This window comes from Lissotriton helveticus, chromosome 9 (assembly GCF_964261635.1).
Source record: "Lissotriton helveticus chromosome 9, aLisHel1.1, whole genome shotgun sequence".
Classification (NCBI taxonomy): domain Eukaryota; kingdom Metazoa; phylum Chordata; class Amphibia; order Caudata; family Salamandridae; genus Lissotriton; species Lissotriton helveticus.
The window spans coordinates 639,146,747-639,218,835 of record NC_136070.1 but is presented as its reverse complement, the minus strand read 5'-3'; positions in this window follow the sequence as shown (position 1 = coordinate 639,218,835).

Genomic DNA, 72,089 nt, shown 5'->3' with positions numbered 1-72,089 from the left:
CTTCTAAAATGGTTGGTGCCTGACCTTCCTAATAAGAATTTGAAATTAAACTGGAGGATGGAAATTGACCGTGTAGTGTATGATAAACTCCACGATGGACACAGCCAAGATTAACGTTGGTGAGAGCAGTGGCGGTTCCTCCGCTAAGGCTGAGGAGTGTCCCCCACTGCTATTTGAGCAGTGCAAAAATAAAATGATAATAACTAGATGTTATTATCATTTTTTTTTTCTGTGCGGGACTGGAGCCAGGTCAGGCTGGGCTGGGCTCCCCAGAGCAGAGTGGGGAGTGGTTTGCACTCCTTAATTGCAGATGACTGTTTGGCCGGCCCTCTTGGGCCAGCCAAACAGTCATGCACACTTAGCATGTTCTCCATCTGGCTGTGTTGCACAGTCCGGTTGAGAACATGCCCAGGCTCCCAGGCACTGCCCAAGCGACCAACCAGGTTGCGCAGACCAATTACCACGCTACATGAGACGTGATTGGCTGGGAGAGTCTGGGAGCCTGAGTGCTTCCGGTGCTGTCTTTGCAGAGAGATGAGGACGGTTGAGAGGCATGCGGTGGTGGCTAAGGTACCTTTATTATTATTTTTTTATCAATTTCCCCCACTTCACCCCCCCCATTCCGAGGCAGCCGCCACTGAGTGAAAGTAAATTACCAAGGCCAATGGTTCTGTTCATCTATGCTGACGATCACCTACATTGTGTACATGTACGAGGTGGTTGGAAATAAAAAGCTCACTTGCCTCCTAATACTGCTGTCATCAAGACCTCCTCCACATTTGCTGCTGTTTGTCACCTCTGGGAGCAATGATGCCAGATCGAGCAGGTGAGAGGGCCCCTGCCTTCTCACCAGAAGAGCTGGAGTTGCTGGTACGGGAGGTCCTCTCCCTGCATGGCCTGCTCTATGGCTCACCACAGGAATAGGTACATGTCTGAAAAGTATATGGGAATCTGTCTAACTGTTTTTGTTCCATTAACACAGGCTACAATGCCCCTTTGGGTCCCTCAGTGAAGTGTAGTTAGTGATGTGAGGTGTCATATATTTTGTTCCTTACAGAGGACAGTGATGTTGGGGATTTCTAAGCACTTTACATTGTTAAAAAACAACAACATTAGTATTTGTTGTGTGTTTAAAGCCATAGATTTTAATTGTTGTGTAGGTAGAGATATATCGATATATATGTTTAAATCACATGTGATATGTTGAAAACTTGCATCACGTAAATTAGAAAACACATCATATACTCTTTACAACTGTACATAAAAATGTTTTCTGTACAATCTAAATAAAAATTATGTTAGCTATGTGTATTGTACCACAAATCACTCAGCCTAGATCAGGGCTCTCCAAACAGTTGCATGGGACCTACCAGTACCTCCCAGACGCATTTCAGAGAAGCACACAGCCTTGAGGGAATATATCAGATGGTCAGAAGATAATATTTGAATGTAAAAGTTAAAGAATAGCTATGTTCATGTGACATCATGAACCTCATGCTGCAGATAACAAGGTCTAACAATGAACACTGCTAAGTCAGAATAATGGGCCAGGCAAGGGCTGAGTCACTGGAACAAACAAATGAAGTACTGCGGTACATCTGTCATAAATCTACTTGCTGGGTCAAACTTTAAGGTATGCTTACAAATATGCCCCTCAATTCTTTTAAATGGACGGCAGTTGAAAGGGAGAGTTACCTAGCTTTTGAGCTAACACTTCATTTCAAAGTGTGTCATGTCTAAACTGCAGGCCCCTTATTCTTAGTGACCACTATTCACTGTTTCTAGGTAAAATATTATTCACCAATAGGAGCCAAGGCTAGAATGTCTGGCAAGGTATTTAAAACAGGGGTCAATATGGAGGAGGGGAATTCCTCCTCTCGGAACTAGGGCTCTCACATACCCAGCAAGCTAGGTGTCATGCTTCATCATATGAGCCTGCTCCTCATTGGGCCGGCGCTGCAATGCAGCCTGTGGCTAACAAATTATGAAGTCTCCAGGCAGTAACAAGGCAATCCCCCCGCTACCCGAGCAGACTCTAGAGGGAAGTGGGATGGAGACCGCAGTGACGGTGGTTACAGGGGGGAGAATGTACAGCGAGGCTCACCCCTTTACCATGTTCGTTAACCAATTGTGGCTAGTGCGGGAAAACAAGCAACCACTAAACCATGCTGCACGACCGCCCCAGAAAACAAAGACAGCACACAAACACGGAATGGTGCTTACCTGTTCCCAATGTGGAACCAGTCTCTCGACCTACCCGTACCACTGCTCCTCAGGAAGGTGTAATCACCTCCGTTTGGGGAGTTAAAGTACTGTTAATGCTTGTCGAAATGCCTAGGGAATATCGTCGTTGAGACCAGTATTTGCTGCATTGAGGCAATGTATCCACCTCTGTTCAAGCCTAAACAGAGCTGCTTGTGAAATGGTGGGGTGTGTCTCCAGGATGAGCCACTTGATGCTCTCTGGTGTGTGTTTCTTCTCGTAATAGTGTGTGTAAAGTTTAGTTGTAGTTCTGCCACACCTGGTGTTACTCTTATGCTCATTTATCCTAGTTTTAGCTGATCTCATAGTCATTCCCACATAGTGTTTTTCACATGGACATGTCAGTAGATAAATGCAGCGACTAGTGTTGCAGTTGGTTTGCCTTGTCATAACCCATGTGAAGGTGTCTGATAGTTTTATTTCCTTCATTGGTTTAGTTTGTGGGCAGACTGTACATGATCCACAGAGGTAGTGTCCGATTACTGGTGGGAGACCCCACAGACATCTTTGTGTGGTTGTGGTTTTGGTGTTAGGTCTGGTGTGTATTAATAGTTCTTTTAGGTTGTTGGACCTCTTGAAAGCAAATCATGGTTGCGCAATTGACAGGTCCCCTGTCCTCAGAATCCCCCAATGCTTATTTATGACTTTCTTAATTAGGTTAGTCCTGGGTGAGAAAGTAGTTACGTATGTGATGGTGTTATCAGGGGCTTTGTCTTTAGTTTCTAAAAGCCCATCCCTGTTATTATTGCGAGCTCGCTACATGCATTTATCACCCCCCTGAAACACAGCACTATCTTTATAAATTCCTCATGTACTAAATGCGCACAACGTCTCATGACCCGTAATACTTGAATTCAGGACTGCTGTGCCCTCTTCACTTTTCACTGTTTGTTTTTATTACAGGTGGTCTCCTTTCCCTAGGAGGATTTCCCCTAGGCGAATGACAGTGGCAGGTAGCATAGCATCCTTACCACATTTTTATGTAGATAGATTATTTTTTCACAACTTGTTTGATTCGCGGTCTTGAAGAATCACCATTGATCTATTATTGACAATTCTAAAGCGAGAAACATGTCGACCATCTGGGAGTAGAGTAGGTATTTTGTCACACAGATAACAGAACACACTACTCCTCCCGTATTATTTTATTTAGGCAAGGTACCCAACAGAATAAAGTCTTCAAGAGGAATCCTTGACCTGTTTTAAATCACATTACACACATCTACATCTGACTAGGCCCCTCACCCCCACTGCACCCTTATGGCAAGGAACAAATCATCTCCGACAAAGAGCCCCTTTAAGGGTGCCCATTGGGCATTGCAGCGCCGACCCAACGAGAAGCAGGCTCATATGATGAAGCATGACACCTAGCTTGCTGGGTGTGTGAGAGCCCTAGTTCCGAGAGGAGGAATTACCCTCCTCCATATTGACCTCTGTTTTAAATACCTTGTCAGACATTCTAGTCTTGGCTCCTATTGGTGAATAATATTTCACCTAGGAACTGCGTACTCTTCTTTGTTTCACTGCATCTAGGGCAAGTACGCTGGACCCAGAAAAAGCCCAATAGCCATCCCCTCCTTTTGATAACAACACTATTCACTGTGCCATAAGTATTCATGTTTTGCCTTCAGTCATTCACAATCTTTTTCACTGATCAGAAGTAGGTCATATGACAAAATATGAAAGAGTCCCCTGGGCTAGATGAAGTCACAAGCCTGGATTGGTGAGTTTAGACCATGACATGGACTGAGGGTAGTCAACAGGTCACTACAAAATGTGTATTAAGATATTGGTTTGGTCAGCATGTGAAAATACACATGTTGTATGCTAACTTATGAGTCATGCTAGTGATAGATGTAGAAAACGTTTATCACATCACTACAGACAAACAGAAAGTCACAAAACCATTGTTTTTTCTTTAATTTCTTGGAATCCATACAGGTCAACGCCCATCAGAAGCGGGACATTTGAAAGGCCATCGCCAGGAAGGTGTGGACCCAGGTGCTCTACAAGTGGCACAGCATCCATTGCTGCAAGAGGTGGGAGGACATACAACGCTGGACCAGAAAGTCAACGGGTGTCCAGCTTGGGCAGTTCTCCCAACATTGGAAGCACATGCGCTGCATCGACCCCCTAATGGCCCTCATTTTTGCGGTGGCCTTTCCAGAGCTTAATGAGCAGTTGAGGGCCCAACCGCTACAACAACAGGACAAGTGCTTGTCAGAGTTTTACATTTTATGACAAATTTTTGTTGCAACCAGGATTTTTCCCAACAACATTAAGGGTGACCCATGTCCACCGCACAATAAGAGTTCTTGAAGGTGTAAGTTTTGCACAATGTGTATGATGATGTGATTTGTCTATTATTTGTTTGGAAAGGATCCCACCTGATTCCTGATCACAACCAAAGGACTTTTCTGACCAGATACATGGCTGCCTAAACTCCACATATACATCAGGTTCTTTGATGTCATGATGGATAGTTGTACCAAACAGGCCAATAGTCTTTATTGTGTCAGGTGGGATGCTCCTTCACTGTTGTGGATGATATAATGGTAGACTTATTACATGTGACAGCATACCAGGCACTTATGATACAGTGGATGTACCAAATGCCACATTGGTAAGTTGGGATTCTATACAAACAAGAGTGAGCATGTGATCCAAAATGACTAGTGACATCAGAATTTATGACTACATTTTGGAATAAAAACCTATCCAAATTGTGTTTAACATCAGAAATTCTTTTTCCTACATGTTGAAAGTGACAGATTGGCATGATGTCTTACTCCTTCACCAATGTGTGTGTGAGCCTGTCTGTTTTGAACAAATAATTGTGATTGACATACAACTTCTGAGGAAACACAGAAAGGAACATGTGCACATTGGTTAGAGAGTAGCATATACCCCAAACCATCCATCAGTGTCCTTTGTCATGTACAGATGAAAAATCAATGACGGAGAAAAATGGGAAACTTTAAGGGATTTTGGCAAATGGAATGTTCCAACACATATGTGTAGGAGAATCCCATCAGGAAAATTCAGAATCCAGCCAGACGCATGACTCATTAGACAAATGTTGAAATGCATCCAGGCGTAATATGTTGCATATTGTGATTTAAATTTGATCATTTGAAGTAATTATCATTATATATGAATTATTGTATGTAATAATTACTGTGATGGTCTACAACGGTTTGACTACAATGAAAGCCAGCATATTTAGTGAAACAATTTCACAAAGTTAAACAAACTTTAAATAACTAGAGGTACTTAGGAGAGAGCTCTGTACTGAAGTGTTTCAAGATCTATGTATTTACTTATGCTGTAGAAGTCATTTGTCAATCCACCCAAATATTTGTTCCTTTATTTAATAGTACAGGTATAAACATATTATGTGGTACATTGCTAAGCTACTCCAGTACAGAATTAATTTAAAATGTTTGACAATTGATATATACTTTATTTAGTGATTCGAAGTAAGCCTAAACAAATGTAACCTGCTTTCAGTTTATGCTAATATTTGGACAACATTGAAGTATTTGTTGACACTTATTTACTGTGCACTACTGAATTACATCCAGGGGCTTGGCTGCCAATTGCAACAAATGGTAAACTACCTGGAAGGCATTCACAGTGCTATGTCTGGCCTACAGAAATCTTTTCAAGGTCTAGCCTCCTCGCTGACCGCAGCCACTCAACCATCATAACCTTGGGCCCCACCTCTTGCCCCTTCCTTTCCAAATTCCCTATTCCTAGACCTGCCCCAAGCACACTCACACCTTTGCACGCACCCGCTTACCCAGACACAAGCAGCACACCCACATAGAAACACAAACACTACAAAAACACAGGCACACATCCAAACTGATAGACACTACCCGACCACCTGAACAACCACAAATGCCGCAGCCACTACCACATACACACATGCACCACTCCCACCACCAGCACATCCACAGACACTGCAGCCACCACCACACCAACATGCACCAGACACACATACCTAGCACCTCTGCAGAAACGGCATCTACCACCACACACACATGCACCACCACCACCAGTACCTCCACAGCCAGCGCAGCCACCATCACACTCACATGCACTACATCCACACCCAACACTTCCACAGCCAACGCATCCACCACATCTACATCCACATACACCGCAACCACACCCAGCACCTCCCACAGTACACCCTTCCACAGCACACCCTTCCACATCAGAATTCACAGCCACAAACTCAAATGCCCACACTCATCCATACAACAGACACCGATGACTCAAGGCACAATCAAACATGCACCACATTCACCATAGCCACAGGCACCTGCACCCTCAATAGACACATGCACATCAGACACTACCACTCCCTCTACCTCCCACGTCCAAATCCCTCCCCAACACCCTCCCCATTTTCCCATTGGAGATGTCCTTTTAACGTTTGCCCCAACCCCTGCCAAACCCCTACCCACCGCTAGTAAATGTCAATCTAACTCTTCCATACCCCAACCCACCCCTTCCACATTCCAACTCATCCCACCCCTACTAAATGCTGGTCTACCCATTCCACATCCCAACCCACCCCTTCAACATCCTAACCCATCCTACCAAAGGCAAATCCACCCCTTCCACATCCCAACTCATCCCTGCCAAACACAAGAGCACCCCTCCCAAAACCATACCCCCTTCCAAACACAAGGCACCCCTCCAAAACCCAATCCCCCCTCCCATGTAAGATCTTAGAGGTGCCTGGTCTACCCACTAGATGCCCCTTCCTGAGGAGGTTCCCCTTGGCCCTGTATTTCTAGGCAAACATTGTGCCACTGCACAACAGTGCAGATATTTCACTTTATGGACTGCCATCTGGCTTAAATATTCTTTTGAGAGCCTTATCTTGTTTTCTTGAATGAGTACCTGCTTTGGATTTGACCAAATTAGTCCTGGCATTAATTCCCCTTAGCAACTGTTTGATTCTCAGCAATGTTTCAGAGTCAAATGTGAAGTAATACAACTGATTTGTTTAACGTCTACTTTGTTAGGTGCATACACTGGGTAACATTGAATGTGATCATCATTTGAATTTAGGAGAAGGCATTCATCAGAGTAATGGCAACTTGCACCAGCTAATTGATGTTACACATTTTATTTGGATGTGTTACTACACGTGTGTTTGTTTCACCTTGATTACTGATCAGTATGAACTATTTTGTGACTACTGACATTGGATACAGTACAGGACTCTCACTAGAAACCCCCTAAACTAAAAAAAGTCCGGCAGTGGACAAAAGAAAGTAGATTCTCAAACCCTGACTTGTAGCCTTCCTAACCGCGTCCAAACCTTAGTTTTAAAAGGGGATCTGGATCAGGACTATAAAGATCTAATGCAGAATCTGACTCAGGCAATAGACCAGATAGCCCCGGAGAGAATACAAAAAGTAAAAGGAATAATAAAAGGCGCCCCATGGTTCACCCCGCTTCTGAGGGACCACAAAAAGAAACTCCGGTGCCTAGAAAGGACCTGGAGGAGAACTAAAGATGGGACAGATAGGGAACAATACAGAACGTCACTAAAGACATACAAGAAATTGATTATGACAACAAAAGCAGATTTTTACAAAACCCATATAAGCCAAGCGGACAATATTCAGAAGGAAACATTTAAAATCTTAACCGAGCTGAGCAAAAAACCAGATACATCGGAAATATTAATAACGGCTGATAGCTTCCAAAGCTTTTTTCTCGAGAAGGTGGAAGCTATCCTTTCTGAGATCAAGGTCAAGGCCTTGAAGGACCCCTGCCCGTTACAGGAAGCTCAGTCTTCCCCTGAAGTATATATTGCTAAGCTTCCTGAATTAGATTCACTAAACCTGGAGCAGATTATGAACAACATTAAGTCAGGCTCCCCAGCAGACCCGTGTCCCCCTAGGGTTTTTCGTCTGGCGCGCCCTATACTGGAAAATCATATTATCTCCATTCTTAACAGCTCAATGGAGACCGGCCAACTACCATCAAGTCTCAAGGAGGCACGTGTGAGGCCACTGTTAAAAAAGCCTGGAGCCGACCCGGCCATTTTAAAAAACTATAGGCCAATATCCCAACTGCCTTTTCTGTCCAAGATTCTAGAGCAACATGTGCTGAAGTCCCTTTCCTCTTTCCTGGAATCACACCATCTTCTCCAGGAGCGTCAGGCGGGATTTCGGGCACATCACAGCACCGAGTTGGTGATGCTCTCGGTGCTGGATGAGCTGAGAGGTGTGGCTGACAGTAAGAAACCAAGCGCCCTGATACTTTTAGACCTATCAGCGGCGTTTGATACTGTCAGCCATTCCCTGCTATTGGATAGATTGGCTGCATTTGGGATAAGGGGTCAGGTTCATCAGTGGCTCCAATCTTTTTTGACCGGTAGGACCCAGAGGATTCAACTGGGGGGTGCCATTTCTAAAGTGGGTGTTATGGAGTGCGGAGTCCCTCAGGGATCCGCACTGTCCCCACTGCTTTTCAACTTGTACCTCCAGCCGTTGATTGATTCTCTAGCTGACATGGGTTGTCGTGTATTTAACTACGCTGACGACACCCAGTTATTGCTGAGTATCGACAACACGATCCTAGCACAAACCAGTGCCCAGAATATCCTCAGACATACAGTTGGCTGGATGACGGCCAACCTGCTGAAAATAAACCCGAAAAAAACGGAGGTACTGGTGGTCTCTACCCTAGCATCACCTTGGAGTGACCTCTACTGGCCCCAGGAACTAGGGCCTTCACCGATACCAAGTGACAAGGTGAAAAGCCTTGGAATCAAGATCGACAATGAGTTGTCCATGGCCAGTCAGATCTCCTCAGTGGTAGGGATGTGTACTGGCCTGATTCGACAGTTGCGAATGCTGGCCCCTCTTCTTTTGTGTTCCGCACTCCGTATGGTAGTTTCTGCCACCATTGTTTCGAGGCTAGATTACGGGAACACCCTTTATCTAGGCCTACCTAAAACTTTGATCAATAAACTGCAGGTGGTCCTGAATGATGCGGCACGTCTGATCTTCGAGTTACCCAGAAGATCACATGCTACTGCTCTACTTCTCAAGTTACATTGGCTCCCCATTGAACAGAGGGTAGAGTTTAAGAGCTTGTGTACAGCCCACAAGGCCATCTATGGGCAAGCTCCTGCGTACATCAAAGAACGTCTGGAGTTATATACCCCCAAGCGAGTTTTGCGGTCCGCTGAATCTCAGCTCCTGGTCTGCCCTCGCTATAAGCTAAAAACCAAAGGAGGCAGATCTTTCTCGGTTCTGGTTCCGCAGATCTGGAACAATCTACCAGAATCACTTCGGAAAGAAGTGAATCTTCTGCGTTTTAGGAAGTTGTTAAAAACTTTTCTGTTTAGGGAGGCTTTCGACCCAGCTAAATAGATCCTATTACTGGCCCCGGACTATTCCATTCCTTATGAATCGTTGTTGACGGTTTGTTTCTAAGCGCCTAGAGACCTGTTGGTGAGTTGGCGCTATAAAAGACCAAGTTAACAATAACAATAACAAATGGATGTATATGTTGAAATTTCCAATTTGTGACTTACATTGATTTTACAGTTAATTTCTATGGTAAAGGTTACACCTTGTCTAGTGCAATTTCATTGCACTTATCCCTATAATGTATATTGCATATGTTTTTAATGTAGGAATTTTAGGAATTTCTTTAAACACATCTTTATGGTGACTTTTTGATTTGTAATTGGATTTCCTTTTTTGTACAAGTCCCCATTTTTTTAAGGCAGCTTGCACCAAATTTATGCATACAATATGAAGATGCAGGTGTGTTTCGTTAAATCTCTTTTTGCAGACATACATATTGCACATCGATATGCTATTGTTTGTAAGAGAGATTGGTAAATGCATGAATCCTGTGCATTTATTAACAGACAAATCAATAGGTAACAGGTAAGAGTGTAGCTTACATATCGATTGTGTCCACGATGGTGTTGATTCTGTTTGTCATCAAGCAGCACAAGCAGGACTTGGATGATCAGATCCATGGTGGACCAGGAAGTGTGTAAGTGAGAAAAGGTGAGTTTATGACTTATATCCCTTCCATTCCACCAACTCAGGTGCGGAGGTTTTGCCGCCACAGTCATGTCGGCGGGAAGGCACATAGTGATTGGCCTGGCTGAGAAACTGGCAGTCCTCCCTGCGACAGCCGCTTTTGCCTATACCGCCATCGACACAGTCGAGAGTTCACGGCAGTGATGGCAGGACTGCTGCGGTCTTTTGTTTATGGACCCACTAATATCAAAATAGGACGTATGGACTGCCAAGCAGGTGAGCGGGAAGACAGACGAAAAAGCCATGGCAAGACTCGATCCGCCAAGGTGGATGTATGATGGTACAACGCGGTACATAACACCGTAGTACCATCACAACGCAGCTTTTACAACGCAAGTCGTTACCACGACTTGCGCTGTAGGGTGCTGGACTTTGGCATAGTATGATTTCCTATTCCAACTCCAGCCTACGTACAGTAGGGAAGGTGTTGGAATAGTAAATCACACTATTCCTTAGTCTAGAGCGCCCTCCACTGCAAATCGTGGTAACGACTTGCGTTCTAATATCTGCGTTGTAATGGTACTGCGGTGTTATGACCGTGTCTTAATGGTTGTTTCCCGCCAAGATCTAAATGAGGCCCTAAATCATAGCTCATCTGATAGTTATCCAAAACATTTCCACTAGAGTCCCTAGGGTAGATCACATATATATATATATCTTTGAGCTTGAAAGATTTAAAATGTTATTGGTGCCCTGGCCTGGCAATAAAATCGCCCCTATCATTAAGATACTTGCTAGCGCTTAATACTTTCTTACCCTATTCATGAATTAATTCAGATAATGATTTGAAGTTCCAATTGTCCATAGCTGAAAAACCATCGTTATAAAAGTTAATTAAAACAAAATGAAAGTTACCTGTCCATTTTTTAGATATCTGTGTTATTGAATACTATACCTCGGATCCTGAGAAAGTAATATAACCAGCAACATCTTTGTCACTTGCTGCAAAGGTTTCTTTTAACATAACAATATCGAACACATAAATATATTCTATCCACTTCACAAAAATGAGTTTAGCTGTTAAATCAGCAATATTCCAACATAATACATTTATCTCAGAAAACAACTGTGAGGGAGTCTTAAGGGCAGTCTGGCCATCGTTCCACTTCTCAGGCTTGTGTCTAAAAACTTGAGCAAAAAACTTTGGATCTACCAGTCAGTTGTTTTGTGATAGATCCAAAAGTACAGAAAAACGATTATAGGTTCGGGTCTGTCCATATATTAGGTTGATGTAATAGGACAGGAGTCCATTCCAAATTTCAAAGTGGCAGGCTTAAGATGTCTATAAAAAAGCCCAAAGCCAATAGCTGTATTGAGCTTGGAAGTATGCACGCTTGAATGAATTAGTGTTTGAGATCTTCTTCCTGGTAAGGTTGGCTTTAATTAACAATAACGCAATCCCCTTTAAAGCATTTCACCAATGGGACTATCTACCAGACCCTGTTCACCATCAAAATATCGCTAAAGTTATAGGTATGAAACTTCACATTTTCAGCCGTCCGATGGGTTACTCTATTTTTTATCTGGTCTGTAGACTAGTCTGTCCCAGGGCATAAGCGCGGTACATTTGTCAATACAATTACATATGGACATAAAGCAGGCGATACGTTTATGGTATGCGGGGCATCCATAGTATGACCCACAATTCCAGCCTCATGCACCTCAGGACTCTGTGACTTCTCTCTCATTGGGAGGGCTGATGCATCCACACTGTTACAAGTACTGAATCCACCCTCAAGGTATGGCGTTGGCCATCTATCCAATCACTATGCCATACTCTGATTACCGTCTTTCTGTAATGGGGCTTTCTTAGAATTAACCAGGCTATCAGTTCAATCCACGGCTCCTGGCCCGCCTTCCATGCTTCTTTTTAAATACACATCAATAATGTCCCAAGCAATTGTACAAGGGACTGAGACATATCTAGTAGAGCCCAAAAACATTTGCACATATAGAATCTGCAAAGTCATTGAGGTCACCTTTTGAAACTGTTTTTATCCCTTCTTGCTGAGTCACACTTATAACAGGGTCTTCTATAGCACTTTTTAGGTAGAAATACAGCGCGCAAGCACTGTCTGAAAGACCTGCTGTAATCAAGTCAAACTACAGCGCGCATGCGCTGTCTGCAAGACCTGCTGTAATCAATAATCTGACTTTTTCCCCCTGCTACTTCCCATTGGTTCACTCCACTGTCCTTCTTTTTGCTGCCTCCTAATTTGTTGTCTTTACCGATAAGTCACTTCCCTTCAAGGCTGAGACGCACTGGTAAAGTACAGTTTACTTATGCTTTGGGTCTCCAGTTGCTGTGTGGGAGAACTCTTTTCTCTTTTTTTTTAAATTGTTACTTTCCGCTGTCGCCACCGCTCATCAGTGCTTGGGTAACTTTTTTTTAGCACACTTTAATAACGTGAGGCGCCCGTGTTGATAATATGAAAGCAGGCATCATGCTGCAACATCAAGTTTCATAAAGTTTATACTTCAGAACGGCGCCCACTTTCATGTTATCAACTTGGGATCCACATTTTAATAAAGCTCTGTATCTGTACTCATAATACGAAAGTGGGAGCCATGCTGAAGTATAAACTTTATGAAACTTAATGCTGCAGCACAGCGCCTGCTTTCATATTATCAACCTGGCGCCACATTTTAATAAAGCACACTGCTGTGTTGAAAATATGAAAGCAGGTGCTGTGCTGGAGCATAAAATTCCAGAAAGTTTATACTTCAGCACAGCACCCCTTTCAGGTAATCAACACAGGCGCCACGCTTTCCGTACAAATAATACGAAAGCGGGCACCGTGCTCAAGTATAAACTTTATGAAACTTTATGCTGCAGCACGGCGCCCTGTTTCATATTATCAACACGTGCGCCGCTCTATATTAAAGCATGGTGCACGTGTTGAACATATGAAAGCGGGCGCCGTGCTGCAGCATCAAGTTTCATAAACTTTATACGTCATTACGGCGCCTGCTTCGTGTTAGCAACACAGGCGCGTGCTTTTTTTATGCCTCCACTCCAAACCAAACAAGCAGCTGCAATGCAGGAGGTCTCGCGTTTACATCAGTTTGAGATATTGACATTGTAAATGACAATGCCTTTTATTTATGTTTTGGTTTTAAACCATAAATAAAAAGCATTGTCATTTACAATGCCAATAGCTTAAACTCTCGTTGTTCCTTGCAGTCGCTACTATTGAGCAAACGCGCTAGATGCCACTATGCTTTGTATCGTGACAATAAATGGCGCTATGTCAGAGGGCCTGTTATTGACATTCTGGGATCAGGCCTCCCTTTTATGACTTGGGGAAGTTGGGCCACAAAAGAGAACATTAAAAAACCTGGATGTGACTGACCTTGAATGTTACTCAATAGAGGCTAAGATTGTGAGCATGCATGGCAAATTAACCTTTGTTTCCAGCTCTTTCTTCGTCTGACCTAGCACAGCATAACACGGCTCAGCCGAGTTCAGGCCTCAGGAGCCGGGCTTTGCTGCGCAGTGTGGGGCAGGGCTTTCAATGCCACAGAGAGGTCTCCGCAACAGAGCTGAATAGGCGGTATAGTCAGTCCTTTGGTCTTGCAGATGGCTCACTGATGCACCCTGTATGCTGGCTTTATTGATGCCACTCATTCATCCTGGGCATCTGTCTGGAGGCAGAGAAACCCCACAAATTATGGAAAGACCGTGCTGCTATTTGTACCGAAACACAGAGGAATTGAACCCAGTATTTGCTCCCAGTCGTGGTATTGTGGTAATACTGCACTCCCGAATTTCTGTGCAGATTTTGCTAAGTAATTTCCAGTGACGTTTGTGTATGGGGAAAAGATGTTAGATACCATGCACTTGTGGCTTATTCTGACCTCTGAAATATGAAATGGTAATTTCCCCCAGTGGCAATACTGCAAGGTGTGGCATTGAATTACAGCGGGGCAAATTTACCTACCTACACATCTGGCCATCTAGTAATGAGGACTTTCAATTACCAATGCACCAGACAGCATGTAAAACTCCTCCTGAGTGTCAGCATTAACACAGACTCGGGTACAAACTAAAAAGATGTGGTGTTGACCCCCATTTGCTGACATTCAGCATTGACGTTTTTACTTATGAACTTTAATTTGTCTTGCTTTAAGAATAGGGTTTAATTGGAAATCAGTGCTTTAAATGGGCCGGTACTGTCTGGTACTGAGTAACTGCACTTTTTTTTACTTTGAGAGGGAGAGTATTGGCACTGCTCAGAAACAAGTAGTTACTCTTGTACAGAGTACCTGCACTTCTATTTTTCCATTTCAAGACTTGTAAGAAATTCCATAGCGGATGTGGTGGAAATTTTGGTACACCAATTATTAAATGCTGTTTGCCCCACTGGGATAAGATGCAGGTTTTTGCAATCCATGTTTTAACTGAACTTCTGTTGTATCGAAAATCATAAACAATACATAGCTTTAGAAAGCTTTAGTCAGGGTGAAACCTCAAAGTCATCCCCCCCCCACCCCACCCCATAGCTGTTGCCAGAGCAGATAGGCTTAATGTATGGCAATGCGTACAATATTTATGCAGTACCGAAAGAGAAAAAAAGTCAGAATTTAAAAGAATAATAATCTCAAAACAAATACGAAAAATAGAGTAACATTAAAAAAAACTAAAAAGATACCAAAAGGACAATAATCCAATAAGGGGAACTGGAGATATCAATTTTTAAAGTTTTAAATAGGAATAGTATCAAGAAGCACGAAAAGTATTTGATAGTCAATGATCTGTTGCATCCAGAGGCAAGATGGCAGCCGTGGCGTGGGCTGTGTAAGCAGTTCTCCCCCTCACTCCGGGCTCTGAGAAGAGAACCAGCATCTGTAGCGCGATTGTGGTTTGTTAAAGATAAAGGCGCATCTGAGAGCGATGAAGATTTTCTGAAAACCGGCAATTTGGATGAAAATAACTAGGCTTACCGTTTGCTCTGTTGCTCCGAGTCCTGTTCGGTGTTTGGGGAGAAGCCTCTGCTCTCCGGGCACACCTGTGACCTGTGTTGATTTTCGGCGGCCGGAGCATTCTACCCGATATGGATACGTAGCCCGCATGGACAAACATAGCAGAAAACTCTGTTTCAGCATTATAACGGTCGATGCTCCAGTATAGACTCTGCGGACTTTGTCAATGGGGCTTTGCGGGGGGTGGCCGACCGGAGGAGGACGGGTGGGGGGAAGAGTTAGGCAAGGGGACAGGAAGGGAGATTGGGCTGGTTGGGCGGCTTAGGGGGATTTGGGCTTCTTTTGGGCTCCTTTGGGCTGGGGGGCTAGAAGACCGGCCATTTTGGGTCACTGTGCACCATTTCGTGGGACAGTGACCCAGCAGCCGTAGGATAGGAGAATTGTTGTCCCGCCCTCCCACCCTTAGGACTGGTAGTGGGTGGAGGGGTTTTATTGCTGGGAAGCGGGTTGCCTACATGGGTCCTGAAGGTATTGTTGGGAAGCGGGATGCCTACATGGGTCCTGAAGGTTTTTTGCGGTAGTGGAAAGGTTTTTTTTGTTGGGAGCAGGTGCTTTCTGTGGTTAGGTTGGATGGATGTTGATGTCGCTGGGAGCAGGTGCTGGAAAGGGTTGTCAAAAGGGCGCTTTTCCCTAGTTAGAGGGGGGGGTAAGATAGGAGGAATGAGTTGTCCTGGATAGAGGGGGAGGGAGTGTACATAGGGCAGGTGTTTAAACAGTTGGGGCAGGCGTTTTGGTACTTGGTAATTATGTTTATGCTGTTGACGGGGAAAATGTTTAGGGGTGGGGGTGGGTGTGTTGGTCAGAGACATGTATATTTAGTTAGGCCTAGTTTTGTACGGCAAAGGCCAAGGATGGGGTATGTTTTTCAGGATGCACCTGTTTCCCAATAAAGCAGCCTTTATCACACCTTATATTGTCTCCAGTCGGTTCTTCCCCTCCCCGTCTCCCGATGGGCCCCAAAGAAGAATTGCACTGAGAACTCTGCAATTTAATAGTGCATATTATCCTGCTGCCTGGGAAGGAGATTCTTGAAACTATCTGTACCAGGATGCGGCGGGTTGAGTAGCAAGATTAACTTTGCAGTCAGTCCCACGGCATCTGATTCAGAAGACAAAAAGGGTTTTCTCATTTTCTATTTTGGCCATCCGCAACCTGGGTGCTCTTTGTGTACTTGTCTCACGTCCTGCGAATGCTGGTGGATTTGTTTCGTGCTCGGCGGTGTGCTCCGCTCTGGCGTCTCCCTGCGTTCTTATTAGGTTTTCGGAGCGCAGTGGTACGGGGCTCCCGCAGAAGAAAAATGCCGCCAAAAGTCCAAACACAAGCCATCACCCGCAGCGGTAAGGCAAAAATCGCTGTTGCTGGTGAAAATGCACGCGGAAATGCTGGAACTGTCGAAAATACCGAAGGTGAGAGCGTTTCTGTAAATCCTGGAAATATTGTCATAAATGAAGCTAGCAAAGCCCAAAAGGGGAACGTATTTTCTACTAAACCTACCGCATTGGCACCGGCACTGGCATCGGCACGCAGTACGAAACAAGTTCACCCCACCCTTACTCTCCCTGCACTATTTGAGAAACATTCTGTAAAGAAAAAAAATGAAGTGATTCCAGCAGGGGGAGTGCAAACGGAGCTCAGTTACCAGTACTGATCTCTGAGGGTATTGAGAAGGGCATTATGGGAGATGGAGTCCCTGTTGAATCTAATGAGAACATATTGCCTGGAACTAATTCAGATGGGGTAGTTCAAGAATAAAGTGTGCCAATGGCATCTGGTATTATTCCTGAACCTGAATTACTAGGACCCCAGGAAGTGGTTGAAAACTTTTATTCCTTATCTGATCTTTCGTCTGATGAGAGTATTAATGAGAGCATTAATATCAGCAAAGATTGGGCTGAATACAGTAATGGAAGTAGTTCCGTTGAAATGGAACAGGAGCTCAGTTCTAATTTAAACTCACCAAATGTAAGTGCCTCAACGGTTAGAAGACGCAAGAAAAAGAGTTTGCAGCGTGCTGTCTGTAGGGACTCTGATCCCTGTACAGAGGGTCCAAAGATAGATGGAGTGGCCTCCGCGGAACTGCAGCAAGGAGAAAGACTAGCGAACCGGCCAGAATCCCCTGATCAGGGGGGTGACACACTAAATACGAACAAGATCACATTAACCACTATCTATAATACAATGATGAGTCACCGCGCTGAAATCAAAGCAGAGAATCAGCGTACTCAGGCCACTTGTTTTAAAGTTAAAAACGCTGTTCGTCGTGTTATAAAATTGTGTGCTGAAACGGCCGATAGAGTAACAGAGACTGAAGCGAGAATCTCGACTTTAGAAGATGAGACTATGGCAGAGAGGCAAAATCTTGCGAGCATCAAAGCTCATAAGGACGATCTTACGCATAAACTGTCCAGCCTGGAGAACCAGGCCCGCAGAAATAATTTACGTTTTCTTGGCATACCGGAGAAAAAAGAAGGGGTTGATGTTAGGAGGTTTATTATTGAGTTGTTAAATGAAGCATTTCCAGAACTGACGGTATGCGATTGGTCTAAAGAAGTGCAAAGAGCACACCGATTTCCGTTTACTATAAGGAAACCGCGTCAGGGAGTGGAGGAATACCCCAGGGCGATATTAGTCTCCTTCAACAATTTTCTTGCCAGGGAAGAAGTTTATATGCTAGCCAGGCCTGATAAAAAAGCTCAAGCTAAGAACTGTGTGTTTTTTGTAAGATCTGATTTTTGTCAGACCACTGTGTCCCAGCACTGGCATTTACGTCAATTAATACCAGACTTCCAAAAGAAAGGGGCTACTGTATTTCTTCAAAATCCTGCCAAATTGAAAATAGTGATGAAAGGGCAGACTAAATTTTTCTTATCTGAAATTAAAGCTAAGGAATATTTAGAGTCCTTATGAACGTAGCTGCAAATGTAAAGAGCCTCTAGAGCTGACTATTGTTTAATTGGTTTCCTCTCTTTGTCATATCATATAGTTATCTCTTCCAGGGGTCTTGTGGGCAAGGGGACACGGCATACCATACTTACCAGGAACTGGTTGTTCCTGAGCCTCATATGTTGGGGAGGGGGGGAGGGGGGGAGGGCTCTATGTCGGGTGGGAAGGGCAGGGGTGGTGGTGGGGGTGTAAGGCAGTGGTAGTTGCTAAAGTAAACACAGAGAGACGGGCCAATTTTCCAGTTTTCCTTTATTATTCTTGGTATAGGTTAAGTAAGAGAAGGGATATTTTTCGTATTTCGTTGTGCGTAGATTTAAACTTATGGTATAATGGGTAAAAAGATAAACATTTGTACACTGAATATTAACGGTCCTAACGACCCAAAAAAGATAGGGGTTCTACGCAGACTAATTCAGTTATTACGTGTCGATATCTTGTGTTTGCAAGAAACTCACATGTCATGGGACAAACGAAATATGTTAAGGAATCTGGGTCTCAAACTTCTAGCTAGTTCTAAACAAACTGGGGTCAAAAGAGGAATTGCAATCTGTATGAAGAAGGGGATTGGAAAATGTCTTAGAACACTAACGGACAAATGGGGGAGGTGGGGGCTAGTAGAAGTCAGTGTTGAAGGTAATAAATTTACTGTTTGCTGTTTATACGGCCCTAATTTGGATGATAGTGAAGTGTTCAACACAGTTAACCTCGAACTAGCTGCTTAGTATCAACCCATAATTCTATGTGGAGACTTAAATATTCATGTTGAATTTGACTGTAATATTAGGACCACTAGTGATTACAAAGGACGTAAGATTAGGACTTACAGAGCTTTAAGAGAATTAGTATTGGGAAATGGGTTGTTTGATATTTGGAATAAATTACAGGCTAACGATCCTGGTTACACCTTTTTCTCGGCTCCACATAGTAAGTTTGTTCGTCTAGATTACTTTTTTGTTTCTTTAACTTTCCTGGAGTGCGTGAATATTGAGGTTTTACCACAACTGGTTTCAGATCATAATCCTGTTATGCTAGAACTATCATTGTCCTCTAAGAGTTATAATTTTAATAATCATTGGTCTTTCCAAAGGAGTCTTCTGTTTGATGAAAATTATCTCCGACATATGGCTGAAATTATTTTTTTGCACACAATAATGGGACAGCTTCAACTCAAGTCGTTTGGGACGCCTTTAAGTCCATTATAAGGGGGAAACTATAAGCTACTCAAATTTTCAACGTAAGAAAGAACAATCGGAGTTTAAGAACAAACTCGATAAAGTAAAAGAGGCAGAGTTAAAACTAGCTGCTAATATAAAAAATGGACAGGGCTTTGAAGAGGCTCAGCGACTCTTAACTATAGAGCGTGCAGTCTCGTACTCTTTCTTAGCTGATCAGGTCGCTGTTAAATATAAACAATATAAAACGGAATGTTACGAATTAAAACGGGCAGAATTTTAGCTCAAAGGTTAAGACAAAAGTCCACTATGAATGATATAACTAAAATTCTTGATGTAGAAGGAGTATCCCAAGAATCTAAAGTAGGGATATTAAATGCATTTAGTGGTTTTTATAAATTATTATATAATAAATCCGATAAGGAAATTAATGAAGCCAAGGATCCTGTAGATTATTTGAAGAATATCGATAGTGTATCGATTACCGAGGAAGATAATGCACTCCTAGCTGCTCCCATCACATGGGATGAGATAGAATCTGCCATTCTCGGTTTAGCTCGTGGTAAAGCGATGGGGCCAGATAAAATACCATTAGAATTCTACCGCACTTTTAGAAATATGCTTAAACCCGAACTGTTGAAGATTTTCCAACAAACTTTTCAAGGACATTCACCTACTTCTTGGTCTCTGGCTACTATTATAGTATTTAAAAGGAAAGGAAAAGATGGAACCGAACTAGGGTCTTATCGACCTATTTCTCTGATAACATCAGATAGTAAAATTTACTCAAAAATATTAGCCAACAGACTAAATAACATCATGCCTTTATTGGTCTCTAAAATTCAGCATGGATTTATTAAAAAGAGAGACACCACTGATCATATCAGACTTATTATAACTTTGTTGGATTGGGCGCAGGCCACGGGATCCCCAGTCGGCATCATCTTGTTGGACGCTGAAAAAGCTTTTGATCGGGTCGACTGGGGGTTCCTGTGGTCTGTCTTGGTATGGAAAGTGTTTCCGGCTGAATATATTAGGGCTATCCAGGCATTATACACTGACCCTATGGCGGTAATCCGCGTAGGTACAGAGATGTCTTGTCCTTTTCCGATTACAAGGGGAACGAGGCAGGGGTGCCCATGTTCCCCTCTCCTCTTTGCGCTCTATATTGAACCTTACTTGAATGTATTAACAAAGGAAACTAGAATCCCCCCGGTAATATTGCATCAGGTAGAACATAAAATTTTCACATATGCTGACGATGTTGCAGTTGTCACCTCAGATGTCAGTGCATCTCTACCTAAAATTATTGAACTCGCTCAAGAATTGGGTTAGCTATCGGGATATAAGCTGAATATCTCGAAGACTCAGTTAATCCATTCAAAAGCAGGCAGACCAGAAGATATTATAGTTACACCTACTGCTACATATCTGGGTGTTACAATCTCTGCCAAAGTAGAGGATATTGTTGGACTTAACGTAAACCCTATGTTATTTTCCGTTAATAGGACCCTCGAGAGATTAAATAATCTGCACTTATCCCTATGGGGTCGTACGAATGTAGTTAAAATGACTATATTCCCTAAATTTCTCTACCTATTTCGTACTATACCTCTTTTGTTTCCATCAGTTTTTTTAAATAAATTAGACAGAACTATCTCCAGGTTTCTATGTGGTTATCGTAGAGCTAGAAGATCCCTTAAATGGTGCACTTTACCAAAACTGAGGGGAGGCTTGGGTATTCCAAGCTTTCGATTGTATTATTGGCCAATTTCTTTGAGATTAATGAGTATCTTAATCTTTCCAGATTTTAATTTAGAGGAAGCTATGATACCATCAATTTATGAAATGCTTCTAGGAGTGGAAGCCCGACAATGTCTATTAAGAATCATAGAACCAAGTTATTATAAAAAAACAGGGTTTAAAGTTATCATCTCGGCACTACAGATTTGGAAACAAATTAATAAGAAATTCCATTTGGTTTCGAATCTGAATTATTATACGCCTTTTTCGAGGAATTCCTCGCTGCCAGGAATTTTTAGGGATTCGGTGATGCAGAGATGGAATAACCTCAAAATTGATTCATTCGGGTTACTATATTAGGATGAGCAATTTGTAGCATATGCTGATCTGCAGAATGAATATGGCCTTAACAAAGGGGATTTTTCTTAAGTATCTGCAGATTCGCAGCTTTCTAGAGTTAAACAATCTATTAAACACTAATTAAATTAGCAAAATATTTGTTTTAGAAAGCTGTAGGAAAAAGAACAAAATTGGTGTAATATATCAAATGCTGCTAAATAGAACTCAAGACAATTTAGACATATATGCAGATAAATGGCAAAGAAGCTTTGGAACTGAAAAGGCCGACATATCTAGATGGGCAACAAGGTTTTATTTAATGGATCATTTAAAAGCCAGCATTTTATGTCTATTTTTGATTTGTATTACAGACCTGCCAAATTAATGAAATGGAAAGCTCAGAAGGGTACTAGCTGCAGTCGCTGTGGACATCCAGCCGCCGATTCAATTCATATGTTTTTCAGTTGTTTGAAATTAACTCAATTTTCTTTACAAGTACAAGGTTTTTTAAACAATATTTTGGAATCATCTGTTGTTTTATCACCTGAACTGATAATATTTGGAATCCAAACCGATCAAATTGGTAAAGAGACGGTTGAAGAAGAAGGCTTTTTATTTATAGCTATGTCTGTATATAGATATTGTATAACCTCTCGCTGGCTTGATCCTGATCCTCCAGTATTCCATCAATAGCAATATAAATTATTAAACATTTATCAGTTGGAAAACGCGGTGTATAAACTTAAAGGCCAGGGAAAAAAGGCTTTCGGCCGAAAATTATGGTCACCGATAATTAACTGGATATGATTTCGTCTCTCTCTTTGTTAATTATTGTATACTCTTTGTAATGAATGTTTTCTTTATTCTATGTATTTTTTTTATTTTTTTATTATGCTCTTTCCACTGCCATAAAAATTAATAAAAATATATATAAAAAAAAAGATAGTCAATGATCGCAGTAGACCAGGGCCATGGTGCAATTTGAGGCCGGCCTTGATGAAGGGAGGGTCGGATACACCAACCAGGTTCATCCTGGCCAAAGATTTTGCCTTTTGACTTAGTCTTTTTCCAGTCACCCCATTTCAGTAGCCTTTTTTTCCAGATCGTAGTATATTGACGGCAGATGCAGGCCGGCAGGGCAACTATAACAGCACATTTCGCTGCCTAACAACCCTGTTGATTCTACATCTGCAGTTTTCTGTTTAAACTCTACAAGAGGTTGTGGGTTTGTTGTGTGTTGCAGGGCCCGCCCTGATTACCTATATTCACTCCCTGCTTCCCAATACAAATATCGTATCGGGTAGAGTTAAAAACAAAAACAAAAACTTCTGCAGCTGTTTATTGGGTCACTGTTAGCTCACTGGCCAATTATTTGCAGCATATTGATCATGCAAATACTATTGTTCTGACACTTCAATAATTCACAAGGTCTGAGCTGGCTTGGTCCCTTTGTGGTTTGTTTATTGGTCTTTTTGTCCCTCCGTAGCATGCGCAATCAGTCTGTCACACTGTTGTGCAGCATTTCTTTATCTAAAATATCTAAATAATCAATGCGTTTGTGAATGGTAACCACTGCTTAATGTGGCATGGTCACCAAATTTTACCCGATTTTGTTTGCATGCATGTATATTTCTTTATTTTCTACGCATGTTGTATGTTAGAGGTTTTTGTTTCAGTTCCTGGGTCTGTTGCATAGAAAACATTTCAGGGACTAAAATTAAAAGGGCATAACTATAATTAATTTTTAGTCAACCTAGAATTTATTCTATTCTAATAGTAGGATTTCATTTGAAGTTAAGATTTTTATTTAAAACTTTGCATGTCCCTGCCATGCACTGCTTTGTGCTGAGAGGGAAACAGAGGTTTTGCTGGTGCACATCACCTAAGGATTTGTCCCTATGATTTTACTGCTTTCTGCTCTGTCTGTTTGCTCACTGCAATTGCTCACCACGCCACTCCCCCTCAATTTGTAGTGTCTGCTGTATGTCATTTGTGGTTTATGCGTCACTCGTGGTATCTGCTATTCGTTTATGGTATCTGCGTCTCTTAATTTTCACTGTCTACCATTTACCATTCAAGCTTGCTGCCCCTTCTGTACATACTGCCCCTTTAATGCCAGCTCTCCTGTGTGGATTTTAATTTGAAGTTAATTGATTGTTTTTCATAAAGCAGGACACTGGTTGGCGGGTCTTTGTGAAGCCAATGTGTCATCTCATTTAAAGTTGGCCAAACTTTTGTTTGCAAGTGTATGGAAATGACATTCGTTGAATGTCTTTAAGGATTTTGCAGTGTTGATCCATGCATGTTTTAGCTTGTTGCAGGTGTCAATGTGTTTTGGAGAAATGTAGGATAGGTACTGTTGGCAGTTATGTGTGTGTGTTGTGATCCGATTTCCAAGAAAATCTTCAGAAATGACAGGGCAGGCTCTTGTGTGGATGCCCGTGAAAGCCGTTTTTAGGGGCCCTCCACAGATGTGTAGCGTCTGATTTTCTCCACTGTTTTTAGGTCTTGCCTGAGACAGTGCATGTGCTGTTGCTTTGGAGAAATGTTGTGTACATATATGGAGCTTGGAGCCTGCTCATTGCATACCAATAGTTGGATTCACAGGTCATACTTATTTGCTAGCTCTGATTGGTCAGCGCATGCGGTTTAACTTTCTCTTTTTTCATCCTTCCATGAACCAAGCACTGATTGTTTATTTTTTAAGTTAGTATCCATCCAAAGCCTAAACTGGGATTGAGGTACTCTTTTTAGGTCAAAGCCTATCAGACATTGCAGTTGTCTGGATCTCTACAGATGTCTTGGGGACATTCTGAATGCTTCCCTGGGAATGCACTCCGCCCATTGCTTACCATTGGTTTTGTAACGCAGAGTTGCTTGCTTTCTGCTTGCTTTCTGTTTGCTGGCTTTTTTTTGTTTTAGGCTGTCCAGTTTGGGTTGTTTCTTCCTGTAAAGCATTAGCCTATTTACTATATTCTTCCATGAGTGCTTGCTTTCTGTAAACAGGCCTTTTAATCTTGTTCTTATCTTGTCAAATTTGCTGTGCATTCTAAGCTAGCGGTCCAGTGTCAGGTGTCTTCCAAGGTAGCTTTGTGTTTACTTTTTCTTTCTCTGACCACAAAGTGAGATGATTTATGTGACAAGCCTGATGGTTACCCATGTGAGAGGAACAGCTGTATGATGCTATTTTTCAAGTTCACAACACATTTTAAATGTCTATACATGAACTGTGCAAATCATTTAGAATATATCAGAATTAGGAAAGCACAAATGAAGCACTTTTTAGTTCGAGACTGGGCATCGCTTGTGTTGCTCTATGAAACAGGCTGTATTTGAGTATGTACTTGAAGTCCCGTCCACCTGTATTTTTCATTGGCTTGTGTCACTGTCCTTCGTAAATGCTGGCTTCTGATTCATTAATAGGCTTGTTAGTCCCTCCTTACTACCGCCTTGTCTTCATTTGTAACCTCTCATGAGGACTGGCCCTTTTACTTCTGTTATTACAGGGTATGTTTATTTAGTCTGTAAGCACTATTTTCTTTAATGAGTTTCTAGTACTGCAGGCACGACGTGCTTTCCTGCAACATTCAGTGCGCGAGGCGCGATTTCACTTTCAAAGCAACCCGCGACAATCATGGCTGCTTCTTTGCAAGTAAATTGGTCTTGCAATTACTAGAGTTTGAGGAGCCAATTGTATTGCAAATATTTTTTTTAAGAGCGCCCCATACAGCGGTTTCACTTTAATGTAGGCCATGCCACTTTCTTTCGATGAGCCGCGTCTAAAGAAAGGTGCGCAGCTGCTATTAAAGTGAAGCTGCGGCTTGGGGCACTTTTATAAAAAAAAGAATGTGTTTGTCAACTTGACAAACAGATGCTTTTTTTTTGTAAAAGCGCCTCATGCGGCACTTTCATTTTAATGGTGGCCACGCCTATTTCTTTAGACACGGCTCATCTAAAGAAAGGGGCATGGCCGACATTAACGTGAAAGCGCGGCATGGGGCTCTTTCCAAAAATTGCATTTGCAATGCAATAGGTCTAGCTTTTGCGGGAGTTTAAATTGCCATTATCATTTACAATGCCAGTAGCTCACACTCTCGTAAATGCAAAACCTATTGCATTGTAAATGCTTGTTTTGGATGTCTTTACTTGCATTACACTGCTGGCCTCAAACCAATCAAGATAGAGATGACTGCTGCATTTTCCCAATATGTGGAGGGTCGATATTCTCAGTACTAGGAATGATAATATCAGGGTGATCATGCACCTCAATAACAGTCACTCGACTTGGGGAGAGAATCAGTGCAACCTTAGATAGAAAAAGGCCAATTCTGCAAGCTCAATTTCTTTTAAAATTACCCCTATGACACTTTCAAGGAAACCATCAATTGCTGAATGTTTAGGGTCATTTTGCGACTTTCCTCCAATTTTTCGCTTCTCCATTGTTTACCGATTTTAAAGACTGTAGGAAAAAGGCCAATACCATCATATCCCAGCTGCTGCACAGGCGCAAACAGGCCTGCTCTTGGCCTAGTCTTCACTTGGCCTGCGCTAGGTGCACTTCACGTGCTCCCCGCGTGCAGCGGGTAAGGTGAGTTTCTTTTAAAGTGCAACAGTGAGCTCCGCTTGCCTCCACCAAGGAACGCAGATGAGGTGGAATGTGGGCTGTGTTGTCTCCTTGCCCTCTCTGGCTAGAAGCAGTCTTGGTGTGCCTCCCTAACAGTGGGTGTACTGAGCACTCTTTGAAGTGCTGCTGGGAGCTCATCCCACCTCCTACAAGAAACACAGATGAGGTGAAATTGATGCAGCGCTACTCCGGAAATAATTTCTAATATCATAACACCTTTTCCCTGAAGTACAAAATCATACATATAATCGACGGTGGGGCCCATGACACCGCGAGTCACTCATAAAATAATTCCATCCTACTTCATGGATCGGTGAATTTCAAAGGAGAGCTGCTGTATCATAGTGGAGTGTCTAAACTACAACTGGATATTTATACTATTTACACCTGCAGTTTAAATGAGCTTACCATGGTTTTCATTTAATAAAACATCTTATTTAGACACGCCACCACTAAGGTTGGCGGATCAGCTAGTAAAAATTAGGAGTGGGAAAACTCAAGACCAGCTTAATTCTCCATTTATCTAATTTCTATTAAGAGGAAATTCAGCATGTCTAAAAATGTATTCACTTTCTTTATTTTTTCTTATTTCAAAAAGGACATTTAAAGAATAAGAATTTATCTCAGACAATTAATTTCATTTATTTCTGAAATTCAGAAATAGACATTTATTTTAATTTAAAAAATGCAAGTATTAGCAAAAGACAGATCGTTCCCAAACTCATTTTCTCCTCTTTCCCTAACTTCCCTGACTAATGGCCTCACCTAAAGTTCAAATCTCATTCAGAAGAAATAGAAAATTATTCAAAGTCTTACATCCCAGGAAAATCAGCATCCTGACAGCATCTCTTGAGGAAATCGAAGAGAAGTTTTTTCTTCAATAAAATCAGCACTTTTTATAACCTTTTCACTAGCTCTATCTATCTAAAAGTGTAACTTTGAGCCTATATTTGAGTTCTGATTGGCCAATTTTGGGGTGGATGAGCATAACCTCATCATCATAATATTAATTTTCCTTCCGTCGGCAAGTTTCTAATGGGTCCATTGTTTGGCCTAAGTCCGGCTTATCCCTGTTCTCCATTCGCAACTTTGATGGATATTCTCACGTTCTGAACCATTGTGCTCATCATTTTGGAAGCCATCTATACTTCCAGGCCTCGTTGTCCTTGAACCGCAGTCACTCCAGGCACAAGCAGCTCGCATTCGGACTCGGATTAAGCTCGCGCATGCGTATTTCTTTTATGACCACAATAATCAAGTGACTCCATTTTCTTTTAGGCCTCACGAGTTTATAATGGGAACTATGATAGAAACAAACACAAATGAACGTTAATTTAAGAATTTTATCCCTTCTGTTTACCTCCCCCTTTTCTAAAGTTTTCCCTATTAATAGTTACCTAGCGAAATAGCCACATTTAAGCATGATATACTCACTTATCCTCGCGTTTTGCCACAAAATACGTAAACAAAAAGCACCTTTATGCTGCATTCCGTTATCTTAAAGCTGCTTATTAGTTTAGGACATGACAGAATCACAAAATTAGTTAATTATGATTGCAACATAAGCATAATTAGTTTCCCACGTGTGTCTGTGTAGGTGCATTTTTTATTCTAAATTGATTAATTTCATGCATCACTCAGTTAGTTCAAATTATGATTATGGAAGTATGATTTCGCAAGGGTACACAAAATTTTATTTCTCCACCTTGCTCCTTCAACTCCCCCCTTTGGTCATTTATCACCAAATATCTCCCAAATGTTCCCAAAATTTAACAGAACATGTTTCAAATTCTTCAGATTAGTATAGATTTATACTCTAGTATCCTTTTCTCTAGTCTCTTTAAAGACCTTCTATCGGAATTCCTCCATTTCTATATCACCTTTTTCTCTTTCTCTTTCTCGTTTCACTTGGATCATCTTCTTTAATGACTTTCTAACATTTCTTCTCTTTCTGTATATGCAACATAATCTCATCATTAAAACCACTAATACTATTACTGTTACTAGAATTAGTATTTGATCTATAATTGAACCACCTATTTCTTGAAACCAATATTTAACTGCTATAAAACTTCTTCCAAGTCGTTCAATAATACCATCAACCTCCAGTAGTTCAATTTCTCTATGCAAATCTGTTATATTTGTAATGTACTTTTCAATGTTTTGACTTTTATCTGGAATGTTGGTGCAGCAATGCTGTACCTTCAAAATTCCACAAACTCCTCCTTCTTTTGCTAATATTATATCAAGAGGAAGACGATTTTGCATTACCATAGTCCTCATTGCAATCATTTCAGTGTTTACCATTAAGAATCCACCTGCTGTGTCTGTTGACAAACGGTCTACTATCGTTGACAATCTTCGAATTCGATTTGCATTGAAAGATATTCCCACTGCTGGTATCAGTGCTCCAAAAACATCACCTATTATTTCTATAACACTCTCCCTTTTTCTACGACTTAAAGGTTTACCTATCTCATGAATAGTATTAGTACCTCTATCTACATGAAAGATTTTAGGAAAGACCAAGCCTACGTAGCAAGTCCCATACCAGTGGTCAGGTAATCTATAATAAGCCATGTTTCCACAAATGAAGTGAATACCAGGAAAAACTGGATCATTTCCCCTTTAAATCCCCAACCCCTGAGAATTCTATAAGTGTTTTTAGATTGACTTGCTCCCACAAAATAATTGTCATACACAGGGGCCAATTCCGATCCGGTAAAAAGCGCTCCGAATTGCGGTTCGGAGCGTTTTTCCCCGTACGAATCGTACCTGTAGGCGTCCCCATACGAATCTGCAAGTACAATCACAATCTAAAGCACCACTCCGTACGCCTCGTAAAAAACACCGTACGAATCGAAAGTCCATACGAATTGCAGTCGGCTGACGCTCCACGCTACGTCCGCACGTAAAAAGACCGCGTCTTCCAAACCAGGAAGTACGGTCCGTGTAGAACACACTCCGTACGGCTCTTTTTCTATGAGAGCTCAAAACTACCGTAAAACCACACTCCGGCACGAACCGCACAAGCAGGACATGAACGCCATCGTCCGTCTCATCCCTATCCTGTACGGCCACCACCTCGTACTTAGAAACCGACGACGGCGCAGAAGGTGAGTACAACGAAGTCCAACATACCTGTACGTGTTGCCACACGCGCAAATCTCCATTGCACGACTGTAATGTCTGGGTACGTTGCGCCACACACTCCCGCACTTCACCAGTGTAATACGGAGACGTGCCTCATGTACGTCATCGAGCTCGGGGTACGGTACGTCACCGCACTCCACCTGTGTAATACGGAGACGGACCGCACCGACGTCAGGGACCTCGGGGTACGGTACGTCACCGCACTCCACCAGTGTAATACGTGCCACATGTACGTCATCGAGCTCGGGGTACGGTACGTCACCGCACTCCACCAGTGTAATACGGAGACGTTCCGCACCTACGTCATCGAGCTCAGGGTACGGTACGTCACCGCACTCCACCTGTGTAATATGGAGACGTACCGCACCGACGTCAGCGACCTCGGGGTACGGTATGTCACCGCACTCCACCAGTGTAATACGTGCCGCATGTACGTCATCGAGCTCGGGGTACGGTACGTCACCGCACTCCACCAGTGTAATACGTGCCGCATGTACGTCATCGAGCTCGGGGTACGGTACGTCACCGCACTCCACCAGTGTAATACGTGCCGCATGTACGTCATCTAGCTCGGGGTACGATACGTCACCGCACTCCACCAGTGTAATACGGAGACGTGCCGCACCGACGTCATCGAGCTCGGGGTACGGTACGTCACCGCACAACACCAGTGTAATACGGAAACGTGCCGCACCTACGTCATCGAAGTACGTCACTGCACTTCACCAGTGTAATAGACGTGTGGGACATACATCTGCTATGTCAGTGTAAGTGTAAGTGGTGTGTAGAAAACACACCCACCAGTGCCCAGCATCAGAGTGTGTGTGTGGATAACACCCCCACCACTGCTCACCAGTGCCCACCAGTGCCCAGCATCAGAGTGTGTGTGTGGATAACGTGCCCACCAGTGCCCAGCATCAGAGTGTGTGTGTGGATAACACCCCCACCACTGCCCACCAGTGCCCACCAGTGCCCAGCATCAGAGTGTGTGTGTGGCTAACACCCCCACCAGTGCCCACCAGTGCCCACCTGTGCCCAGCATCAGAGTGTGTGTGTGGATGACACCCCCACCACTGCCCCCCAGTGCCCACCAGTGCCCAGCATCAGAGTGTGTGTGTGGATAACACCCCCACCACTGCTCACCAGTGCCCACCAGTGCCCAGCATCAGAGTGTGTGTGTGCATAACACCCCCACCAGTGCCCACCAGTGCCCAGCATCAGAGTGTGTGTGTGGATAACACCCCCACCACTGCCTCCCAGTGCCCACCAGTGCCCAGCATCAGAGTGTGTGTGTGGATGACACCCCCACCACTGCCCCCCAGTGCCCACCAGTGCCCAGCAGCAGAGTGTGTGTGTGTGGATAACACCCCCACCACTGCCCACCAGTGCCCAGCCTTTACATCAAAAACATACCATTGTTAACCACATTACCATCAGGAGAATGACACATGTCAACATAACTATATTTGAACATCACACCAGCTCCCAGGCACACAGCAGTCACAGACATTATCACACAAACTAAAGTTCAGAAAATGAAAAGAATTGCTTTATTCAGCTGGTTCAAAATAGAAATCCAAATAAGAGTCCTTGCTCATTAAAGGCCAATGGCCAGTCCAAAAAAGTCTGAGCAACAGTTTGTGCCTCCATGGGTGTGATCACACCCAAACTTGCCTGCACATGGCGTTTAATCTGCTGTGGAAACTATGGGGGCACCATCTGTGGAATCCTCCGGCACCGCATGGACAGGAGAGGGAAGGACAGGTGGAGTGGGTGCAGGTGTAGTGGATTCATCCACACTGGTTGGTGCATCGCCGAAAGTAGCCTCAAAAACCTGGCTGCACACCTCAGCCAGTGCGGAAAAACTACCACCTGAACCCGGGGACACATTGGGGGTAGAGGGCTATGAGTCTGTTCTCCTGGGTCTGAAGGATGGGGGGGGGACAGATGCTGCTGGGTGTACAGAGCTGCCGTCAGTGTTGACTCTATGGCAGCCACACTCCGACGTAGATCAGACATGGCCGATTACATGCCCTCCATGAACGACACCAACTGTGTAATCAGTTGTGTATGTCCATGGAGGACAGTCAGCATGGATGTCTGACCTACTGCTATCTGCCGGAGTAGGTCCACAGTCTCAGCACTGAGGGCAGCAGGGGACACAGGGGCAGGGGCTGCGGTGCTGGGAACAAAGGAGACACGGGGGCTAGCAGGGACCCTAGGGACACTAACGACTGGGAGGGTGGAGATGGTACTGGAGGAGGGGCGGCCAGCCAAAGATGAAGAAGTGACCATTGCTGCATATTCCCCCTCCTCCTGAGAGTCCGACTCGGAGTTGTCGGCATGGTAAGATGTGTCAGTCACATGTCGTCCGGCCTGCAGACTCTCCTCACCCTCCGTGCCACTGCCTCCCTCTGACTCCTCAAAGCAGGTGGCACTGTCGCTGGGTCCTTCTGCCTGGTCCGCGCCTGTGTCTCCTCCAGATTCAGATGATGATGCTGTGGGCAAGGAGAAGAATAAAAACATATCAGTCACCTGTACACATCAGACATATCAGCTACAAATCATTTGGGCTCATTTCTAAACATGGAATGCATCATGAGTCACATGACACTGAACTCTGCACAATGATAAGTCTAGTTGTGGCCAATTGTGAGAGACACAACGCTCAATGTATGCTAGGATACAAGCAACAGGCAAGGCAAAAACTTGTATGAGAGACACAATGATGATCCACTGCCTGACAACAGGATAGCTGATGATGCATCACATGCTCATTTACCCACCCTGCCACCCAAACCCTGACCTGGACATGTTTGATTTGCTTAGACCTTGTGCCACATGGGAAAAGTCCTGCCTGAACTGAAATGGGATGCCATCCTTGGACCTGAACCAAGTGTAACATCACCTCACACTGGCATCACCGCTGTTGACACCCAAAGCCTCATTGTGTGGCTGACCATCATTATTAGTTAGAAACAACATTCTACTTATTTGGCGAATATGCACACACGCACTGCCAAGTGTGAGTATGCATAAGCCCAAAATCTTGCACATGAACATTGTGCACCTGTAGCCAACACATGACAATTCGAAAGAGTACCATGGACAAATGCCACTGAGGCTGACTCGTGCAGAAAACACATGTTGACACTCAAGATCAGTGCCAAAATATTAAGAATGGCAGACACAGTGCACATGTGGTGCTACATGTAATGTACCAACAGGTGTCACAGACCCCCCTCCAACATGATGATGTGCAAAGGAATATGCATACTGAGACATTGCACCATAGGAGTACATGTGAAAAACAAACATCAGCCAAAGCGCAGGGCTAATGTGGAGTAGGGCAAGGCATGTAAAGTAGCAGCTGCGGAAACTGGGACATTCTAATGCCAATGCATGGAGTGCCTGTCTGACCACACCACTCAAACTATGGGAGTGTTACCATGCCTTGGAGCACTGCAGGGAGCATGTGACACACATGACAACAAACAGACATGTACCTACCCCCTTCTTGCTTCTGTCCCTCCTGCAACTGCCTATGGAGGTCTGGGAACACCACTTCCAGGACCCGGAGCATGTGGGGGGTGAGGTGGCGGGTGCCGCCATGCCGGCGTGGAGTTTCCAGCCCCAGCTGTACTCTGGCGATGCGGCGGGTCCAGCACCGGATGTCCTGCCACCTCTTCTTGATGTTTCTGAGCCTCCTGCGAGGCCCCCCTCACTCCTGACAGCCCTGGCGATGTCCACCCAGATTTCACCCTTCTCATAGGCAGATACCTGTCACAAATGTAAAGTAAAAGAGCATCAGTACACCTGGTCCATGTTCCAAAGACACACATATGTGCACAAAATGCTTGATGACAACAGGGCATCGTAGGCTCCACACATTTGCATCATTGTCCAGGAGTATGTGGCCTGTGAGCAAACACTACTGCATTACATGCCATTGAAAGGCTACAGATGACATGACGGGTGCTAAACACTCTTAGAGCATGGTACTCACAGAGCAATGTATGCTACATCTGGGTGCACTGCAGCACGTGACACGCTGTCACACACCCCACTACAACAAAGAACCCTCTTGAAACAACACTGTACACCCTGGCACTCACTCCTAACAACATTGCATCTATACACTATACATACACAGTGGCTATAATGTCACACAGACAACAGGTGCACACTCCAAGGTATTGCACACATCACTCACCTGATCCTCTGGTCTCCCATACAGCTTGCTGTAGTTGGGCAGGAGGGCATCCAGCAGGGCCTTGTTCCCACCATCAGTGAATGCAGGTGCCCTCTCCATGCTCAGCTAATCAGGGTCCAGAGGATTCAGAGACAGCAGCTGTGGTTACCACACCAATGTTGTGCAGGCAAGTGCCCTCCCACAGCCACATGCTGCCTTATATCTGTGCTGCAGAGGGTCTGTGAGTCCAAAGCGTAGTGTGTGATAGGCCACCATAGTAAGCAACCTATGTTCCATCCAATCACATCACACATAAGGCCATTACACACATATGCATGGTTTGAAAACTGAGCCTGAGCTGAACAACAACATTTGCAACATTGTATACTTTTGCCCAACTGAATTTTCTAGAACACCTGTAGGAGGCTCAAAAAACTCTGTATCCATGACAACCTGGTTGCATTTTGATCAGTACACTGTTCCCCTAGATGTTCCCTATGTATTTATTCAAATACCCACACAAGTACGGTGACATTGCCGTTGCTAATGCAACCCATTCAATGGTGTAACGAGGCGTACACACGCACGTACCATTGGGGTACGCTTGGCTCCCGTATGGCTGAAATGCAATAGAGAAACGAGGCCTACACACGCACGTACCATTGGGGTACGCTTGGCTCCCGTATGGCTGAAATGCAATAGGGAAACAAGGCCTACACACGCACTTACCATTGGGGTACGCTTGGCTTGCGTATGGCTGAAATGCAATAGGGAAACGAGGCGCACACACGCACGTACCATTGGGGTACGCTTGGCTTGCGTATGGCTGAAATGCTATAGGGAAACGAGGCGTACACACGCACGTACCATTGGGGTACGCTTGGCTCGCGTATGGCTGAAATGCAATAGGGAAACGAGGCCTACACACGCACGTACCATTGGGGTAGAGTGCGTCAGACATGCTCAAGTGAACGATTGTGTAGGCTGCGTCCCTGTCCTCCTTCATGTCACCATTGGGAGAGTGACTCCAGGAAATCACATAGCAGGGATGTAGTCTACACTCATGTCGAGGATGTGGATGCATACATCAGCATGGCATCCATACATCAGCATGCCCCAGGTGTGGCAGACATAGAAGAAGCACAGGGATTGTGACCTTGTGCCTCAGTTGATGTGTGAAGAGCTGGCTAGACATGTCATCAACCATATTGCACATGTGCATCACATGCATTCAACACTTCACACCGGAGTAATGTCTGCAACATATTGTGATGCACATCAACACTGGAATGGCACACCATTCAGTACAGGGAACTGGCACATGATGACAGCAACATGCCCACTGTCACAGAGGTGTAATAGCCGCACAGCATGACCCTGTGTGACCACGTCATGTGTGTGCCATGTGCGACATTGTGCATGCTGTTTGCATATGAAATTAACAGGTCAGTATCATATTACTCAGCTTTGAATATCCCCACGTGTCATCCTGGATATGGCAATTTCCGGTCAGCAGTACACTTGTGTGTCGGTAGGAATGTCCTGCGGCTCAGCATGTGTCGTTGGTGTTTTGTGTGCCGTGATGACGTTGTCTGAGTACTCAGACGTCACCTCTGCGTGCACACGTCAGGTACTCTTTTTTCACAACACCAGCGCTGGTCCCGTATAAGTGTAACCTTACTCATTTTTGCCCCAAAATCATAGTACGATCACTTCTGACCATTCACTTGGATTGTCTGACTCCGGACGGTGCCAATATGGATGTCCGTTTCAAAGCCTGTGAGGAATGCAAACGACTCATGTTGGTGACTGACCCTCACCGTCGGTGTCTCCACTGTTTTCACGTCAAGCACAACAACAAGAGCTGCTCCGACTGCCGGGACCAGACATATGAATCCAGGTGTGATTGGTCCCACAAGCCGCTCAGACTCCAGCAGTTGGCCCTGCACCACTATAGCTCATGGTCTGGACGTAGGACGAGTGCCTGGGCGTGGGTGTTGAGACATCAGAGCCCCTGAATTTGACATCAGTCCTCCAGGGCTAAGTCGTCAGGTAAGTCAAAGATATGTCATCGCACTTCCAAATCATCACAATGCACGTGCAATGCTGCATGGGATTCGGGTGACACCGCCCTCGCGGCTCCGTCAGATTTGCAGCCATCGTAGCCTGCACCACGACCTTCGGGCCCTGCCCTGCATGTGACGCAGGAGGACTAAGTGCACTTCCTCATGTCCATGATGTCCCTCACCCCAACAACGGCCTACGCGGCGGCTTCTGGCCCAGCGGACTCGTCTGGGGGCACGAGCGCGTCTAGTGAATTGCCACTGATGCCATCTCTCGCTTTGTCCCTGACGCAGGCGGCGCATACGTCCCGGAACCGCTGGGACAGACAGGATCTGAATGGTCATCCTGGTCCTCGCTGGTTCACCTCACAACCTCACTGGCAACTGTCCCCCAGGTATCAGCCTTGGCGCCGTTCTCGGGTGGTGCTGTCCCCGATGCCACACACTGTACTGCTCCGGCGTGGAAACTGTGCAGCAGAACACCGCTATTAATGCTGCATGGGGAGTTAAACTGCAACGAGCCGGGCACAGCTCATGACAACCCTGAATATCAGGGAATGGGTGTTAATGAGTGTTGGGAGGGTCATGAAGACCCACTGACACGTGAGTGTCAGTCCCAAGACGACAGGGCAGGTGGACTGGGGGATGCGAGTGGTCTGGACACCTAGACAGACACTGGTGATGTCTCTACTCCAAACGTGTTTTTGGATGAGTGGGCAACGTACAGTGTTGTGTTTACGTGGGCGGCCGGAGCCTTGCCCCTTCATCTCCCCGTTGCCGCGTGAGGACCAACCTCCTCACTGAGGTCCTTAAACTCCAGTCACGCTCCGCTGAGCCTCTGCAGGCCTATCTTGAGGAATGTACTGTATCTATATTGGCCAGCATGTACAGGCACGCAGCATGTTTGGCTGTAGATAGGCACGTTGTCAGACGCCCACACCCCTCCCCGGACTGTCCATGTTCCCTGTCCTCCCACCCCACCCCAGAGTGCATGGGCATCCAGGCCTCCAAATCACAGACCACATTCCCGTTAGCTCCGCTGTAGAGGGTATCCAAGAGGTATGAGCACTACGGAAAGATGTCATCATCCTCCCTGAGTCTGGGACTGAGGTCTTCCAACATCACATGCCTCTTTGTCCGCTACCCACACTCTCTGTGGGACATGGTTGTGTAACTGCTGGCAGAGTGTGCGTTGTAGGTACGGGCAATACTTGGCCAAGCCCTTGTAGGATGCCAATCAGCGACACCGTATTTTATCCGGTGTGGGCTGGATAGCCCCGACTCAACGGGCAGATCTATGGCATCCAGGGAGGCAAATTTGTCAAAAGCTTGGTATGTATTCAAAGTTGGGAATATGCTACTAACTACTGTTCCTTACTGATATTTTGTTACAAAAGGTAAGTAACTAGTTCATACAGTTCAGTACATCTGCTGTAGGAGCATCTATGTTGTGTCCTTGGCGTGATGACCGTGTTTCTAATGTACGCACACCATGCCACTTGTGTTAATGAACCGCTCATATGTGTGATGGCATCACAGACCATTTGTGACAAATCAAACATTTATGCTGTATGATGATGGTCATGTAATAGTTAGGGAAATTTCACACTGCAACATGACTATGTCAGAACGGGGCAAATGATGGCACATGTGTTGTGTGTGTGTGTATTGCTGTCAGCTGTCTGGATGTGCAGACAACCTCCTACTGACATTCACATGACGTGTGTCACTGACAAGATACATTGTCATGCTCACTAAGACCTTTCCATCAGATCATTTGTATGCATGTCATGTCCATTCCACACACCACAGGTCTTTTACATTTCACGGAGGAGTGGCTGGGAGGTGGCACATGTTACATCAGTGTGTATCCCACTCTACACTCAAAGTTGTCTAGATTTTTTGAAGCAGTGTTGCTTGTGCCATGTACATTGTTATTGTCTTAGTCAGACAGTTGAAGACATTTTCGATAAATTGTGTATTGCAGGGCACCCCCTCTGGAAAGGCCGTTGCCTGACTTGGAAGCCATGAGGGAACGCAATTGCATCCGTCGTTATCGCTTCAACAGACAGTTGATCAAGGACCTGATGGACAGGCTGGAGGCTCACCTACAACCACGCCACAGGTATCCAACTGCGCTGACACCCAAGGTAAAGGTGATGGCAGCCCTCCATTTCTTTGCCACAGGTACGTTCCAATTTACCATAGCTGCTGTGGGAGGGATGTCTCAGACAATGTTCAGCCGTGTATTGACGGATGTATTGTCTGCTATGTTGGTCCACCTTGATGAATTCATCACATTCCCTACTCCAGAACAGTTGACAGATGTCAAGGGGGAATTCTATGCCCTGGACCGCATGCCACATGTAATTGGTGCAATTGATGGTACACTTGTTACTATGGTGCCACCACAGGCTCAGGAGCAAGCGTATTACAACAGGAAACACTACCACTCGATAAATGCCCTGGTGGTGTGTCTTGCCAACACATGTTTCTGCACGTTTTCCAGGATCGTGCCACGATGCTTTCATCATGAGGCAGAGCAGGGTACCACAGATGATGCTGCAGCTGCACAACCACCGGGCATGCCTTGTTGGTGAGTATACCCTGTCAGCTATGTATGTCAGTATGTCACAACTTCATGATCTGCATCATATTCAACACTCATTTCCATGATGTCAATTTGCAGGAGACGCTGGATATCCAAACATGCCGTGGCTAATGACTCTGCTACGCAACCCCAGGACAGCTGCAGACCAGCGGTACAACAATGCTCATGGGAAGACCAGGCGGGTGATCGAGCTAACTTTTGGACTCCTGAAGAGCCGGTTCAGGTGCCTGGACAAGACAGGCAGAGCCCTCCAATACAGCCCACGCAAGGTGTGTGACATCTTCACCGTGTGCTGCATGCTACACAACATGGCAGTGGAGAAGGCCGTGCCACTCTACCTTGATCCTGATGAGCTGGAACATCCGCCCGTTGAGGATGAAGGCCTTGCCCAGGATGCCAGCGACGATGAGGGTGAAGATGATATCCGGAGTCACCTCATCCGCAACTTCTTTTCATAATGGTGAGTCATAGCAGCTGTAATGTAAAACATGTACTATAGAGTTGCATGGGTAGCATGCTGTGTATGCAACAGACTGTATGCAAGGTCACTTGGATGTTTGTTGTGCAGTGTCACACAAGTGCAGATGTAATGCAACACACATACGTGCTATGTGTGTACTTGCAATGTATAGGTGTACTACAACATCTGGATATTCAACAGGACATTGTCAAAATGACATCATACAGAACTTGACCCCTTGTGTGCCACTCTCATCCACAGCTCGCCCTGCCTGTTGTCCGTTGGGGTCATCGTGGTCATCCTGCTATTGCTCATTATGATTGCAACGTCAGCCAAATCAACGGAGCATGCATGGACATGTGGAGAAGTCAATTTGGGTAAGGACTCATATGAGGCTGTTTAGCGTTGGTATGTTTTGAAACGTGTGGTACATGTTCATGTGCATGTAGTGAGACCATGCATACATGCAACAACATTATGTTACTTATTACATGTATGCCCACTCCCATGACAGGATAGTCACCCCATCTGACTGTCATCTGTTGTAGTTTGAGACTCTGGTGAATGCATCAATGTGTGTAGACATTGACACTGCAACATTGCATATACCATGGCTTGACATTGTGTCAGAGGTCACAACCACGGACTCTGTGGGGGATTGCAGCCTCACTGTGTGCATTAGAATGTGACTGGATCCTCACCTCCACCTTGTGGGCCAGTCCAGTTTGATTACCATCAAACCATGTCGTGTAGGTGTGGCCCAGTGTATGTTCCACATGTTATGACAACTGTCCTGTGATTCTGTTTACATGGATGCATTGCCCCTTGTTGCAGTATATCATGTCACTGTCATGTCGTTACCTCAGTGCAGGTTGAAAATACTGCTACGCCAGCCTTCACAGTGAGTAGCAGTTCTGTTTTGATTCACATGATGCCATGTATGTTTTGCATGAGAAATGAAAATGTTGGGATGATGCATATGTGATTTATTGTGTTGCACCAGTGGAGTGCGGTCATTCTCATGAATCTCTAGTCCCGTGCAGCATCTCTGTGCAATGGTAGGGTCTCATTATGTGGCTTGGATCAACATCACTTGCAGTTGATATTTCTACTACCTGCATATCATGTTTCGCATAGTAATGCAAACTTGACAGATCAAAAGACTGGCTACAGAGTGCCTTCTTTGCATGTAGGTCATTAGCTTCCTCATCATATGTGATTCTTACAGCTGTTGTGGGCGAAGTCAAGTTTGCCTACATGGCCATTATGGGTACCCATAATCAAATACAGATATTACAGTTTGCGTAAGTCGAACTGCCATATGTTTTCATTTGTTTGTAAGGTCCACCTCATCTGAGCCAGTGAATTAGTTTTTAACAACATAGATCTCATAGCATGGTAGCTCACTTGTGAGCGTTACACAAGACTCTAATGGATGACAGACTGTCCTAGGTTTGATGTGTCCGTGTCATAGCATCGGATCTCATGTGATAGCATGATTACTAATCTAAAATTGTCTCCAGTCAGTACACTTCACAGGTGTGACTGGTACAGTGTATCAAATGAGGTTTTTGTAGTGTCAGTGACATGAGAATGTACTCCTAATGGTTATTTGCCTCTGTTTCAGGTCTCCCTCCCAGCAGTTCCCATCCTCTCCTTCCCTCGCCTGATCACCCTTTTGTGTCTGTCGTTTGTACTCAGACCAAGGGGCTATTTGGAGGTGGAACCCTTTGAGCATCACACCACTCTGATGAAGGAAGGTACGGCCAGTCCTTGACAGGCTTGTAGCTAATAGTACTGCTGCATTACAGGTGACATCATTAATAGTGTTATTTTGACTTCTTGCCAGTGCACATGTATGTTTGATAATGCTCCATGGGCTCACAATGTAAATAATCATGTTGTGCATGACGTCTGACTTCTACAGAATATTATGCCGCCTTGATGTCAACGCACATGTCCTTATAATGTGCATGTATACTATTTGGCATGAAGTAAGCTTATGCTTGTTATGTGTTTACGTGTACAGTGACCACACGCATGGTGTTGTGGAAGGCTAGAATACTATGTTGTGTGTGAGGTAGATGGATTTATAGCTGCTGTTTAGCTTTGAACACACTAGCTGTAGTTTACACCTGCTGACGCTGTGTGTCCTATGCCCCACTTGTCCGTAAGGGCCCTGATCCAGTGACTGTGATCTTTGCTGATTACTGTGCCATTTTATTTGCAGTGACCCTGAGTGAGGCAGACACTCCTGCCTTCACATACACATGTCACTTTGTGGCTTGCCAATGCCCTTGTGGTATGTGCTTGTTTTGCAAGTTGTCATACCCCTCCTGCCGTCATGTCTTCACTCATTGCTGCTGCTGCATACACAGCCACCATGCAACGCACACTATCCAGGAACACAGAGACCTACAGGATGACCCTCCTTCCATCCATTTATAGAGCATGCTCCTGCCACCCTACACACAGACAACACCAGACAATCACCCTCCTGGTATCACAATGCTTCTAACTCAGCCATTGCAGCTTCAATGCCTGTGTGTGCAACACATACTGGCACAACTATGCAGATTCACATGACATTGGGTCTACGTACCACCAAGTCATGTGCTGGGTACAGCACACACACACCTTCCATAGGCACAATATTGTACAGTGTTACCTTGTCAACACCACAGCAGCAAAAACATAGCTGTCACAGTCAGTCAAGTAGCCACAGGGGACACACACCATGACCGCGTCTCTTGGGTGTGGTGTGATTTCCCCGTTTTGGTGTAGGTATTTGTCAGATGTGGGTAGTTGTTCTGTATGCGTTGCTCCCATTACAGTAGTATAGTACTTGTAGCTACACAGGGGTAGGTCACCTATTCAGGTGTGCTTGTGTAGAGTGCTACAGCCCATTGCCCACAGTCTGTCCTGCCACACTTGTCCTGTGCGCCATTCATCACATCCACAGTACTGCATCATGCAGATGATAGTTCACATACCTGAGGACACAGTTGTAGGTACTCCCTACGTGGACAACTAGTTTTGTCACACTGATCTGTACACCTCAAAGTGACTCTCCTGGGCCTGCCTGTGATAGCAGTTTTGGGATCCAAACCCCTCTCCAGCATTTACTATCCCACACAGGTGTGTCTTTCCATCCATGTATCTAGTTGTTAGGAATTTCTGACCGATGTGTGTCCGCACTCAGACTCTGATCCAAGTGTGTGGTTGGCTGCTGTTTGTTGGATACCCTTGCATTTTTTACATTTGCACACACATATCAATTTATGCTGTGGTTCAAAGATAACTCACCAAATGCGTATGAGGTTGAGATTATTTATTGGGTGATCTTGTGCAGGAAACGTGAATAGGTGCTGTACAGAAAGGGGTGGAATCCAAAGTTCACTGCTGGAGATGAGATGCCTTACAGTTTCAGTCAACAGAGTCCAGGCCACAGTGCTTGGCATCATTGGGCAGACTGCGGGGACCACCACCTCCAGTGTAGTGTGTAGAGGGGTAGTCCTGGTCCATTTTTTTCTTGACCATCCTCCGCAGATCATACCACCTGGACTGGCATTCCCCCTGGTGTGCCTGATGGGTGAAACAGTATTGACCCGGTCTACGATCCTCTCCCACAGGCGTGTTTTTTCTGCCATGCAGGTCTGTCTGACCAATGCGCCAAACAGCTGTGGCTCGACTCTGATGACTTCATCTGCAAGTATCTCATTCTCCGGGTTAGTGAACTTTGGATTCTTGGGTGTGGTCATGGTATGGGGTGTATGTGATTGAGGGGGTGATGGTGTGTATGGATGAGGGTGTGTGGTTGTGATTGTGAAGGGGGTGCTGTGGGTGTAGATGTGATAGGGTGTATGTGTGAAGGTATGTGGCTGCAATTGTTGGTGTGCTCTCTGTTTCTTCGCAAAAATGGGTATGTTGCAAAGGATGATGGGTTGTATGTGTGGACCCTTTTATTGGTCAAATAGTGGGTGTGGCTTAATTTGAATTGGATGTGTGTGTGTTATATGGGGGGGGTGTTAGTGTTGTCCTCTGTTTGCCTGTTTGGCTGTGACCAGGACATAGTCCTTGTGCTGGTTTGGGTGTTGGCGTTATGTGTGCGTGTCGTACTTGTGCGTGCGATCGACTTCTACGGGCTGTTGGCGAGTGGGGGTGTTCGCGTGGCCTTGTTGGGGGGGTGTGCGTGTCGTACTTGTGCGTGCGATCGACTTGTACGGGCCGTTGGCGGTTGGGGGTGTTCGCGTGGCCTTGTTGGGGGGTGTGCGTGTCGTACTTGTGCGGTCGACTTCTACGGGCTGTTGGCGAGTGGGGGTGTTCGCGTGGCCTTGTTGGGGGGGTGTGCGTGTCGTACTTGTGCGTGCGATCGACTTGTACGGGCCGTTGGCGGTTGGGGTTGTTCGCGTGGCCTTGTTGGGGGGGTGTGCGTGCGATCGACTTGTACGGGCCGTTGGCGGGTGGGGGTGTTCGCGTAGGGGGGTGTGCGTGTTGTACTTGTGCGTGCGATCGACTTGTACGGGCCGTTGGCGGGTGGGGGTGTTTGCGTAGGGGGGTGTGCGTGTCGTACTTGTGCATGCGATCGACTTGTACGGGCCGTTGGCGGTTGGGGGTGTTCGCGTGGCCTTGTTGGGGGGTGTGCGTGTCGTACTTGTGCGTGCGATCGACTTGTACGGGCCGTTGGCGGGTGGGGGTGTTCGCGTGGCCTTGTTGGGGGGGGTGCGTGTCGTACTTGAGCGTGCGATCGATTTGTACAGGCCGTTGGCGGGTGGGGGTGTTTGCGTAGGTGGGTGTGCGTGTCGTACTTGTGCGTGCGATCGACTTGTACGGGCCATTGGCGGGTGGGGGTGTTCGCGTAGGGGGGTGTGTGTGTCGTACTTGTGCATGCGAGCGACTTGTACGGACCGTTGGCGGTTGGGGGTGTATGCGTGGCCTTGTTGGGGGGTGTGCGTGTCGTACTTGTGCGTGCGATCGACTTGTACGGGCCGTTGGCGGTTGGGGGTGTTCGCGTGGCCTTGTTGGGGGGGTGTGCGTGTCGTACTTGTGCGTGCGATTGACTTGTATGGGCCGTTGGTGGGTGGGGGTGTTCGCGTGGGCTTGTTGGGGGGTGTGCGTGTCGTACTTGTGTGTGTGATCGATTTGTACGGGCCGATGGTGGGTGGGGGTGTTCGCGTAGGGGGGTGTGCGTGTCATACTTGTGCATGCGATCGACTTGTACGGGCCGTTGGCGGGTGGGGGTTTTCGTGTGGCCTTGTTGGGGGGATGTGCGTGTCTACTTGTGCGTGCGATCGACTTGTACGGGCCGTTGGCGGTTGGGGGTGTTCGCGTGGCCTTGTTGGGGGGGTGTTGGGGGGGGTGTGCGTGTCGTACTCGTGCGTGCGATCGACTTGTATGGGCCGTTGGCGGGTGGGGGTGTTCGCGTAGGGGGGTGTGCGTGTCGTACTTGTGCGTGCGATCGACTTGTATGGGCTGTTGGCGGGTGGGGGTGTTCGCATAGGGGGGTGTGCGTGTCATACTTGTGCGTGCGATCGACTTGTACGGGCCATTGGCGGGTGGGGGTGTTCGCGTAGGGGGTGTGCGTGTCATACTTGTGCGTGCGATCGACTTGTACGGGCCGTTGGCAGGTGGGGGTGTTCGCGTGGCCTTGTTGGGGGTGTGCATGTCGTACTTGTGCGTGCGATCGACTTGTACGGGCCGTTGGCGGGTGGGGGTGTTCGCGTGGTCTTGTTGGGGGGGTGTGCGTGTCGTACTTGTGCGTGCGATCGACTTGTACGGGCCGTTGGCGGGTGGGGGTGTTCGCATAGGGGGGTGTGCGTATCGTACTTGTGCGTGCGATCGACTTGTACGGGCCGTTGGCGGGTGGGGGTGTTCGCGTGGCCTTCTTGGGGGGTGTGCGTGTCGTACTTGTGCGTGCGATCGACTTGTACGGGCGGTTGGGGGTGTTCGCGTGGCCTTGTTTCACTCTGTTAGGAACATCTCCATAGCTGGTACTTGGAATCTCATCCTCTTCGTGAGCTGTTTCCGCTTTTCCAGGGTCAGGATTTTCGTTCCTGCTTTCAGTCTGTCCTTCAGGATTTTCCTTTTCACCAGTTTTATCTTCACTTTGCTCAGTGTCCTTACTGATGTCAGTCTTTGCCAATTCTCGATCTTAAGATTGATCTTCAGAATTCGGTACTTCAAGAGTTTCTCCTTCTCCTTCAGATTCAGAGCTAGTATCTGATACTTCCAGATGTCGACGTTCCTGTCGATCTTCTGTATCTGGATTTCCCTCTGGTTCACCTTCAGAGTCAGAATCAGTTGTACTTTCGCCTTCTTTGTTTATATTTTCAGGTTCAGGCACACGGATTGTGTGGCTTGCATGCACATATCTTTTTGATCCGGCACATTTAACTGCAGTGGTGCTAACTAAAATAACCTGTCTTGGTCTCTGCCAACGGGGTACCAAGCAGTTTCTTCTGCGGTGTACTTTTATGCGCACCCATGCTCCAGGAACTAGATCATGAGCTGGATTTTTCTCTTTCGTGTTCGATTCAGTTCCCACCTGATGGAACACAGAAGTCACTACGTCAGACAGGTTTTTGCAGTAATCCAGTATAATGTCATCATTAATTGTTAACAATTTATCAACTGGCACAAATGCTTGTCTCATCACCCTGCCCATTAAGATCTAATGTGGACTCAATCCAGTTTTTCTGTCAGGAATGTTTCTTAAAGTGGCGAGGCATCAGGCCACTTCAGTCCTGTTGTTAGGCACATTTTTCTAAGCCTGCACTTAATTGTTCCATTTACTTGCTCTACCACTCCTGAAGCCTCAGGTCGGTAAGCACAATGCACTCTTTGATGAATGTCCAGTGCTTCACACACCATTTGCATGAGTTAATTCTGGAAATGTGGGCCACGATCAGTTTCAATGGTCACTGGGAAACCGAATCTCTGTATTATTTCCATTAGAAGCAATTTTGCAACAGTTAGCCCATCATTCCTTTTTGTGGGGAAGTTCAATAAAGTCCAACTGCATTCTTGTGAATGGACCTCCCTCCCGTCCTATAGTTCCCAAACTTACAATTGTTTTCCTGTTTGGATTAAACTGTTGGCACACCAAGCATCTCTGACACAAACTCTCAGCGATCATCCTGAACTTGGGATTGTACCACGTCTGTCTAAATAAACGAAGCATGGCATCTCTCCCAATATGAGCTTGACCATGGTACATTCGGGCCATGTTTGAAGTCATGCTATTGGGCATTACTGGTCTTTCATCTTTGTAAACCCAGATTTCATCTTCCTCTCTTTGTCTGCATCCTGCCTTTAAACAGATATTTTTCTCTTCCTCCTGTATTTGCCTCACTTCATGCCAAGTGTCGACTACATTAGTTAGCATTAAAGAACTTGAAACATGCTCTTTCTCCCTGTCCCTGTTGATAGATGCAAGATTTTTAGCACAGTATTTAGCAATCGAATCTACATACCTGTTACTTCGGGTGATATAGTCATCCCCCTTTTTATGAGCTGCACACTTAACAACAGCTATTTTATCAGGTAGTTGAATTGCATCCAGCAACATTCTCACAAACTCTGCATTCCAGATGGGGGATCCTGCAGAAGACAAATAACCTCTTTGGGACCACAGTTGTCCATATTGACTGTCAGTCACTATGGTTACCTTGATTTCCTTTCCCAGTTCACATGCTTGAATCTAAGCAATCAACTCCGCTATTTGAGCACAACGTATTCCTTTCAGACAAGAAGCTTCCAGTACATCCGCCACAGTACAGACTGCGTATGCTGCACTCAAAGCACCCTCATCTGTCCTCAGACACAAACCATCAACAAACATCACACAGTCAGATTCAGGCAATGGCTCATCTCTGATGTCTGGTCTTGGTTTAGTACAGTATCCAAGAACATCTAGGCACTTGTGATCAACCTCATTTCTCACTTCAGCTTCCATTGTATCAGGCAATAATGTGGAAGAGTTTACATTTATGCATCTAGAGATTGTCACATTTTCTGCTCCCAGAATTGTCTTTTCATATCGGGTCATCCTATTATTAGTCAGATACTTCGTTTTTGTTCTAGTGAGGAGAACAAGGTACATACACCCTCACAGGAAACCCCATCACTATTCCTTCACTCTGTTCGAGGCTGACACTTGTAGCTGCTACTGCTTTCAGACAGCCTGGCAATGCTTTTGCAACAGGGTCCAAAACAGCTGAGAAATACGCAATGGGCTTTCTCAGTTTTCCATGTCTCTGAATTAGTACTGACAATGCACATCCTTCTTATTCACTGCAGTACAATTCAAACTCTTTTTCATAATCAGGCATCCCTAAAGCTGGTGCTTCACATAAGCTTGTCTTCAGTTGTTCAAATGCTTGCATTTCAGTTTTGGTCAGAATTATAGGGTCTCTGATATCTGCTCTGGTTAACCTCTGTAATGGTTTGGCAATCAGTGAGAATCCACTAATCCACTGTCTAATTACACACCATTCCCAAGAACATCCTCACTTGTCTTTTGGTTTTCGTTGGCTGCATTCCCTGTATCATTTTAATTCTTTCTGTAGTGACTTGACTAATTCCTTTAGCAATCTTATGATCTAAGTAGTGCACCTCTTTCTGACAAAATTGTAGTTTTGACGGTGACACTTTATGTCCTTCTTCGGCCAAATGATTCAATAATGCAATGGTATCAGTTACACATGCATCTTTTGTCTTTGATGTCATTAGGAGATCATCAATATATTGGATCAACACAGACTCTCCAGGCATGCTCAAACTCTCTAATGATTTCTTTAGCAACTGATTAAAGATAGATGGACTTTCAGTATACCCTTTAGGAATTCGGCACCATGCCAAAAATCGATCTCTGAATCTGAATGCAAAAATTGGCTGGCTTTTTGTGTGCAATGGAACAGTAAAGAACGCATTACACAGATCAATCACAGTGTACCATTCTGCACCATGGGGAATTTGATATAAAATCACTGCTGGATTTGGTACAATCGGACAACATGGGACAACTATTTTATTTACCTTTCTAAGGTCTTGTACAATCCTAAATGTTCCGTTTGGCTTTTTCAATTCCATTATCGGTGAATTACAAGGACTACTCTCAATTTCTCTCAGTATTCCCTGCTCAATCATTTTGTTTATCACTGGAGTTATTCCTTCAATTATTTCTGCCGTCATTTTATACTGGGGAATGTTCGGTAACTCACACCTTCTTTGATAGAATTTTTTTACAGGATCTACATCTTTCATCAGCCCAATATCTTCTCCTGTGAAATCCCACACCTTTTCTGTCACTACTTTTTTCAATTCCTCTGGTATCTTCTCTCGATCAAACACAGAAAACAGTTTGTTTTGTTCTGCCTCAATTATTAACATGGTAATTTTGTACAGACTATCTTCATCTGGGGTTTGCAATTCTATTCCATCTGGTGAGCAATATATGGCACAGTTCATTTTACACAGAATGTCTTGTCCTAATAGATTTACGGGGCTGCTATCACACACCACAAATCGGTGCATGTCTTTGAAATTTCCAATTTCTACTTCAACTGGTTGTGTTAAAGAAGTTTTAATCTGTCTATTAGCTCCACCTACAACTTGGATGTGGTCTCCTGAGAGAGGAAGATTTTGTACTTCCACTGATCTAACAGTAGAACGGGTAGCACCAGTGTCCACTCGGGAAGTTATTTCTACATCATTCACTTTTCCGTTTACAAATGGACCGGACTGATCTACCTCAAGAGTAGCTCCAAGCACACACTCTTCTCCCTCTCTCAGGCACCGTCAGAAACTTTCATCCGACTCACTTCAACCTTCTTCTTGCAACCAATACTGGAGACTCACATTCAAGCTAGGTGATCTGTTTACCTGTTCGACTCTGCTGAATCCTGTCTCTGCACTGTATCTCTGTTGATTTACACTGTGTGGAAGTGGCGGTTGTGGCACCTGACTTTGCTGAGTAACTATCTGCTGCTGCTGCGGTTGCTGTTGAATTACCTCATGCTGCACCTGTGGATTCAATGATATATTTTCCGGATTAACTCTTGGTGGATACTTACATTCTTTATTCTAGTGCCCTATCCTGCCGCAATTATGACAAGGGAACTTTTTCTAAAGCTCTTCTATATTCCCTACCAATTTTGTTTTTGGGAAATTTCCTTTTAATTTTCCTTGATTTGCATCAGCATTTTTATTTTCCAATTGTGCTACTTGATGTTCTGCTACCTTCAATAGTGCCCACATAGGTTTTTCTTTTAATTTATTTTATTTAGCATCGATTTCTTCACTACAATATTTGGCTTTTCTCAAAACTTCATCCACAGATCCTGACTGCCATCCTATCATATTATGCCTGATCATGTCTCTGATTTCTGGCCTTAATCCATATACGAATCGATATATAAAATGACTTATATCTTTTTCACTCAGTTCCTCATATCCACTGTATTGCTTAAATACCAACAACAGTCTTTCATAGAATGAATGTACAGATTCTTTCGGTTTCTGTGTAGTTCTGTCTATTTTAACCCAATCAGTTTCTTTTGGTGGAATTTTATTCTTCAAAAATACTATTACTTGTTAATACTTTCTCCTTACTTCGGATGGTGGAGCACCTGTCATTTGTGTCAAGGATACTCCTCTCTCTGCCAATTTACAGATATTTTACATTCAGTCCACAAGTCTGCTGGCACAACTATGTCAAATAACGCAGAACGTGTGTGGAGAAGGGAATACAAAGGAGGGGATAAATCAACGTACTTGTCCAAAGTCAAGCTCTACCACAAAGCTATTTGTACTGCACGTGCTGCTTTCTATGCTAAGCAAATAAAATCTAGCTCTAATCCTACGAAATGTATATTTAAAATTGTCAAAGAACTGAAGAGTAATAAAGCCGCTCTACCTAGCATAGTATCTACACAACACTGTGAGGAGCTTGCAACCTTTTTCGTGGAAAAAGTACAAAAGATTTACCAATCTTTTCCACATGTGTCCCCTGACTCCACCGTCTCAGCGGCTAGGGATGAGTCCTGTCCTATTCTGCCAGCTATTCCGGAGATCTCCAAAGAGGAGTTAACCAGACTATGTGGTAGAATTAAATCTGGGTCTCCTTCGGACCCTATGAGGCCAGCCCAATTTATTGAGTCACTGCCGCACTTTCAGCAGCCTCTGTGTCAAATACTCAGTTTGTCCTTTTCCATGGCCAGTGTCCCTGTGGCCTGGAAACAGGCTTGGGTGTCTCCTATTATCAAGATACCCATGTTAGACCCCTCAAAACCTGAGAATTTTAGACCTATCTCCCTTCTCCCTTGGGTGGCCAAGATCGCAGAAGCCCATGTTAAAAATACTCTATCCCAATTTCTGAGCTCTCATAACATTCTGGACCCTTCACAAAACGGTTTTCGGCTGGGCCACAGCACGGAATCGGCCCTGCTAGCCACTACGGACATCTTAGGGAGACTTTGGACGCCGGTCAAAGTGCAGCGCTGATTTTGTTGGATCTCGGCGCTACCTTTGATACGGTGTCACATGACATTCTCCTTCATCGTCTAGAGGCAGCAGGGGTCACCGGAACCGCCTTAAAGTGGTTCAGGTCATTTGTGACTGAAAGATCTTTTTGTGTGTCAGCCCCTCCGTTCCTTTCTCAATCCCATTCCATCGGTCAGGGGGTCCCCCAAGGCTCAGCATTAAGCCCGTCTCTGTTTAATCTCTATGTACAGCCAATGGCGGCTGTGGCAAAAGAATGGAACCTAACAATGGTGTCCTATGCTGATGACACCCAGCTTGTTATCACCTTAGCTGAAGGACCATCAATATCAGCCACTAGGTTCAGAGATGGGATAGCAGCAGTGGCTCAATGGATGGCAAAGGACTGTTTACAGCTAAATGCGAGTAAAACCGAGGTTTTATTGGTAGGAAAGAACACCGCCCTTTGGAATGAACATTGGTGGCCGGCGTCCCTGGGTACTATGCCAATGCCTAAGACATTGGTAAAGAATCTAGGAGTCTGGATGGATTCTTCACTTAGCTTCCAGACTCACACAAAGAGAGTCGCTGCCACATTTGTTGGCTTGTTAAGGGGTCTCAATCCTCTCTTTACATTTTTTGACCCAGCAGTACGACAGCTCATTGTGCAATCTACCATACTTTCACGATTAGACTATGCTAGCTCTCTGCTCCTGGGGGCTAATAAAGCTGAGATACGGCGACTGCAACGGGTTCAAAACTCGGCAGCCAGAACTCTGGTGGGACTCCCCCGACGGTGTTCGGTTAGGACCACCATTCAAAAGCTTCACTGGCTCCCAATTGACACCCGGATCCAGTTCAAAGCTCTTTGCCTATCTTTCAAGATCTTAAAATCTGGGAGCCCGGAGGTACTGGGCAATCTTTTGACCCCGTACGTGCCCCACCGACAATTGCGCTTGCTGGGACAGCACATGGCGGCTGTCCCGCGGTTTAAACTCGGCCGAGTAGGTGGTCGCTCATTTCGGTACCTGGCAGCCAAGCTGTGGAATTCTCTGCCGGTACGCATTCATGGGATGGAGGACTTGCTTGCTTTTCGAAGAGCCATTAAAACCTTCCTCTTCCCTTTAATATAGCTTGGGACTGACTATAGCTGTGACGTCTCCGGGCGATGTGTGATTCAGATTTGGTAGCGCCGGGACGCCCCTTTGCTTGGGCAGCTGTGCGCTTTAGAAAATTATTAACATACCATAACATAACATAACCCATCTAAATCAACCCATAGTACTTTTGAAACTTTTACAAATCGGTCTACCTGTCGATACCATTCTACTGGTTTCTCTCTCAATCTGGGGAAATCATTTGTAAATGATAATATATCTTGTCTACTCCATGGAACATGCACATATCCTCCTCCAGGTATTTCTCGCATAGGGAACTCATTTGCTACTGTCTCCTTTTCTCGTACTGGGAATGCTAATGTAGATTTATCGCTAGTTTCCTCTTTCTTCTTCGCCCATGTTATGCATTTACACATGAACATAAGTTCATCATCTTGGTACGTTTTTAATATTTCTGTTCCAATTATTCCAATAATTCATTTTTCCATATCAACTTTTAATCTTGCTATATCCAGTACTTTAGGTCCATGCTCTTTTAATTTCAAAGTTTTAATCCAATCACTTAATTCTTTATCCAATGGTCCTACAGGGGTTTGTGTTAAATCTATTTTCTCTACGCTCTTTTCAAGTGTAGCAGAATCAGATTCTGCTCCGGTTGCATACTTATATGGTAAACTCTGATTAAAAGTTAAGTCCGGCTGATTTACATTATTTGTTCGTCTGATTTCTGACAAATCTGGATAAATGTTTTCTTTTACTTTTTGCAAGCTCTGTTGTAAAGGGATTGTCAAACTTTTGTTCTTTTATTCTTTGATTTTCAAAGACTGGAATTACAGGTCCTATCGTTACTGGAACTGTCACTGCTTCTATATTTTTCGTAAGTTCCTGTATCTTTTCTGTCAATGCATTTGTAGTTCATATATACTCAGCAGTACTGGCTTGTTCTTCAACTCGTTTTTCTGCTCTGTTTCTTTCTCGTTCATTAATTTGCATGGGGGTACCGGTAAGTCTTGGTTCTGTCATTGAAGTACTTGAATTATATCTCACTTCTACTCTTTCTCGTACATCTATAAAATTAGAAAATTGTTTTGTAGTCTCATTAATTCTTTCATCTACAGTTGGAGCATTAGGTGTAGTCCATAAAGAACCTGATTGATATGGTGGCGGTCTCCTATTTAATATTTCTTCTAACACAGCATCCTCTGATTCACTGTCTCCATACCTTTCAGTTCTTATTTCTATATTTTTCTTCTTTTGTATGCATTTCCGCCCTTCATATTCTTCCACTAATCTGACTGGATACATGCCATCACACATGTTATCATTTCTCCATCTGCGCATTCTATTCTCATGTGTTTCTCCCCACAAATTATGAAATCTACCTCTTGGCCTGATATGCCCCCTCAATCTTTCACTTTCTAGTTCATGCATCTCATCTTCCCATTCCACTAAAGCTTCAAACTGAGTCGGTCTCGGTCTCGGTCTTGGTTCAAGATTCATCATCTTTTCTCTCAAATTTCGCAAAACTGTCATATCAAATAATCCTCCTTCTGGAAAAGCTAGTACACCATCATTTCTAGTATATCTTGCCCCATTTTCTAACCAGACACATGTATGGTAACCATATTTTGACAAAATATAAGAAGCAGGCGTTTTCGGCGGAGGAAGAAATTTTCACTCCCTAGTTATTATCTCCTTGTCCTTTACAAACACATTCTTTGGTTTCTTAAACCATGAAGGTTTCTTCTTTTCTTCTCCAAAATAGTAATCCATTTTCTGTAAGTTCCCTGTCTTTCAAAAGATCGTGCACTTTCCTGTTGCTGGTCCGTAACACCAAACTATCACAGCGCGGTGTACACTAATGTACCAATTAGAACAAGATACGTCTCCTTAGTGCTTAACCAATAGTATTGCTGTTTTTCGTGATGAACCAATCATCTCCTACTCTGTTTTAGTCACGAGGACCAATCCCAGCGAGGCACTTTTGACATCACCAGCGCTCCGGCTTCTGCAGCGCCGACTGACCCCTCGTTTACAGGATTTATCAAGCAGCCGTATTTACAAGATATACAACTGAATCTGTTAGTAACTTACACAAAACAACTCCATTTGTATGTTTCGCTAAACAAAGTGATAGAATTTTTTGAATCACGCAAGTATTCTGTATTTACAGTAGACCGCGCTTTCCTCTTCATTACCACAGAATTTTACACTCGCCGATAAAGCAGCGCCTACCTCTACCTTTACCCTTCTCACAAGCTCGGGTTAAGCTCTATTATTCTCTCAGCAGTAAGTTTTAAATCAGGATACACAATGATCCCTATACTTGAAAGCCAAGATTTTATAGACTGTCCTCGCTATACATTTATCCTTTCGCACATAGTGTCCCTAAACAGTGATATACGACGATACCACCGCAGTATACGACGATACTACTTTTTTTTAAACAGACTATGCGATGTGCGACTTCACTTGTCACACTCCCTCTGCCTGAAGACAGAGTAACCAGCTTCACGCAATACTCGGAAGCCTTTTCAGGACCACATATAACATAATACGAACTCAACAGATGTTAGTCATGATTCTATACATCAAACCCTTATTTGACACTTTATACATAATCCTAGCTAATTCTATAGCAACCAATGCTCTGCTACCAAGCTAATAACTGATGCAGCGCTACTCCAGAAATAATTTCTAATATCATAACACCTTTTCCCTGAAGTACAAAATCATACATATACTCGACGATGGGGCCCATGACACCAAGAGTCACTCATAAAATAATTCCATACTACTTCATGGATCAGTGAATTTCAAAGGAGAGCTGCTGTATCATAGTGGAGTGTCTAAACTACAACTGGATATTTATACTATTTACACCTGCAGTTTAAATGAGCTTACTATGGTTTTCATTTAATAAAACATCATATTTAGACACGCCACCACTAAAGTTGATGGATCTGCTAGTAAAAATTAGGCGGAGAAAAACTCAAGACCAGCTCAATTCTCCATTTATCTAATTTTTATTAAGAGCAAATTCAGCATGTCTAAAAAATGTATTCACTTTCTTTATTTTTTCTTATTTCAAAAACGACATTTAAAGAATAAGATTTTATCTCGGACAATTAATTTCATTTATTTCAGAAATTCAGAAATAGACATTTATTTTAATTTAGAAAATGCAAGTATTAGCAAAAGACAGATAGTTCCCAAACTCATTTTCTCCTATTTCCCTAACTTCCCTGACTAATGGCCTCACCTAAAGTTTAAATCTAATTCAGAAGAAATAGAAAATTATTCAAAGTCATACTTCCCAGGAAAATCAGCATTCCGACAGCATCTCTTGAGGAAATCGAAGAGAAGTTTTTTCTTCAATAAAATCTGCACTTTTTATACCCTTTTCACTAGCTCTATCTATCTAAAAGTGTAACTTTCAGCCTAAATTCGAGTTCTGATTGGCCAATTTTGGGGTGGATGAGCATCACCTCATCATCATAATATTAATTTTCCTTCCGTCAGCAAGTTTCTAATGGGTCCATTGTTTGGCCTATGTCCGGCCTAGCCCTGTTCTCCATTCGCAACTTTGCTGGATATTCTCACGTTCTGAACCATTGTGCTCATCATTTTGGCAGCCATCTATACTTCCAGGCCTCGTTATCCTTGAACCGCAGTCACTCCAGGCACAAGCAGCTCGCATTCGGACTCGGATTAAGCTCGCGCATGTATACTTCTTTTATGGCCACAATAATCGAGTGACTCCATTTTCTTTTAGACCTTGAGAGTTAATAATGGGAACTATCATAGAAACAAACACAAATGAACGTTAATTTAAGAATTTTAGCCCTTCTGTTTACCTACCCCCTTTCTAAGGTTTTCCCTATTAATAGTTACCTAGCGAAATAGCCACATTTAAGCATGATATACTCACTTATCATCGCGTTTTTGCCACAAAATACGTGAACAAAAAGCACATTTATGCTGCATTCCGTTATCTTAAAGCTGCTTATTAGTTTAGGACATGACAGAATCACAAAATTAGTTAATTGTAATTGCAACATAAGCATAATTAGTTTCCCACGTGTGTCTGTGTAGGTGCAATTTTTATTCTAAGTTGATTAATTTCATGCATCATTCAGTTAGTTTAAATTATGATTATGTAAGTATGATTTCACAAGGGTACACACAATTTTGTTTCTCCACCTTGCTCCATCAAAATCAAGGCTGTATTGTCCCCTCAACTCCTCTGGCTGCAAGCAGTCTTGGTTTGTGCCTCGCGCTGCTGGTGTAGTGGCTCCTTTTGAAGTGCTGCTGCGTGCTGTTTTAATGGAAACATTGAATGTCTCAGCCCCAATTTTTAACCTGTATCATATAAATTATTTCAGGACGTTCCATAATTATTAAATTATTTGGACAATTAATAGGTAGAAAATAAAAGTAAAATGAAAAATAATATATTAAAAAACTTACACCCTACTGCCCTACAAATTAAACAACCAACCAAAGTATAACAATTTAAAATAAACGCAGAATATAGTTAAAAATGATAAATAATATTAATATTAACATAAATATATATATTTAACAATTTCACAAAAGAAATACTAGTTTCCCCAAAATGATTTTAAATAATTTGCATATTTAATAAACACTTTAAAAAAAACATTAAACATATACGTATTTAAAATACTTCCCACCCTAAAAGGAGGAAGAAAAAACTGAAAAATCTTCACAAACTAAGGAAGCAGGAAACTGCAGGAGTGAGATAAAGGGGTGGCAGTATCTGGCAGTGCATTAAAGAGACGTGAGGCGGATTAGGGACTAGCAGCATTGGTTTTAGGGGTGCTGACATTTAATAGTGCCTGCCATGGACTTCTGATTAGCTCTTTGGGCACCGGCAATTATTATTTTCCAAATTAAGCGCTGGTTGGAAAGGTTTCCTACTTAGGACTCACCATTTCAGGCATGTGAATAAGCTCAAAATTAGACTGGTTGAGTCAGGTGTTAAAGTACCAAATACTGTCAGCACATATCAGCTATGCCCATTCTTTAGGTTAGTTGAATATTACCCCAAGATTATTAAGAGCTTTACAAGCTTGATTCATCCCCTAGGAGACTTGATGAAAAAAGAGTTGAATATGCATTGGTTGTTGATTGCCAGAGTTTGTTTATTACCATAAAGCAAGTAGTGCCAAAGCTCCCACAGTTGGGCCAATCTGACATGAACAAAGGGACTGTTCTGACAGTTGATACTAGTTTTAAGGGATTAAGTGCAGTGTTAGGTCAGATAGATCATGAGGATGAATGGGTTGTCGTCTTTGCATCATGTTTTCATAATGGAGCCGCTAACTATTCTGCAATTGAGAGGGAGAGATTGGCCTGCACGGGAGCTATATGACATTTCAATTATTTCTTAGGCATACCGTTTACTTATGAATGGTGACTGCCCACTTGTCAATATCCTCTCCTGCAAGGGAAGTGAGAGGGTCATGTTTCTTATCAGCCAATGGATGGAGGGAGTAGTTGCTTTAAATTTGTCTGTGAAATGATTGCCTGGAGTCAAGAATCTGACAGCTGACTGTTTGTAAATGTTACCTATTTGTAATCTTGAAGAAGTAGACAAACATCTGAGCATAATGTGGGTAAGTGAATATGTCATTGAGAAAGAAGAGTGGCTGGAAGCAGCAGAAGCTAAGTGCTGACCCAGATTTTGCGTTTTCTGGTTCAAGGATTCTGGTAGGACAGGGGACATTAGATTAAATGGGTTTGAGTGGGAGGAAGTGTGTGGGTTAAGAAACTTAGGTTTGTGAAGACGGCCAACAGCAATTTTCTGAGGCCGTTTGTCATCATGGCGATCTGAAGAACTTTAGTGGATGTGGGGACTGGTGACATCTGGAGCATGTCGAAGCTTTTAAAACTGAATACAGCTGGCACTAAAATGAGGTATTACACCAGACATTTTGCAACAAATGGATTTATTGCGTCACCAGAAGTTGACAACATTAGATGAAGGCCAATGTGTGATGAAACATGTGGGCTAGTATTGTTCTTTTTATACAGTACAGACTATTGGATTGTGGTTGTAGTTTCCTACACCATGTCTTCTGTTTTTTTCCAATTTTCTTTTTGTTACTATCTTTTTTGTTTTCTTTCTCTTGATATACCTTGGTAGAATTACACATATTTGTCTGTTATTTTGTTACTAATTTTGTCCTAAAAGGGGAGATGTGTTGGGGCTTGTGCACTGCTCTATGATGTCATCTGGAATATGTGGCAGGCAACTGGGAGATATCAGCTGAAGAAAACAGCTATTACTTCTGTAATTTGTAAGAACAAATACTTTTGTTTCTTTTTAAAGCTGGAAAACACTGCCACATATGTTGCTGCTCAGTGGCATGCACTTTGTAAAGGTTATCTAGTAATTTTTCCATTTCTGACTGTAATATTTAAGTAACAAACTGATACTAATGGGGTCACATCGTTGCCCAGACAGTGATAACATTAATCAAAATCACAGATATTGAAGTTACACTGCCATGAAATGTTCCGCACCATGCCTCCTAATTTGATATTCCTGGTCCACCCCTGCTGCACAGCGGGTCGACTGGCCTTACTGCTTCCAGAGTTGGGATACTATTCAGTGTTCTATTTTCTCCTGAGGATGATCTGGCTCAGACAGAATCTCTCAAAATGTTCTGCGTCTGTCAAAGTGGAAAAATACCAAATTTGCCCTAAACACATGGTACTAGACGTAGAGAGAAGATCTTGTCTGAACCGCTTTCCTCCATTGACCCTCATAAACAAAAGGGATCCAAGGAGGAATACAAACTCAGCACAGATTTATCTCCTCTCAGGGACCACCACTGGTACGCCGTCCTCTACAGGGCCCAACTAGAGCAAACTGAGAACCTGACAGTAGGTCAGTGTCAATTTTTGCATTTGTTTCCATACTCAAGGACCATAAACTTAGGAAGACCCTTCCCCATCTTATCATTTTTTTAATAGTTCCATACTTCCAGAGACTGTTTATGGTATTGAGTGAGAGCAGCAGTCTTGAAACTCTTAGAGCCAGATGTACAAAAAAAGGATTTGGCAAAAGTGGTCGCAATTTGCGCATTGACTTTTATGGAATGCATTTTGTTTTTGCGAATTGCCCCATATACTGATAGGTTGATTTGCATAAAAACGATTGGTAGTGGGTCTCAATTCGACCTACCGCATGAATATTAATGAGATAGGTCACAAATTGGAACCCAGTGTGAATCACAGCTATCACAGGGATGTTGGCTTGAATGAGGTAAGCAGACCGCCATGTCTGTGATTGCTTTTAAATACAGCTTTAAAAAAAAAAGCAGCCTGTTTTCCTTAAAGGAAAATGATATGCATTATCAAACAAAATATGAAAATTGTAACTAACATTTTTAAGAGTAGGCAGTGGTCCCTGGGACTAATTACAAAAATATTTTTTTCAACATTGTCAAAGTGGAAGGGATCCCAATGGGACCACTTCCCATTTACGAATCCCTTACCATTGCATTTGTGTAGTCGGGAAAGCATTAGTATTTTGCTGCAAAATATTAATACATCCCATTCTGAATCAGAATTTGATAGGGATGCCCTAAACATGCCCCTTCCAAATACCAATTCGGTATTTGACCGCAAGCTCAACTACCGATTCGGTAAAGTGTTGCCGAATTACAGTTTGGATTCAATTTGTATTTCATACACACCAAAAAGCCTCTTTGCGGTCGCAAACGTCCCAATTCTGTTAATCTGATCTTTTATGAATACTAAAAAGCTTTGTACATTTGGACCCTAGGTTGTGTGATATTATTTGATGATATTCTAAAAAGAAAAAAAGAAAAAAAAACACAGCCGTATTGTTTTTGGTTTATTCAATTTTGCATATTGCAGAAACAACATTTTGAGGGACTCTGTCATTACTGAATGCTAAACCGTTCCAAAAACAAAAGTGGAATAATTTACCTGTTAAATTTGACATTTTCAGGATTAGTACATAGTGTAACAAAAAAAAAAGGCCTGATATACTAATGAATTTTGTGGTCAAAAAGCATCTGAGTCGCAAACTCAAAAGCTTTGCAACTGTAATGTCCAAATCTGCAATGTAACGAAAGCACGTGGCTAATCATGTGTCTTTATGAGATGCAGTGCACTTTAAAACTCATTGGAATTGATACAAAAAGGTTGAGTGAAATGAGTTTCCACAGTTCTTATGATTCACAATAAATAGAACAATATTTTGTGACTGGAATTGCAATGGCAAACCATTCTTGGGAAACTGACAACTGAATAGGAGTGTTAACAATTTGCAAAGTAGAAGCTGTCTGTAAATAACAGCTTTCATTTTGAGAATATGGACTGGAGGCATCGAGAGTTGGGCTACAATTTGACATGCCCAAATGGCAAGTTGATATGTCAGTGTGTCAGCCTGTATTTTGGCTGTTTCTGGGTCTGTTTTATGGCCTGGTGGGCTGTGGTTTTTACTTTTGATTTCTCTGATATCAATCAATCAATCAATCAGAACATTTATAAAGCGCGCTACTTACCCGTGAGGGTCTCAAGGCGCGGGGTGGGGGGGGGAATGCTGCTAATGCTCGAATAGCCAGGTCTTGAGGAGTCTTCTGAAGGTCAGCAGGTCCTGGGTTTGCTTTAGGGGTATGGGGAGGGTGTTCCAGGTCTTGGCGGCGAGGTGGGAAAATGATCTGCTGCCGGAGGTCGCTCTTCGGATGTGGGGGACTGTGGTGAGTGCGAGCTCGGCGGAGTGGAGCTAGCATTTGGTAGTGTAGAAGCTGAGTCGTCTGTTGAGGTATGCTGGTCCGGTGTTGTGGAGTGCCTTGTGTGCGTGGGTGAGGCGCTTGAAGATGACCCTCTTGTTGATGAGCAGCCAGTGCAGGTCTCTTAGGTGGGGTGTGATGTGGCTGTGGCGAGGGATGTTGAGGATCAGGCGTGAAGAGGCGTTCTGAATGCGTTGAAGTCGTTTCAGGAGTTTGGCCGCGACTCCTGAATAGAGGGCGTTTCCATAGTGCAACCTGCTGCTGACGAGGGCCTGGGTGACCGTTCTTCTTGTTTCGGTGGGGATCCACTTGTAGATCTTGCGGAGCATGCGGAGGGTATTGAAGCAGGAGGACGAGACGGCGTTGACCTGCTTAGTCATGGCGAGGGTAGAGTTGAGGATGAACCCTAGGTTGCGTGTGTGATCGGTGGGTGTTGGAGCTGTTCCCAGTGCGGTCAGCCACCAGGAGTCGTCCCAGGCCGAGGGGGTGGAGCCGAGGATGAGGACTTCCATATTGTCCGAGTTTAGCTTCAGTCGGCTGTTCTTCATCCACTCGGCGACGGCTTTAAGTCCTTTGTGGAGGTTGGTTTTAGCGATGTGGGGGTCCTTGGTGAGGGGGAGGATCAGCTGGGTGTCGTCGGCATAGGAGATGATGTTGAGGTCGTACAGTCGGGTGACATGGGCGAGCGGTCCTATGTAGATGTTGAATAGTGTTGTGCTGAGGGACGAGCCCTGGGGTATGCCACAGATGATCTCGGTGGCTTCGGAGCAGAAAGGGGGGAGGCAGACACTCTAGGTTCTGCCGGAGAGGAAGGAGGTGATCCACTCCAGGGCCTTCTCTTGGATCCCAACGTCGTGGAGGCATGTGTATAGGGTGCGGTGGCAGACCGTGTCGAAGGTGGCTGACAGGTCCAGGAGGATGAGAGCAGTGGTTTCTCCGTTGTCTAGCAGGGCCCTAATGTCATCCGTAGCGGCGGTGAGGGCAGTTTCGGTACTGTGGTTGCTTTGGAACCAGAACTGGGCGGGTCCAGGACGCTGTTATCCTCGAGGTAGCGGGTCAGTTTTCTGTTGACGGTCTTCTCGATGACCTTTGCTGGGAACGGGAGCAGGTGTCCTCTCACTTTACAGTCAGAGAAAGAAAAGTAAACACCAATATTAATGTTGAAAGAATAAGTAGCAATTTGAAAGAAAGCAGTCTAACATTTGATCTCTGTTTTTGAAGCACAGCAAATGTGACAAGATAAAAATAACTTTTACAGGCACTTTTATTGCTCATTCAGCTTCAGATCTCAATATCAAAACAGTGGCTTTCTGTACTGGAGGCATTGTTTATGTTTTTATTTAAAATGTATCTACACCAAACACGGAGGTTTTGTAAAAGCTCCCTAAATTTTACTACAGAATTAAACATTCCACATTCCTTTTTCACTCTTACCTTTTGGTTAGTGCCATAGGCAAATAGCTATTTTTACCCCTGATCTAAATAAGTGGTTGCCTGTTTCTATTTTGAAACTTGTCACTTAACGCTGGATTTCCTACTAGGGAGCGCTGATGAGGAGGGTGTGACTGCAGGTCTGACATTCTTTAAAACATGAAAATGCCCTCAAACCATTCAGAGGACGCAAAGGAATTTTCGAGGAACGGCTTATTAGGCCCTGATTATGAGCTGGTCAGTGTTTTCCAACCTTTGTGCAAACCCCTGTTAGCACAGAGGTCGCAATTCTGAGTTGAGTGACTTTTCTGTACTTAGTAATTACAGGGTGCATTAAATACTTCACCCTCTATTAAATTTCAAAAGGTCAAACCTTTTTTTAACAGGAGAAAACAGCACGGTGTTTAGTATAACAGGCAGATTTTGGTGCAGTAACCACCAACAACCGCATGTTAGTCCCTAAAACCATGGTCTATGTACTGTTTATCACACCTGATAAATTCTGAACCCCCCCCCAGTATTCATTTAACAGGAGCTATAAACAGCACTTACTCCAACGCACACTTGGGATCAAGGCCAAAGACTTTATTTTTTTTATGCTTGCCGGGAAATGTATACACCAGAGCCTTTATTTGCTTGGATGGAGAGCTTAATCCTCACACATTGTACAAGATTACTTCAAGTTCCTTAGCCATTCTGTGCCTTAAAGTCGTGCTCCATCTCCCCCTCAGTCGGTGTCACTTCCCCATCATAATTTCCTCAGTAGTCATGCCAATCACTTCCGGCTATCATTAAAACATGTGTGTCGACTCCTTCGGCAATATCCCCTGATGTAAGATCTCCATGCTGTAATGAGAATACCCCTGAAACCATCAATGATATTTCAGATGAACTATAAGATATTTTTAAACCTGTCTTCCCTCCCCACGCATTTCTACTAAGTAGCAAAACAACTCTTTGACCATCCAGGCAAGAGTGAGTACTCCACCTCGTCCTGCCCCATCCTACCGGCCACCTGGCCCCTGCAGCTCACAAAAATAAAGCTGCTGTAATTTGTCAGACATGGGCCTCCAATCTCTCAGGTTCTGTCACCTTCATTTGCCTCCTGGTCTTCTCAATTTTCATCTTATCAAGAATTTCAAGATTTCATTGTTTAGTGGATGACTGCTGTAGCGTCCTCCCCAACCTAGGTACCTGCTAATGACTATGCCACATTCAGAACTTAGTATAACATGTCTTTATTCTTCTGCTTGTAACTGTGAACTCAAAATCTTAAACTTGCATTCACTTCACTAAGCTCTAACACTGACGACACAGTTCTACAGAGTCCATCAGGAGCCACAAGGGTTCCATCATTGCTAACTCTAACAACACTACATCAGCCTTGTGTAATATAAAATAAAAACATTTTATAAACATTTAAAGTTATAGTTTTTCAATGAGTCTTCATGGCGCTCCGAGCACACATCCTGATCGTGTCATTGGAAACTGGGGACAGGCAGTAGAAATGTCCGTGATCTCCGTTGGTGACTTAGGAGCAGACGCAATCAGGGACTTTTCAATTGTCCATTCACACCCAGTCTCTACATTAACATCATTGCCTGATGAGCGATGAGCCACATGTCGGAAATGCGAGGAATCTCACGTAATGGACTTCCAAGGACGTTGGGCAGTCGCCACGTGTCCTTTGCTGGTCACAATATGAAATGGCTCAGCATCGAAGGAAGCATCAGATTGCCGTCTTACTTGATCTCCTCTAGTGAAAGAACCGTCTTTTGCATGTCGGCACCTGTCTGCTCAGGTCTTCATTTTCCTTTACGATCCAAGTTGTTTATACAGGTTTCTTCTTCAGCACTTGATCTTATGTTGGTCCTCTGGGGTAACTTGGTCAGTATGGTTGTCCTGAACATCAAGGTTGCAGGGCTTTCAATACAGCACACTGAAGAGCTTTCTTAAGAGTACTCATGAAACGTTTAACAAAGCCATTGGCCTGTGGCCAAAGATGGGGCTCTTGTGATTCTTCACATTAAGCTGGCTGAGAAAGTCCCAAATTCTCAACTGTTTAAAGGTGGGCCATTTTAAGATCACAGGAACACCCCATGTCACAAAGATGCTGTCTAATCTCTCGATGACTCTTTCTTGAGTGATAGATAAGAGATCTTCTATCAATGGAAAATGGAAGAATTCATCAAAAATCACCATCATCATCAAAAATCACCATCATGTGGTGTACATTGTAGGGATGGGCGGAGTTCCCCGAGTCTTACTACAAGGAATTCCGTGGAGTAAAAAAAAAACTCTTCCACGCTATGCGGAGTTCGGCTTTTGGGTGTAGTTTGCCGGCATGGACGATCGCCTTACGTTGGGATGGCAAAGTGTGTCCGCGTGCTCTAAAATCATTCAGGAAACACTCCACGGTCCTGAAGTGTGCTTGTGTTCTAAATAACGCGCGAACAGCACCACACTGTCCACATGGGCTCAGTCATCTTGGTCTTCTGCTCTTTGTTATGGTGCTGGGCCTTAATTTTAATATCTTCTTAATCTTTGTGATCCTCCTTCTTTATTACTTTTCTAACCCTAATTTTATTTTTATAATATTGTGTGTCTTTGTGTTTGTGCATTTTACATTTTTGCGTAATTTTTTTTGTCTTTGTGACTTTTTTTTACTTAGCTTATTTCCCCTTCGCGCTCTATAAGGAACCATTCACCCAAAGAGTGAGAGACCACTGTACCATTACCAAAGTATGCTTTGAAGGGGAATACGCTGATGATGTTATCATGACATTAGATAGCCCCGAGACGCCCTGCCGTTTTTTTTCTCAAGGAGGTGATGGAGTTTGTAGAGGCCTCAGGCTTCCGCATGAATCTCCATAAATCACAGGCCCTTAACCTCTCAGTTCCACCAGGGACCATGGTTCACTTGGCCCACAGTTACACATTGCGGTAGACATCTTTACTACCCAAAACTTCCACGAAGGGTGAGGGACAATTTGGCCCGCTAGAAATTTTACCCTTGTCCCTGCTTGGCCGCATGGCGGCCTTAAAGATGACAGTCCCCGCAAGGATCATTTTTCTTTCCAGACCCTCCCTCTTCAGCCCCCATCGGAGATGATACAGTCTTTACAGGAGGCAATACAGCACTTTATCTGGGCTGATGGACATCCATGTATGAAACGAGACCACAGCTGGAGCTCTCCCGCAGAAGATTGCCTGGGAATCCCAAGCTTACTCTACTAGTACCATGCGGTGCAGCTCCATTATTTGATTGAGTGGTCCAGAGCAGAGTCAGCGAAGGACTGGCTATTTATGGATGGGGCAGTGGCGGGAAACCCTCTATGCAAGATCCTGCTCTTGCCTCGTGCCCCTCACCCTTCGGGCCTCTCTCTGTCCCCGCTAGACAGATTGGTCTTCAAGGTGTGGGATAGGCAGGCTGTATGTAAGAGTCTCTCAACATTCCCTTCCCCTTTGACCCCCATGATAGGCAAGCCAGACTTTGCATCAGGACTTGACCAAGCCTTGTTCCAGGCCTGGCAGGATTCTGGCTGCTGATCCATTGGGGATTTCTTAGGCAAGGAGGTTCTCATACCCTTTGACATATTATGAGAGGACTTTGCATGCCCTGAAGCTAGAGGCTCCACGACTTACAGATTAGGCATTGGCTCATGCAGCCCATGATTAGGGGACTGGCGCAGAGACACTTGATGTAGTTTGAAAAATGGCTTCTTACTACACACAGATGAACACCTCATCACAGAACTATATGACATGCTGCTACATGACACACCCAAGCTGAAGTCTTCAGCACAAACTCGCTCGGAGGTGGAATTGCAGCATATATACTACAGAGCACGACATGTAGCTCGTAACACATCAAGCATGGACCATGTCACTAAAATTATTACCTACTGGTATCATTCCCCTACACGCCTCCACAGAGGCAATCCAGCACAAAGTGCCGAATGCTGGGGGCGCTGTAGGTCCCCTGCAACTCTTTTACATATCCTGTGAGAATGCCCCAAGTGGGCTCAATTCTGGGACGAGATCCTGACATGCAACTACGCACTCAATTACCTTGATTCCGGGCTTATACCATTCTTGGGCTTCCCAATGCACTCGGATACTCTCTCAAAATCTCGCTGAGGCCGTCACATCAGATTAGCATTAGGGGCTGCACACCAAATGATTTTGGCACATTGGGGTACAGAGAGATCACTGAACCGCCTGGCAATGCTCCATCACATTTAACACATGCTGGGAATGGAGAAACTTACACTGCCATTAACAGCACAAGAGGACTCTTATAGAGATCTATGGCAACCATACATAGTGCTCCTCTCTCAGGAATTCAGGGAATTGCTTTGTCCCTGGTATTTGAGACTACTCCGATTGACTCAGTCGATACATGCACCACAAGAGGAGAACCCACCCATGTAATTTATTCCTTTGCAGTTTTCATTTCTATTGTTCTTGCTTAAGTATTGAGTACCCCTGGAGGAAGGAGGGGTGTATTTGGAGTGGTTAAATGGTTGCATCTTTTAGTGTTGAACATTATCATAAGCACCGCAATGCTTTCACTGGTTGTCTAATGTATGCTCATATTTTGAAACAATAAAAATAAATTTGAACCCTAAATGGCTACTTATGTGGGTGGCACAATCAGTGCCGCAGACCCACTAGGTTTTTTTTTTAAAGTAACAAGAGCAACCCATATGTCCTGTGAACTGGGTGTTAACATTAAGTAAAAAAACAATATTTACAAGGAACTCTTTTGACAAGAACAATATATGTTCTGCAAGATGATATAACTTGCTAGATTTAATCATAAAAACAAACCCGACCCAGCGCGGCATTCCGCTGTTACACGTATCGCAACTCGTGACAGCCGTATCGACAGTAATTAAGTTACTGTATACCACAGCCCAGATCAGGCTTGCCCCAATCAAGGTAAGTTGGGCATAGATGCATCAAGCGATATGGCGATCGCTGCGAAACAGCGATTGAGAATGCAATTCCCATGTCCGCAATGCATCAAGTACAAAAGCAAAAAATAGCAAAATCGCAAAACAAAGAATCGCAAAACCGTTAGGAAACCCCCATTGTGATTCCTTAACAGCGATTCCCCACACAATTAGTGAAATCAATAGCGAATTTGCAACCGAATTGCTAATAAAACGCTATTCCCATTCATCACCATTCGCAAATAGTGAAAATAGCATAAATCGCTAATTACGAGTCACAAATTAAGGAGAAGCCAGGTGGTAACCATGAAGTCCAATTGGGGGGGACAAAAAATTGGCAAACAAGAAACAGGTGTTGGGTAAATCAAACACACTTAAGGAGACTCAGCAGGATCATGAGGAAAGTCACAATAGCAGGCCTCTACATCGTGGCAAGGCGGCTGAGGCTCCAGGCTGCAGCCCAGAACCGACGCAGGATCCAGGAGCGCACCTTCCGGCTGCAGATCATACTCCTGGGACAGACTGAAGAGGAGATCTACTCCAAATACAGGCTCAATGGGGCAATTATTAAGAAGCTCATCAGAGACCTTGACCCCCTGATGCAGCACCCAACACGGCGGACCAATGCCGTGCCCACCCATGTCCAGGTCCTGTGCTGGCTGCACCTCCTGGCCTCCGGCAGCTTCCAGTGGATAGTCGCATATGCAGGGGGCATATCCCAGAGTACACTGTCACGCTGCCTACCGAGTTTCCTCCACGCCATGCTGAGATGGATAAATCACTACATCACCTTCCCAACAACCCAACAGGACCTAATGCAAACAAAACTGGACTTCTACAACACCGACCATTTCCCCCATGTAATTGGCTGCATCGACTGCACCCACGTTCACATCTGTCCACCCGCAGAGACCGAATACATGTACCGGAACCGCAAGTGCTACCACTCCCTCAACATTCAGATGGTCTGCAATGCGAAGACCATCATTATAGACATTGTGGCACAATACCCGGGGAGCACGCATGATTCGTTTATCTTCCGGCACAGCGGCATACACACCCGCTTGGCCAGGGGTGAATTTGGCTAGGGACATCTCCTAGGTAAGTACACATGCCCACATACAGTATGTTAAGACCATGTTGCCGCGCATAACAGGCACTGACCCACCGTTCCTCCATACAGGTGACAGCGCCTAGGGGCTCCGTGAATACCTCCTCACCCCATACCTCAACCCTGCAACACCACAGGAACGGCGGTACAATGCTGTGCATATACACACCAGAAATGTGATAGAGCGGACATTTGGCATGTCGATTCCGCATCCTCCACAAGACTGGCGGGGCCCTCAAATACCGGCCTGAGATCTGCTGCCGCATCGTGTGCGCCATACTTCACAATTATGCCACCAAGCGGAGGATACCTGTGGAGGTGTCTGGTAGTGAGTCGGAGGGGGACCACCTGCACATGTGCATCATGCACACGGGGAGATTCCTGCTGAAGGTCACAGGCGCTGCGCCAACATCACACAGAACTATTTCTAGTGCACCCATACCCCTAACACAACACTGCACTCATGCAAGCCACATGAATGATTGACATGAGGAAGATTTGTTTTCAAAATAAAGCTTTTGTTTAATTCACAAGCTTGCGATGTGCTTTAATCAGCAAACAATAGTGCAACTGTATTTAGACATACAGGCTCATGTAACCTGAGCAGGCGTGCATGGTTACCTCATCACGCCACTGCCGGAAATGTCGAGTAACTAGCGCCTCCTACCGGACGCACCCTGATGCCTCTCACTCTTCACGTTGGGTTGGTCTTGTCGTGATGCAGTGTTTGCCCGGGAACTGCGCCGCCTTTCTGATTGCACCGGCACAGACGGCTGCTGAGGCTAGATGTCCCTTCCCTGGCATCATCACCCCCCCCCCCCCTTACATTGCCATGGTCGGCCGAATGTTGGTTCTCCACAGCGGTGGTGACCTGCTCCAGGCCCCTTGCAACGTCAGCACAGCATTGGACCATCTGGATCTGCATGGCCAATGATCTGCGCGAAAGCTGGGAAGTGGCGTTCCCAATCAGGTGGTTTGAACGTGTGTAGGCTGATAGCCGGGTCCGCAGCTGCCTGTGGCGTCTGCGGGTGATGTCCTGCTGCACCACCATCAGCTGGTTGCTCTCCTTCACCGCTGTGGTTAGTTCCTGCACACTCTCAGTTAGGAGACTAATGTTGCGTGCAGTTTTATATAGCTGCAGCTGCATTGCTGCCATGTGCTGCGCCTGTTTATGGTGCACAGCAAGCATCCGAGCCTCAATGCCCAGGCCCAAGTTGTGTGCCTGTTGCTCCATTTCTGCTGTGGTGGGCACAGAGCGCTGCTGCCTCAACCTGCTGCTGACGTGGGGCCGCACACTTGCTGGGCGTTGTGTCTGCCTCCTGGGTGGGGGTGGGATCTGCTCCACTGCCATGCGTGCCGAGTGGTGAGGTCGTGCTCCACCTGTAGCTGCAGGGGTGTCCCTGTGTCTTGGTGCAGGTGCAGGTCCAGGTGTGCTGGTCCAGGTGCTGGTGCTCTTTCTCCGTCTCATCAGGTGTCTCCGCAATGTGGAGTGTCTCACTGTCAGACCTGTCATAATCTGCAGCACCTGTGATGTGGATGAGTGCATGATTACTGATATGATTCAGGCACCTGGGATGTAGCAACATGCATGCAGGCTCGCTATTCCTTGATGTCTGCATTCACTGACTGGCTTTAGGGGTCTGTTTTACTTGACTATTCTGACTGTGTGTGGCTATCAGGGCGCACTGACACACTACAGGTCCCACAATGCATTTGGGCATTTGGGAGGAGCAGGGATTGGATTACTGGGGTTACAAATATGGCTTGCACTGGGGGCATGGGCATTGTCAGGGTACGGGGTCGCAGTAGCATGGCTCTTACCTTGAGATTGGTGTGTGGCGCGGGAGGTGTCCAGTTGAGTGACGCCCACGCAGGCTGTAGGATTGATGGTGTCCTTCAATAGGTCCTCCATGGGTGTGTTCTTATGGACTGTGGGGTGTTCTCCTCCTGTAGCCAGTCTCTCCCCCTGTATCTCTGCAATGCTCTCCTTATCACGGCCTCTGAGGTTGTACCACCTCTTTTTTAGGTCATCGATGGACCGGTGCGTGACTCCCACCGCGTTGACCTTAGCCTTGATGCGCACCCAGATGTGCCTCTTGGTAGCCTCGGGTACCTTCCGGGACAGCTTCCCAAACAGTTGGTCATGGTCCCTGCTCACTCCTTCAATGAGGTACTCCAGTTCCTTCTCACTGAATTTTATTTTCCTCTTGCGTGCTTTCTCACTTGGTCCTGCAGCTTCCTGGGACATTGTAGATGGATTTGCAGTCCTGTATGGGCACTGCAGGGTGTGGCTCCTGGAGCTCAGTTCTCTGCCTCCTCCTGTATCCAGCTCCATGCTCTGAATGATGTTTGGAGCAGGCTACTTCCTGGTAGTGATGTCATCATTGTGCTCAAGATGCGACTTCACGTTTTTGCGATCTCGCAATCTGCGAGATCGCTAATTGCGAGATCGCAATTTGGGAAACAGCCAAATCTGCGAATTTGTAGCGATTTTTGCGAATTCGTATTTGGTGATTGCGAGCGGTTGCGATTAGCACTTATTTACCGATTTTGGTGATGCATCCCATTCTGCAATTTCTAAATAGCGATTCGGTATTTTTCGCAATTTAGGATTCGCAGAGTGGGTGCTTGATGCATCTGGGGGATAATCCGGTGGTTCTGTAATTGACTAGCGCACCAGCTGTATCACCCACTTACACCCGATTCAAGCAATTGGAATTACCCTATCATCTGGCCAAGACGTGACGCCGTGCGTACATGCCATAAATTGATTCTAACCGGGTACCCATTTTCGACGGACTACAATTGAATTGACATCTGCCTTGGAATATCTGTATCCGTGTGCACTCCGTTTCTAATATGTCCCTAGCACTCCCGTCCTGAAGAGACCCTGTATCTCGAGAGGGTTGAAACATCGTTGACTGCATACAGAGAGAACCTATATATTAAAAAAACACCAATACAATCCAATGGATCATAAAATCTAAAGGCTCCTCTTCCCCTATGCTTCCAATAACCACTGCCTTCACTTATGTTATCTTACAATTTTTTCTTGCACCACTGTTAGGTTATGGTCACTCCACTGGAGTTCACAAAATCGCGGTCCGATTGTACATATTGTATATACTTGAAGTATTTTTCTTACTTTCTGTGGTACATATTACTGCCTTAATTGCAAAATAAAATGACACTCACTTCGACTGAAGTGAGCACGATTAAGATCCATTGTCCTGTGGGTTTCTATACCTATTTAATATTGTCTAATTGATCCTTCCGTTTATCCCTTATGTTTTATTATTATTTTTTCGCTTTTTTGATAAAATCTAGCAAGTTATATCGTTTTGAAGAACGTATATTGTTCTTGTCAAGAGTTCCTTGTGAACATTGTTTTTTTACTTAGCAGACCCACTAGTAGCATTTATTGTATAGGCCCTGGGTACATATAGTACCACTTTACTAGGGACTTACAGATAAATTAAATGTGCCTATTGGGTGTAAGCCAATGTTACCATGTTTTAGGGAGAGGGCACAAGCACTTTAGCACTGGTTAGCAGTGGTAAAATGTGTAGAATCCTAAGGATAGCAAAAGTGAAGTCAGCAAAAACAGGAGGATTGAAGGCAAAAAGTTGGGGCAAAACCACACCAAGGATGTCAGGTCCAATACTGCTAGACAAGGGTCCTACCTGTAAAGGCAACACTGGGGCAGGGAACAGCACATAGACAGCAGTTTTACTGTGGGACCCAAGAGCAGCCACCACCGACGGTTTTGTTTTAACTTTCCCGAACTGTGTTGTTACAGTCAACACCCAAGGTAGTGTCTAAAAGTTCAATAGGAAATGAACCTCAATTTCAATCCAGTCTACACAAGGGTTGACATAGAGGACCACAGTAAATCACCTGTCCTGGAGACATTCACCGGTGATGGCAGGACTGCATGCAGGGAAGAACCAGTGATGAAATGTAAATATCATGCATTCATTCTGCTAGTACATTGCTCTGTGTAAAGTTAGCATTCCCAGCACCATTTTGAGTTGAGCTGCCATTTTGAGCCATGATCGAAACTAATTCCTGTCTCACTTTGTCTGCCTAAACGGAAAGCAGCTGCAATATTCTCTTTTCTTATTTCTCCAATGTTGGGCTTTGCTGTGCTAATGAATAGACTGTTTTTGTTATTGCATAACTTTCTCTCTAGATAGGCCTGCTCTCACCCTCAGAGAGGCAGGTGCAGGCCGAGTAATCTTGGCTCTGAAATAACATGTACCCGGTCCTGGGATTGCAACTCTTCCTTCTGTATCTCCATTGTTCACTAGCTACCAACTAGAAATTTTCAGTCTAGGTGTGTCTTTAGTGATCCTGAAAATGCACATTATACATTGTCCGGTTGGTAGAGGTCAGTCCCTCTGCACCAATCTAAGGAGGCTGGTCTGACCGGACTCCACTCGAGTGTACTTTCAATAAATATCTTTGGTTTGTATTCTCGTCTGTCTGACCGACTCTTCATTTGTGAGGAAGGCTGAGAGGTGGTCGTGAGTGACCCTAATCGGGTCACTTCCTTCA